Below are 70,714 nucleotides of genomic sequence, written 5' to 3'. Positions count from 1 at the left end.
TGAACAAGACAAGTTCTCCTGCAGCGTCTCCCTTACTGCAACCAAGCTAACATAAGCCGGCTCCCAGGAAGTGTTTTAGTGTTGCAAAAAACTCTACGCAAGCCAGGGCTTTTAGCTTGGGTTTTGATCACCTGTGGATGGCAGAGCTATAAGCAAGACATTTGACATTTAAGGCAGTTTTGTGGATTTGTGGTGGTTTCTAGGAAGAGAATCAATAGCTCACCTCACAGTCCCAAGAATGCCACAGTCTTGCCATCTGTGATAGGCAATCCTCCCTTGAACTATAATAATTCATGACCACCCCTTTCCTCCCGAAGCTGCTTGGGTCTGGAGTTTTGTCTCAGCTGTGAGTGATGCGATCAGTGCATCTTCTCTGTGATTCAGGAGCGTTTCCCTGGGCTTGCTATAGTTTCTAACTATTTACTCCATTTGTTAAGAAAGAAAAGATAAGAGCCAGGTGTAGCAGTTCACCCCTCTAATCCCAGGACTGGGAGGCTGAAACAGGAGGGTCACCACGAGTCTGAGGCAAGTATGGGTTATATGGTGAGTTTCAGGTCAGACTGGATTACAGAATGAGATTTCACCACTACCATCCTCTAAAACCAAGAAAGAAAAACAAAACACAGTGCAGGGAGTAAGTGAAGGCCTTCATGAATGTGTAATGGACCTGGGTGCAGGCCACTGTCTGGAAAGTGTTCTCTGAGGCTGTTCTCTAGCTCACTGGCTGAGGCCGTTGTTTGGGTAGGCCTCGAACTCACTATGTAGCATAAGAGGGTTTCAAACTCAGAAATTCTCCCTCCTCTTCCTTCTTACCGCAGGAATTATGGGCATGAGCCACCATGCCTGGCCAGATAGGGCCATTCTGACGGTCTGACCCAAGGCTGGGGCTTCAGCTTATAATAAGTATGCCATGGATGTGTGCTGAAAACTCACTAGTCTGCGTGTTTGCTGAGGTATAGAAAGGGTGGAGGAAGTCCCTCAAACAAGGCGTGAGAGAGAAGGGGCCTTGTTTGGGTGTGGAGAAAGGGAGTGATGGATGTTACAACCAGAAAGGCAAGTATAGCCAGGCAGTCACGGCGACAGAGGTGCTCGGGTCTGGGGAAAGAGGGCGTGCTGAACACACTCTGTGGTTGGACGTTATACATTGAAAGTCATGTGTGAGCGGTTAACTTGTCAAGTGACATGATGAAAGCAGCCTGTTTAGAAGAATAACGTGGCAGAGTGAGCAGAACGAAAGGAAAAAGGGGCTCATCAGCCGGCTGGGTAGGGGCCAGATGTAAATTAGCTGTTATGGAAAGCTCTGTGGGAATGAAACAATCAGCCATGAGTTTCTATGTAAGACGGTGTGGCTGCCTATGACACTGGGAATGGAACAGCCCTGAACGGGACTTCTCCACTGTGCTTTAGGAATGTTGGGCCTGTAGGTCTCATTGCTCCTGGAAGGAGGGCAGATGGGTCCTGCAGAGGCTCTGTGGAAAACGGGGAATGTATCAATAAGACTGAAAAAGTATCTGCTTTACTTCTGAGAGAGAGAGCTCATATTTGTTATTTGACTTACTAAATTCAAGGCCAGCAGCTAACCAAGTTACGTCCTGGCAGCCCAGAAGCTTTCCCTAGCCACATTGCACAACTACAGTGCACACCAGGAGGCCTGTGCCATGTACCATGGGGAGCTAACTCAGGTCCCAAACTTCATTAAGTCAGCGGGTTCTTTTCTCCTGTACGACACTCACCCATTTCAGCTCTTCCAATCACAGCTTAAGCCTGGAAAAATATAGTAATGCTAGCACCTAATTCTGCACTGTTTAAAGGGTCATTGCTGTTTTGGGCCATTGCTGGGACTCAAATTCAGCACTCTGCTCACATCAGGCAATGCTGCTTCAACGGGTGACGTCTTCAGCTCCCATGTTAGTTCACTTAATCCTCACAAAACAGCCAGCAAGATGGCTCTGTGGGTAAAAGAACTTGCCATGCAGAACTGGGGACCAGAATTCAGTCCCCAGAACCTTCACTTGAAAGAAAGAACTCATTCCTGGTAGTTCTCTGACTTTCACATGAGTGCCATGGCACATGCCCGCACACACACACACACACACACACACACACACACACTACACTATAATAATAAAATGAAAATGAAAAAATCTCCACAACACCCTATAATTGTAAGCTGAACATTATTTGTTGTTTCTTTTTGTTGTTGTTTTTTATTTTCTTTTTATTTATTTATTTGTTTGTTTGTTTGTTTATTTATTTTTGCTTCATTTTGAATGTGCTACCTGAAAACCCAGGTCATCAGCCTGTAGTGCCATGAGAGATAAGGAGCCTTTAAGAAATGGGGTCTTATGTTAGGAAGTTAAGTCACTGGGGTGTACTTTCAAGATGACACTGGGACCCAGGACCCTTCCTTTCTCTGTGAGAACTGGCCTTGAGGAAGTGGTCACCTTTGCGGCATCCTCTCCACCATGAAGTTCTGCCCTGCAGCAGGCCAGAAGGCCATGTGACCAAACAGCCATGAACTGGAGCAGCAGGAACTATGAGGCAACGCCAATCTTACATCCCTCTTGAAGTTGATTTTTTTTCATAGCAGCGTAAGATCAACACATTCCTGTGTGAGGACGCTGAAAAACTGACTTTCAGAAAGAGGCGTGGAAATATAGTGGCAGTGTGAGCTTTGTTGAACAACCGCTAGTATCAGACCCGCTGCATGGGTTCAAGTTCATGAAGCCATCAAGGCCAAAGCAAAGACTCACCTCACTCCATTCTCCTGGCATTTTAAGGTGATGCACTTTGGGTCACAGGGCACTTTCCTGGGTATGTTTGGTCATCCATCTGAAAAAAACTCTGAGTACTGGCACCAGAAGCCAAGCTCTTATTCTTCAGAAAGTTGAAAAAGAGTGGAGGTCAAAGGTCCCCAAAGGCGATATTGTTTCCATTTCAGTTTATAAAGTCAGCAAGAGATTAAAATCTGAAAGGCTACTTTTGTGTTTTATTTTCATTGGGGACAAAGCTTGTTTTTATTTATAATTTCTCTGTAGGAGTTTAAGCCCTGAGGGGGATAAATTAACACTGATTTTTTAAATATCAAACATCATCAAACTGCCCCATGCAGATATCATGTTATTAAAATGAGCCCTGTGTGTGAGATCACCCGATTTGGTTACACTGCACACTAGGGCAAACTGCTCAGAATAAATGAATAATTAATGAAAGGGAAAAGAATATTCCTTTTAAGTTCCAAGATACGTTAGCCTTGTTCTTTTTCCCCTGGCTTCTTCCTATTTCCTCTTTCCACTCTTCTGTCACGGTGAACCATTCACCCCCAGAGTTCATTCCTTCCTTTCTGGCTCAGAGCAGCCATAATGTCGGCCCAAACCAGGCAAGGAGCCAGTGCTCTCTGAAGGAGAGGCCACAGGAAGCCAGGGCTGTTCTTTCCTCAGGAAAAGGGCATCATAGCCTCCCTGGAGATCTCCCCCCTTCTCCCTGATGGGTCCACTACCACCCAGGCTGGCCAACAGGAAGAAGACCCTGGGCTTCCTGGCCAAAGAAAGGCAGGCTTCAAACAGACTCATTCCATGAAGGGCCATTTCCTTCGATTCTTTGCTTCAGGGAAACTCAGCTTTGTTAACCCCTGGGCAGTCCAAAACCTAGCACCATTCACACTATCTGGGAACCTTAGACCCTAAGACTCTCCAGCCCAAGTCTACAGGATCCAAATAGATATTTTAACAGGGGTCTCCTGATTGGATGCTGAAGTCTGAGAAGAGCTGGTCTACAGGTGTCTACTTGCGAACAAACATTTTTTTTCTCTTTTTGAAACCATGACACACACTTGAAGGTAAACAGAGATAAATATACTAAAATATGAACTACCAAGAACTATACCTTTGCATACAAATAAGGTTTACCAAGACCAACCCAAAAACAAATTCAACTTAGATAACTTTTTTGTTAAAACCAAAACTTTTCTGTTTTGTTTTTAACAGACTTTCTTTGCTGAAACCATTTGATATCTCCCGCAAGTTCTGTTCAAGACAGGAAAACGATATTCAGAAAAATAATTAAAAACAATTTCTCTAACACCAATCCAAATATGGTCTCTTGGCAATTTCTAGAATGTCTCATGCAGTCTCTTAGGCAAAGAGAAATGACAAAAACGATTGAAGATTGTCCAACAGAACAGGTCCCTCTAATGTTTCTTTAGCTGCTGTCATTATATTATTCAGGCTTAAAAGATAAACCAAGCTTTGAGAAGCTTCAATGGTTAATTTGAATGCTTTACTTGCTGATTTTCCATTTGTGAGTTTTAGTAGTAAGAAAATAAGAACTTTGTGTTTTTCCACAGTTTCTTGGAGACGCTTAGCCCAGGCTGGTTTAGAACTTGCTACCCAATGGAGGGTGACCTCTGACTCTAGATTCTCTTGCTTCTACCATTTGAGGGCTAGATTGTATATGCACATCAAACCCAGGGCACTGGGCATTACAGACAGAGCAGGATGACTTCAGCAATATTCCTAGCTTTTCTTGATTTTGTTTTATAGGAATTTCCCCCCCCCCTGGGTTTGGGGATCACACTTTGCTTGTATTAGCAAAGTGCGACATAGCTGGGCTGAGCTTTGGGCCTAAAGTCTTTTTAAAAACCTAACAGGAGACTCAGTACCTGACACCACATGGGGCTTAGTACTTGATATCACTCACACCTCAGTACCTGATTCACTCGGAACTTAGTACCTGATATCGCATGAGATTGGATATTAACTGCTGTTTATTTTGAATCTCAAGTTGGTGAGCCTCGGTTTTCCCCTTTTACAGTCAATAACAATACTTCAACCTTCAACACTTCCGGCACTTTAACAACAAAGGATTTTCTGAATGATCATAAGTCCATATCCGTGAACTGCCACTCTTAAAAAATTTATTATTATCTCATCAGGATGTAGGCATAAGGTTGTGTATTTCAGAGGGTGATTTCTGTACTCCATCTTATCTGGTTGTAGTCCTTGTTCTGAGAACCTCCTGTCTCAACGTTGTGTAAACACTGCTCCCCACGTGTCCCCTGTTATGCCAATAAAGCAGCTTAAAGCCAATCACTGAGCAAGGATGAGACTAGGGCTGGACTTCCTCCCAGCCAGGGGAGGCGGGGCTAGAGGAGGAAGTAAGGGATTCAGCCAGATATGGGGAAAGGCGGGGGACAGTAATCCCAATTTGAAATACCTTATGCCAACATTACGCAAAACCTTATGCCAACATTAGGACTTATTCATTTCTATATGTTTGATTCATTTTGATTCATTTTATGGTGTTGCTATTTTATATTTGCTTACTTAAATTTACTTACAGGCGTCCACCTGAAACCTTCACATGCGGCTCTAACATTAGGCCCAGAGCAGTTGACTAACCTCGTGGTATCCAACTGGTAGACAGAAATAAACCCCGCACAGCAGGTGCTAGCACATGCAGTCACCGTGCCAGTAACTGCAGCGAGTGCAAATGAAACAAAACCCACATTGCCCTGACAGTATTCCTCTAGCGAAAAGAGACCAAACGAAATATACTGGGAACACCGAGAGAAAGTAGAATAAGAAGCCAGGTGCGTGGATGAATACCAGTCATACTCCTGGCACTTGGGCAGTGGAAGGGGGAGTGTCAGGAGTTCAAGGCCAGTCTTGAGTTTCAGGCCATCCTGTACTACATAACACTTCCTCTCACAAAACCAAAACCAAGGTGTGGTGGTGCATACCTTTAATCCCAGCAATCGGGAGGCAGAGGCAGGTGAGTCTGTGAGCTCCCCTGTCTCCTGGTGGAGTTCTAGCCCAGCCAAGGCCACACAGTGAGACCCTGTCTAAAAGAGGGTGTGGAGGGAATAACAAAGGTAATATGATGTTGATGGCTTCTGAGGGAGAAGAGTCAGTTTTCTTTAAGCCCATGGCCACTGGTAGGTTGAACGTACTCTAGTCAGTATGTGTCCTTAAGTATATGGGCAGCAAAAATTTGAACCAGAGGAGAGAGAACATGAAAACGAGAAGAATAGGTTTGGGAAGAGTTAGGTGAAGGAGTTGGAGAGGGACTGCATTGCAATAAAAATATTACGTCTAGGAAAAGAATCACCTGGTAATGGCTGTCAGCCATCGGGGCTTGCCATAGACAGGGGGTTGTGCTGAGTCCTCTGACCACAAGCTTTATTTTACTCCTGTGCTCCATTTTACAGATGTGAACATTGAGACAGGGAAACTTCAGCCATTAAAACTTATACTTAAACCTACTTCTGATGGTGATTCAATGCGTTTATCTCCGTGGTTCTGCCTGTCTGACAGAATGAAGCATTTCCCTTACCATTTATACACTGCAGTAGCTAACCTCTTGAGAAGTTACAAGTTTACTTTGTATCCCTCAGGGACTTGCAGGGGGATGAGCTTAAGTGCCCACCTCCCCTGAAAATGAACCTCAAACTGGATCACCATGTGACCTGCCAAACACCCAAGCTGCATATTCTTGGCTATGCTAGATCTTTTCTGAAAGGAAGGCATTCAATGATGGGTCTCAAGTTCCCGTCTCATGGTTGGCATTCCCTTGGAATTTTGTTGCTTTCTAAGTTGTTCCGTGTTCTTCAGCTCATTTGATCTAACAAAATGAGAGCCACTCATTGGCGGCTCTCATAAACAATAGAAATTTATTCTTCATTGTCTTGGAGCCTGGAAGTTGAAGAGCAAAGTGACAGGAGATTCGGTGTTAGGGAGTGAAGGTAGGTAATGCTTTCCCTGCCTCATAGATACTGCCTTATAGGGTGAAAGGGGCCAAGAGTCTTCGGGGCCTGTTTAATAAGGGTGTTTACCTTATTTTGTTAATCTCTCTTGACTTAATCCTCTACCACAGACCACAACCCTAACACTAGCATCTTGGGGGTTAAAATGTAAACATATGAATCTCAGGTTATACATTCAGTCCATAGTACTGGCTTTTGACATTTTTCTCTTGATCTTTTGTCCCAGTCCACCAACTCTGCTTTTAAGAACCAATATGGTTGGGCGTGGTGACTCACTCCTGTAATCCCAGCACTCTGGGAGGCAGAGGCAGGCAGATCGCTGTGAGTTTGAGGCCAGCCTGGTCTACAAGGCAAGTTCAGGACAGCAAAGGCTACACAGAGAAACAGTCTTGAAAAAAATCAAACCAAACCAAACCAACCAATATGGTTTTTACCTCTTCCACGAGGAAAACTCCCCTGGCCTCCCCTCTGCTTTGTCTTTCCTTGTCTCTCTCCTCTGAATAGCACACATTACACAGTACAGACCCCCATACCCCGTCCCCACCACCAGAGTTATGGACTCTGTGGGGAGAGTTCACTCTGGTGAGAGAGACAAAGGTGTTACAGAATATACATCTATGTCTGTGAGATTTTATGACATCTTATGATACTTTTAATTTAAATATTTATATTTTATGATACCCAAGCTGCAGATGTTGTATTCAGTGAGTACATGACAGACAGTGACAGATAATTATACATTAGTTGGTGGAATGTGATACAAGGGATACTTAAACACTATCAGAAATTCTCCAAGATTTTGGAGCTGGGGATGTAGTTCAGTGGCAGAGAATTTGTTTGGCATAGGTAAGGCCCTGGATTTGATCACTAGCACTGCATAAATAAATAAATAAATAAATAAATAAAGTTATGTAAGATTTCCATACCTGTTTCTTGAAAAATAAAAGATTGACCATATTAGTCTGACAAATTCCAGGTTGGGTAAAGTAAAATTATTATTACAGTTATGCACTGTATCCCTGTATTAATCACTGTATCCCTGGTTGGCCTAGAAATTGCTATATAGACCAGGTTAGCCTCAAATTCACAGTGATCTTCTGGCTTCTGCTTCCTCGGATTAAAGTGTGTACCATGACATCCGGCCTAAAGTTAAAAATTGTTACGTGTGCTTAATGTTTTCCTCTGCAGTACCTCTCAGACTCTCAGTGTGCTGGTGGACATTGTGATTCTCTAAAAACATGTCCAGCATGTAGTATTTCATAATTATATCCGAACAGAATCCCCTTTTAATCAGAGAATACAATTCAGAACCACAGGCTTGTCGTTGAGGGAGGAGTATGCTATTACAGGCACTATGTGTGCCCGCCTGTTTTCAGTTTACTTCTTTATGCTTTGCTTTCTTCGACCGTACAGTGCAGATAAGACTTAAACCTCACACAGTTGTTGGCAAAATAAAAAGATCAATGAAATTCTCAGGAATTTTTCTGTTAGCAGCTACAATAACTAATATCGCTATGTCCAAGGGCCGAGTATCCATCGTTATGGACCATGCTTTGCAGAGTGTCTGCCTAAAGTCAAGTTGAATTCAAACTGTTGATACAGAGTTACAATGAGAGTCAAATTTGGGCCTGGCGGTGTGCTTGGAATCCCAGCACTAGAGATGTCTAGGTGGAAGGCTGTGAGTTCTAGACCAGCTTAAACAAACAAACAAACCCCAAAAATAGAAAAACAGTATACCCATCACAAAAGCAGTTGGGAGGTTATTTTGTGGGAGGAAAGAGATCAGCAAGGGGGGAAAGGGGATGGGATAAGAGAAGAAAGAGGGAGAATAAGAACAAAGATATTTCACATATATTTACTTTATATATAGATATGAAAATGTCACTGAAATTCAGCTCTTTGTATGTTACTAAAAATCGATAAAAAGAAAACAGAACAGTAACAAAAGAATGTTAGGAGGCCAGAGAGATCCCTAAGCAGGGAAAAGCATGTTTCTGGTAAGCTTGATGGCTTAGCTCCATCCCAAAACCCACACAAAAAAGCCATATGCAGTGGCCCGCTCATGTTTGTATTTCTAGCTCTCCCACTTTGCCAGGGGAGGGGAGAATGGGAGGGGAGAATGGGAAGGGACTCTTCAGAAGCTCTGGTGGCACTGTCCCTCCCCAAAGGACGTTTCTCTCTCAAAGCCTCTTCTCTACACTTCTCTTTAAGTCTGTATTAGATCAGCCCTTTGTAACCTTTTGTTGTTCCTGTTGTTTTCCAGAAAGGGTTTCTCTGTGTAGCCTTGGCTGTCCTGGAACTCTTTTTGTAGACCAGTCTGGCCTGGAACTCACAGAGATCTGCCTGCCTCTGCCTCCCGAGTGCTAGGATTAAAGGCGTGCTCCAGCACCTGGCTCTTTGTAACCATTCCTAAGCCTCCTAGTATCTCCCTCCAAAAACAAAGATAAAATTAGACGAGAAAAAAAAATTACACGGAACTGTTGTTTAAATGATGGAAAATCCCAGTCGTTCTATTTTACCAATAAGGACTCAGGAGCCAGGTGCTTGGGTGAAGACGGGCTAGCTCAGAGAGGCAGAGAACGCACCCAGCTGACCGTCTTTCTTAGCTCAGGTCCGGATGGAAAAAACCCAAAAGGCTTACTGGTACAACTGACAGCCCAGGAAGAAAAGGTCAAAAAACCCAAGGCTGAAGGCTTGCTAGTTCAAAGTCCAAAAAGCCAGGGAGCTGAGGAGCTGAAGCCTAAGCTCAAGCCAGACCTTGAGCTAAAAGACCCTTCTTCTCCACGCTGTCTTAAATGTCCCTCAACTCTTTATTCCCTCCTACTCTTTATTCCTTATCAGCTGGTTTCTTGCTCTGTCTCTTGACCTAGGGTTAACTTTATTAGATCCGGTATACAGAGAGCTCTTGGATTAAAGGTGTACGTTAGGGCTCAGCCAAACCAAACAATAAACAGGGTTTTACAGTTCACGATTTTGGGGTTCACAATGGGATCAAATATCCTGCAACACTGAACCAATTAATAACCTATAGTTGTCAAAAGACAAAAATTACAAGTTTAATTTAAAAACCAAGTTGACTTTTAAATTTGTGATTCTAGAATCAGATTCAGGCGATTTGGGAAGATCAAAAAGATGAGGGGGTGTCTGAAGAATGTACCCCCCCAAAAAAAAGGCTGCTAAAAAATCCACGTTTTTAGGTTTACTTTGATTTAATGGGTATGAGTGTTTCGGCTGCTCCTCTCTGTTATCACTTCTCTGCCCACAGAGGCCAGAAGGGGGTGTTCATCTTCCCACGGCTGGGAATAGAACTCAGTTTCTCTGCAGAGAAACCAGTGCATTTAATCACTCAGCCATCTCACCGGCTCCCTAAAGGCTGCTTTTAAGTCTTTGTGTTGTAAAGGTCAAAGCTATTATTCTGCTGTGTAAAACGGGCTTGTTTAGGGATTTGGTCGTACGTAACCTCTCATCTGATTTCTTGGAAGGATAACTTTATTTTTTTGCAACCTGGGGTTTCAGCATGAGCGACTTTCCTTTTGCTTTGATCTGCTGGCGTAATGAACAAACATAGTCCAAAACCAATGGCCTCATTAATATATTCATGCTTCCGCTAACATTCAGAAGACAACCTAATACACCGTTTGTATTTTCTAACTGGGCTGACAACACAAAAGAAGGCCTCCCCCCTTCTCTTTAAACAGGGTCCCACTAGTTCTGGTGTCACTGTAAACTGGGTCCAATGTGTCATTTTAGATGGCGCTGTTGGTTACTGTACCCGGATATAGGGCGTCACAAACCTAGAAGGCACTGAGATATTTTTGCTGTCTTCTACAGCAACGCGCTTTTGTGCCTCCCAGCTGTGGTTCTTGGTGTAGGTTGGGGGACACCACCGTTCTTGATAGACGCCAAGTACTTTTCTAATAAAGGAAAAGCTCAGGTTTAGAAAAGCGTTTGCTCACAGAATCTTTTCAACAAAAACAAAGATGGAAACAGCTTTCCCGGTTTATGGTCCATCCTGTGCTGGCGTCAAACTTTATAACCGTCTAGGAAATCACGGTGGGAGTTAGGATTTGGATAATAGAGAGCTCTGCCTCGACTTCCGTTTTTATCCAGTTTTACACGGAACAGTGCGTTCCACGTAATGCACACATAAAAATAAACTTTTCAAAGCATTTAAGTCTTGCATTTAACGCCGCCTACACAGAAACATCAGCAAAGGCGCCCCGGACGAAGTCCGCAGGACACGAAACAGAAGCATCCTGTTTTCAAAATAACCGAAAGCGAAAGCCCCGTCCGTGACCAAACGCTGCCCTCCGTAGAGGCTTTCGTGCTTTCCCGGAGCAGGTGAGTGCGGTTCCCAGCGGACGGTCCGGGTCCGGCCACCCGCGGTCAGGGATGCTCCACCCTGCTGGGGGGTGGGGGTGGGGGGCGGCCCCGTCCAGCCCCGCTTCTCAGGTCTCAGGGCCCCCCACGCGCTGCCTGGGGACTCGCCTGCCCCGGCGCTGCGGCCCAGAGGTGCTCCCTCTGCCTGGGAAAAGGAAACTTACTGTCATTGATTGGGACGGCTCCAGAATGTTCTTAGTAAAATGAATTTCTCAAGAAGACTGTTCGTTTTTTCCTTGGCAGCCGCTGAGTTCTGTGGTCACGCCTTACTTTTTCAGAATATGTAAGATTTTTTTAAAATTTTGCTTTGGAAGCAGATGTTGAAAGGAGAATATTTAATAAGAGTTATAGGAGGCCACTGGAATGGGCTAAGAGGATTCGTGTATCCGAGGCACCCGAGCTAACTTGTGTGCCCCTGAAGGAAACTTTTCTTGTGACCTGTCCAACTAGGAGGGAAAGCGGCGGGTTCCACTGAGCAATGAAATCACCTCTGCCCTAATCCCCACAAGAAGCGCTTGGACATTCACCAACCAGCCAGTTACTCTGTTTTAGTTTCCCTGGCCCTGTCTTGCAAAGAAGGTAACTTTGAATCAATCAGATGACTCTCTGCTTTTTCAGCTTTCTTTACTGTCTCGACAAAACCAACAAAAACAAAACTTTTGAGACAGTCGCTTTCTGTTTACATTGTGCTGGCCTTAAACTCTTGTTCCTTCTGTTGCGGACCTGTGCCACCACACCCAGGCAGACCACTTAATTGTATTTTATTTATTAAAATGTCCGTTGATTGAAAAATTGTAAAAGAAATACAGTTAGGGTTGTATTTTAATGGTTAAAATTGTATCCATCGTTTGACACATTTCTCTGCTATAATGTATACAATATGTCTATATTATGCTTTCTTTCTTTTTTCTGTTCTGCCAGGCACTGTGTGTGGCTCACCCTGGTGACGTAAGTATAGTCAGGAAAATGAAATGATGGGCGTGTCGGTTTGTTTGTTTACCGTAGTAATAAGTTGGGTGTCCTTGGTGGCTTCTACACACATGTGCTTGCGTGCACACACTTTTCATTTAAAAATGTTTATTTTTAGAATCATTTTAAAACTAGATTTGCTTATAGTTGTGTGTGTGTGTGTGTGTGTGTGTGTGTGTGTGCAGTTGTAGAAGTCTGCAGGTCCAGCCGGGTATAGCAAAGGGGCTGTCAGAGCTGTCTCCTGTTCTGGAAGCTCTTCGGATGAACGCCCTTCGGACTCTGGACTCTGCCCTTTTCCCTTGGCTTATTCCTTCTCCCATCTTCAAAGTTAGCACCAGCATCGCTTCTCTGATCAGGTTTCTGCCTCATATCTCAGTCTGACTCTTGCGTTGTCCCCTCTTTTCCTCGAAAGGACCTTCTGGGTTTTGTTGTTTTTCTCCCACACTGCAGGATGATCTCCGTATTTTATTTGTTTTTGTGTCTGTATGCATGTGTGTAGATACCTAAGCGTGCACTTGTGAAGGACAGAGGTGGAAATCTGTTGTTATCTTCTATATTGCTCTACCTTACTTCCTGGGTTAGGGTCTCTCAATGGAGCTCACTGATTGGCCGGACTGGCTGAGCAGTGCGGGGGGGGGGGGGAAGGGGGGCAAGATGGGAAGTACCATTGCTTACCCAGCAAGCACTCCAGCCCTGAGCCACCTCTCCAGACGCTTTACCCCTGTGTTTCACAGACAGAGGATCAGCATCCTGAATTCAGTTTGCAGCCTTACAGCTTCCCTGCAGTGTAAGCCAACATTTTCACCAGTTCTTGGGACTAGGACATGGACATGTTTGAGGGGTCAGTTTTCTGCTTGCCATAAGATTGCTTGAAAGGGAAGAATTACAGACATTCCACCCAGTGAGGAAGGGAAAATATTCAATGGTAAATATGATGAAGACATCCTGGGGCTGCTATGCCACAGACCACTTACAGCAAGAGCTTTTAAGAATATCGGTGTTCTAACAACAATCTTTAAAATCAATTATAATGTTGAAATTTCTCTTTTAAGAAATGTAACAAAGAATTCATATATATGTGTATATATATGTATACGTATATATGTGTGTATATATATTATATATATATATATATTATATATATATATATAATATGTATAATGTCCTGGGCAGAAAAAAACCACACACTGTAACATGCAGAGTTCTAGGTTGCGTAGGTTTTGGGATGGATCCAAGTAGGAGTGCCTGTGGACCCAGTCTTCAAATATTTATTGAAATATTTGAAAATGACACATATCATTAAAGTGCCTCATAAGCAATAAAGAAGAGGAACTAATGTCTTCTAGAGAAGCCAGAAAAGGCCTCAGGAACCTTGTGGAGGGTTGCCATGAACCTTGCAGAATCAAAGAATCAAAGAAGGTCTTCCAAAGATCTTTCAACCAAGTTAAGGACCTGATTAAATAAGGCTGAGGGTTAAGTTGTGGTTAGGCTGTTAGATCTTTGAATGCATATAGGTGTGTGTGTAATTTTAAACAATCTATCTCAAATTTATAGAAACATTGCTAGTAGTATAAAATGACCTTCTTTCTCTCTGGATTATTTGAGAGTAAAATTTCAACCTAATGACCTGTCACCCTGGAATACTTGAGTGGCTATTTCTCACTAAAAGGGTGATGGGTAGGAGTTCCTATTTTACCTACACAGTCTGAAAGAATCAAGAAATTAATTGTGCTGTTCACTACCTTCTAATGACTTTATCATTTGTCCCAATATGAGCAGCATAGATTGCATTTAGTTGTGTTTCTGCAGTTTTCTTCAATCTGGAAATTTCCCCATCATTTTTTTGGAAAAAATAAATCTACTTAAGGAAGAAAAAGCAAACAGGCAAATTGTAGCACGGGCTGCGCCTGACTTTGCTGCCTCCTCTTGCTTGTGCTTCAGATTGTGCGTCTTTGCTCAGGGCATTCTATCAACCTATTTCAGCCTATCTGGTCAAGTGCAACCGAATTTTGATCTAGCCTTTCATTTATTTCGATTATCTCATTCTGGCCATGTACGCCAGGCTTCTCCACTGTGAAATTACTCTTCTTTAAAAATTATTTTGAATGAGCTTTCGGTTCACATACAAGGGAACAGTTTCACTGTGACATCTTCACAGTGTTTCTGTACTTTATTCTTAGTTGCTCTCTCACTGCTTTGTCTTCCCGTTCCCTTCTTGCTGATTTCCCCCTTTTCCAAATGCTCCCCCTTTCTATTTTCATGATATAAATATATATATGTATATACGTTCTTTCTATATATACACATATTCGATTGCTCTCTTCTTGCTCTTTTATCTGCCCTCCCTTTAAACCACTTCCTTCTCTCTTGCAGTCCTTTGTTAATTTTTAAAAAATCATCTCATGTGTATAGATATTTTGCTTGCATGTATGTCTGGGTACCACACAGATGCCTGGTGGTGCCTTTTGCTGGGAAATTAACATGGATCCTCCAGAAAAGCAGCCAGTGCTCTTACCCTCTGAGTCATGTCTCCAGCCCTGCTGATTTTTTTTTTTGTCACCCACACACATACTCACACCCACCCACACATTTTTTTGTTTGATTTGTATTTAAAAAGTAACGTTAATGTATAAAGTAATGATTTCATCATGGCATTTTCATACATATATGTTCTTATAGTTTCTTCTCCTTTTTAAAAATTTATTATTTATTTATACACTATTCTGCCTGTATGTGTGTCTGCACGCCAGAAGAGGGCGCTAGATCTCACCTATAGATGGTTGTGAGCCACCATATGGTTGACTGGGAATAGAACTCAGGACCTTTGAAGAGCAGCCAGTGCTCTTAACCTCTGAGCTGTCCCTCCAGCCCCCTTATAGTTTTTTCTTATCCCCCTCTTTCTTTGCTCTCTCCCATATCCTGTACCCTTTAGGTGTTCCCTTCTTTCCTGGTTTTGCCTTTCACATCACATATATTCCATTACCCCCCTTCCCTGTCCTTCTCCCATTAAGCCATTTACACTTTTCTTTCTAGACCACACACACACACACACACACAATCTGATCCTGCATATGACAGGACACATGCAGTATTTGTCTTCATTTTCCCACAAATGCCGTAATCTTATTTGTAGCTATATACAATCCCATTGCGCTAATACCACATTTTCTTTATCCTTTCATTCTTGATGGATATCTAGTTTGGACCCAGTCCTTGGCTACTGTAATAATGTAGCAGTATCTGGGTGTTCAGATATCTCTGTGGTATGCTGCCTCAGAGCTTTTGGGCGTGCACCCTGGAGAGGCATTTCTGGATCATGTGGTAGTTTTGTTTTTGATTTTTTTTTTTTTTGAGGAACATCCACACTGATTCATTGCTAAGAGAGAGAAAAGCAATTTCTACTTCTTCGAAGGTCCCAGCCACAAATCTAGCAACTATTGTGCCCAAGTAACAGTGGAGAACCATTGACCTTCCTTACAGAGCATAGGGTGTGAGGTTGTGGGTACCCTTCCTCAGCAGGCCACACCAGAGAAGCCTTTACCCGGAAGGGATGAGGGCTTCGCCATAGTCTCATAGAAGGAGCTAACTCCTCCCATATAGTCTAGGCTCTCCCCGAGGCCACATGCAATTAAGGCAGATAATTAGTTACCTCAACAGGTGGTAGGGAGTGGCTGGACACTCAGGTGAGGGTTTTTGAGGCCCCCCCCCACGCGCCGTGAGGGCTGGCAGGAGCAAGCAAGCCCAGCTGGGATGAACTTCCGCCAGTGGCCATACCTGAGACTGCAGTGTGCAGTCTCTTGCGGGGGGGTGGGGGGGAGGATGGTCACCTACAGCAGGATTTCCAAAGTGACAGCCCGAGTTTCAGTCCTGTCCAGTTTCTCTCTTCCGCCATGTCAGCATTTGTTGTCAATTTCCTTGATGGTAGCCGTGGTGACCGGGGTGAGAAGCAATGCAGAGCACGTAAAATTTGCATTCTTCTGATCTTTAAGGATATTGAACACCTTTTCAATTAGTTTTTGGCTACTTTGAAAACGGCCTGTTCTATTCATTAGCCCATTGATTGGCTGGATGATTTGGGCTTTCCATATGTAATGTTTGCAATTTTTTATGCACTCTAGATGCTAATCTCCTTTCTAAGGTGTAGCTGCCGAAAAGACTTTTCTGTTTGTTAGGCTGTCTCTTCTCACTGGTCGTTGTTTACTTTGGTGTGCAGGAGCTTTTTAATTTTATGCAAATGCATCCTATTTGTAAATTCTTGGGAATATTTCTGCTATTGGAATCTATTATAGACAGTCCCCCCCCATATTGTCATTAACATTTTTCCTTTGAGACAAAGTCTCCTATAGCTAGACTTGCCTTGAACTTGGTATGGATGTAGCTGAGGCTGACCTTAAGCTCTTTATCTTCCTGACTCCAGCATTGTATCATAGAGCGTTTTGCATAAGTTTTCCTCTAGCAGTTTCAAATCTTACATTAAGGCCTTTGATCTGTTTGGGGTTGATTTTTGTGTGGGGTGACACAAAGACCTAATTTCATTCATGAGGACATCCAGTTTTCCAAGCATCATTTGTGGAAGAAGCTCTTTAAAAAAAAAAAAATTAAATGTATATTTTTGACAACTTTGTCAAAGATTACTTGGCTGTAGCTGTTGTGGGATTATTTTTAAGTCAACACCATACTGTTTCTGTTACTTTAGCTTTGTACTGTAGTTTGAGATCAGGTACTGTGATGCCTCCTGTATTGTCCTTTTTTGCATTGGTTATTTGGGGCTTTTGATGCTTGCATGAACATTAGGACTTTTGCTTTGTTTTCATTCTGTGAAGAATGTCAGTGGAATTTTGGTGAAAATTTGCATTAATTCTGGGGATAGCCTAATCATTTTTTGCAATATTATCGGTGCTAATCTATGAGCATGAGATATCTTTTCACATTCAAATCTCTTAATCATCTGTTTATTTGGTGTTTCAAAGTTTTCATTGTCTTTAATTAAATTTATTCCTAGGTATTCTTTTATATTACTAGACTGTGTTGTCTATTTTTTAGTATTTTTTAAAAATTTTATTAGTTATATTTTATTCACTTTGTATCCCCCCATAATCCCCCACCCTCTTCCCCTCCCAATCCCACCACCTTCCCTCTCCCTTCTCCACGAATGCCCCTCCCCAAATCCATTGATAGGGGAGGTCTTCCTCTGTGGCCTGGTAAGGCTGCTCCCACTGTCATCAAAACAAAATGAACGCCTACAGATTGGGAAAGAATCTTCACCAACCCTCTATCTGACAGAGGGCTAATATCCAGTATATATAAAGAACTAAGTTGAAAAGCAATAAATCAAGTAATCCAATTAAAAAATGGGGAACAGAACTAAACAGAGAACTCTCTGTAGAGGAATATGGAATGGCAGAGAAGCATTTAAAGAAATGCTCAACCTCATTAGCCATCAGGGAAATGCAAATCAAAACGACCCTGAGATTTCACCTTACACCCATCAGAATGGCCCAGGTCAAAAACTCAAGTGACAACACATGCTGGAGAGGCTGTGGAGAAAGGGGAACCCTCCTCTACTGCTGGTGGGAATGTAAACTTGTACAACCACTCTGGAAATCTATCTGGCGCTTTCTCAGACAACTAGGAATAGCGCTTCCTCAAGATCCAGCTGTTCCACTCCTAAGTATTTTTTAACTGCTTGCCTGCCCTTCCTTCCTTCCTCCCCTTCTTCGATTCTGGTTTTCTTTCTTTCTTAATTCTTTATTTTCTTTCTTCACCAGTTTTTCATTGGTGTATAAAAGAGCTGCATTTTAAAAATATTTACTTTTTAAGGTAGAGTCTTAGTGTGTAGCCCTGGCTTGCCTAGAACCCACTACACGGAGCAGGCTGGCGTCTGACTCAGAGATCCTCCTTACCTCTCTTTCTTGAGTGCTGGGATTAAAGGTGTGTACCATCCGGCCTGGCAAGCTACTAATGTTTATATACTGATATTTGCTAAAATTACTTATCAGAGCTGTGGTTCCGAACCTTCCCGAAGCTGCAGTCCTTTGATACAGTTCCTCATGTTGTAGGGACCCCCCCAAACATAACATTGTTTTGTTGCTACTTTGTAACTGTGATTTTGCTACTGTTCTGAATTGAAAATATTTGATATTAACATCCCAGAGGTTGAGAAGTGCTGTATCAGATGGTAGAACTTTCTGGTGGAGTCTTAATAAAGAATCATGTCATGTGTGATAAGACTATTTTGGCTTCTTCCTTTCATATTTGCATCCTTTTTGTCTTTCTTATGTTCCAGCACTGTACTAAATAGGAATGGAAAGAGTGGACATTCTCCTTTTGTTCCAGAGTTTTGAGACTACACACCCAGTTCTTCTCCATTTGATACAATGTTAGCTGTAGGTTCATTGCATTTAACTTATATATGTGGAGACATTTTTTTTTTTTTTTCTATTTCATTCCTGGATTCTTCAGACCTTTATGCTGAAAGTGTGAACTTTGTTGAGAGGTTTTCAATGTTGATTTAGATGACCATGTGGTTTCTGGCTGTACATCTACTTATATGCTGTATCACATTCACTGGTTTGTGTGTACTGAACTACTAAAACTAACTTGTCATGATATGTGATCTTAACATTCTTGAATTTGGTTTGCAAGTACTTTGTTGAGAATTCTTGCTTGTGTGTTCATTAGGGAGGTTGGTCTATAGATTTTTTTCTTTTATTTGCTCTGTGCTCCAATCCAGTTTTGGTGATGCTGGATGATGCTGGCTTTGTACAGTGAGTTGGTAATTTCTTTCTTATTCTTTAGGACAGTTTTGGGGAAATCCCTGTTTGCAACCTCCATGTATCAACTTTGCTTGTTCAGTTTCCTGTATGGGTCCTTGAACACTGGGAGGTGCTTCATTTGGATCTCTTTTTTTTTTCCCCTGTCATATTTTTAAAAATGCCTTTAAATTGTCTGTTGCCTCAAGATATTCCAGATTTACCTTGTGTATTTCCTGTCCCATACTCATTGCTTCTTGGTTCTCTCTCTTTCCTTTTTGGTGTTTTTGAGACAGGGTTTCTCATTGGAGCTTTGGCTGTCCTAGAACTCACTCTGTAGATCAAGGTTGGCCTCGAAGTCAGAGATCTGCCTGCCTTTGCCTCCATAATACTGGTATTAAAGGTATGTACCACCACCACCTGGTGCTTTTTGGTTCTTTTTATTGGAGAAGAGTGTTAGATACCACTGGATGTGCCATGATCTCTTGTTTTTTGTTTTGTTCCCTACCCCCGACATTCCTGTATTCAAATTGGGAAAACTAAGGCATGGCTAATTTTCTCTTAGTTTTTATTTTAGTTTAAAAATAGATTTTTCTGTCTCCTCCTCCTCCCCCTCCTTCTCCTCCTTGTCCTCCTTTTTCTCCAGACAAGGTTTCTCCATGTAGCCTTGGCTGTCCTGGATGTACTTTGTAGACCAGGCTGGCCTTGAACTCACAAAGAACTGCCTGCCTCTGCCTCCCGGAGAGTGTTGGGATTAAAGGCATATGTCACCACTCCCGGTGATTTTTCCGTTTCTTTTACAAGAATGTGGAGAATTTAACCACTCAAAATCTTTGAAAGTATATTGCTTCCAGGTTTTTACTGTGCATCTGAAACTATTTTGATCTAGGATCTTCCTTTTTAATTAACTTAATGTGCAGGCAGGTCTTCTTCATCTTTTGTGTTTCATTTGACTTCTTTTGCCAGACAGGTGAACTTTGTAAGCTTTCCTTTAATGTTCTTTCAAGCATTCCTGTAAACATTCCTTTGTGAGTGAAAAAACATATAGATGTTTAGAACTACAAGGGAGACCACTTATACTGAAATGCTGATGCCAGAATACTTAAGCAATCTTTTAATTTATTTTTTATTACATGTTCTTATTTATTTTGTGGTGTGTGTGTGTGTGTGTGTGTGTGTGTGTGTGTGTTGTGCATGTGTAGGCACCACAGGGGGTTCCAGAGATGGAACTCAGGTTGTCTGGCTTGGTCGAAAGTGTCTATCCTTTAAGCCACCTCTCCAGCCTCCAACTATTGATACAGTAATATGTGTTCCGTATACTATAATATAGCATGCAGTCTAGTGGAGTTTGATAGCTCCTATAGAAACTGGTTAAAAACGACATTTCAGCATATGTGTGATGACATAAGCTACTAAAACACTTGTGCTGTCTACTGATGACTTTGTCAAAGGTGGTGTGAGTATTGTGGTAGTTAATGTGTTTTTCTCATTAAGGAGAAAAGTTCATCTAGGGATTTGTTAAAAGTGAGGGACTTTTTTTTTTTCAATCCAGGTTTACTGACCCAGAGGGAGAGTTGGTGGAAAGCCAAGTGAAGCTGCCTGTAGATAAAATGCACATCAGAAGATTCTGCTATTTTTAATTTTAGAAGCAGAATAAGGGGAATTAAATATTTAACCAAGAAGTTTGGATGATCAAAATGGCAGTCTTTGAAACTTTATGATTGAGATGTGAATTTCAAGGACTGTTAACACCCATTCTTTTATTTTTCCTTTTTTAATACAATTTTTTATTTATTATAATTTATTCACTTTGTATCCCAGCTGTAGCTCCACCCCATTGTTTTTTTCTGTGTATCCTTGAGTTGAAGACAAAGTTTATTTATTTATTTATTTTAACCTTTAAAACATATATTAGTGTCAGGTTCAAAGGAAACTCCAATTGTCCAAACTCCAGAAGGAAGTCCAAATATCCAGATGTGAGTGCAGCGTGGACTATGGAAGGATTGCTTGCTGTTAGACAAAAGTCAGCATTCCTTAGCCTGTTCTGTCTGCCAAAGGAGTCATTTACTCCCCTTCCCTCTGGCAAAAGGGACGCATGGCTCGCCAATTGCCATATACCTATGGCACCTGTCAGCATATCAAGGTCCATGCAGACCTCCAGGCTCCCTCAGTCCCTACTCACAAAGCCCCCCCCACCAGTCTCCTGGCCCTTCTCTCCCTGAAGCTACTCACTCACCCTCCTTACCACCGTTGCTATGTTCACTAAGTTTTCTCTACGATCATCTTGCTATTCTCACTATGCTTTTTAAATTCGCTGTCCCCTGCTCTCTCTCAGATAGCCCTGGCAATGTCCAGTCTGCTGACTCTGTTCAGTCTACTTTTTTCTCTCTCTGCTTTGGACTCTTGCCAGTGCCTCTAGATATTTTCTCTCTCTTATTCACAACAAAAAACGTTGATCATAGGATGGAGTGGTCATGTCAGCAGCGCCTTTACTCTGCTCCCTCTTATACATTTAGAGATGTGAAGGTCTTCAAATTACAGGTGACATTTGTCAAGACTTTGATGACAGGGGAAAAGACACTTTTTCCCCCCATGTTATTTCTTTTTTTCTTGCATTTGTGTAGTATGCTATTTTAAAAGCCCTCCCTTTTTTATTAGAGAATCATGGATGATGATACAGGCAACACAAAGCAAGCGTGGAGAGAGTCCTCACAAGAGAAAGACACTGTGACATGTGAACAACACAAGGTAAAAAGGGAAATTAGTAGGTGCTTTTAAGAATGATTTGTGTCTGTTCGTTTTTAAGTAAGGTGCGCTTTGTCTTTGGCAGCAGAAGGCTATTGTTACATTTACTGTATTGGGAAAGCTTTTCACTGAGAGTTGTTCCTCTATCTTTTCTTACAAAATTAAGTGTTTTTTTCACCTCCTCCTTTTCTGGGTTTATGCCAGGAAGTGGAGTGTGAGCAATTACCTAATGAGACCCAAGTGGGAACAGAGGCCCAGGCTCTCAGACCTGTTAGCAAAGCGTATGTTTGGCTTGTCAAAGCAGCTGGCTTCTATCCGAATCATTGCCGATAAACAAACAAACACCAAAATAAATAAATAAATATTTCCTCCAAACAAAAATAATACAAACGACAAAACAAAAACAAAAAAAACAAATCCTTTTGCCTCAGTATAATGTACCCACAAGTAGAGTACAGATAAAAGTCATCTAAGGCCAGAAGGCCTGACTCTCACTCCTTGCCTTAATTATAAAAATTTCTGTGTCTAATGTGGAAGACTATCAGTTTCTTTGCTCATATAATAGAGCTAAAAAACTTGGTAAGAATAGAAGAACCATTGGGTGATGGAATAAGATGGTAAGCAAATGCACCACTAATTGGGGTATATTTATTCTGAGAGTGTCCTAAGGCTGCCTAGGTTTAGGGTTGGGGGATTTCCATCATTAATTAATTTGGAAAAAGGAGCGCAAACGTTTAATTTTTTTCAATTAATTTGATTTTTTTTTTTAGGGATTAATTCATGAAATTATGGGGGAAAACAACGAGCTAGAGGAGATGATCAGAAAACTTGAAGCAGAATTACACGAGGATGCCAGAGAGTTCCAAGTACTGTGGTTATTTTAAATGTATTTTAATGGACATGTACTTTTCAGAAAAAGTGATTTAGTTATACAGGATTCACTTTAAAACATATTAGCCACTCAGCACCAATATTTATATTTGTTTTTAAGACCAGCCCTGGCTGGCCTTGAACTCATTCTGTAGACCGTGCTGGCCTCAAGCTTACAGAGATGACCTGTTTCTGCTTTTTGTGTACTGGAATAAAGGGGTGCACCATCATGCCTGGCTTGGACCACTGTATGGAATAGCCTCAAATGAAGAGTAGCATGAACTAATAATTTACTGTATAGCCGTGCAATTAAATTCCACACCACAATGAGAATGAACAATTGTATACAACATGGATGACTGTAATAAACATGACATCAATACATGAGAGGCAAAAAAGGGGCATACCATGTGCTCCCATTTAAATAAAGCATGTTCTGATTAATACAGTGGTCACTGTGGAGGCAGTGGAGACCCTTGGGAAACCAGGAGGACTCTGGTGGTTTTATTTATTGTCTGCATATTAGCTTCATATGATCTCTTCACGGATTATACTTGTGATGTGTATTTTTTCTTGCTACCTATGGTCAATATGATAAAACTTAAAAAAATGAATAAAATTAGTTTTAAAGAATTATTTGAAGTTACTTATAAATAATTATATTAATATAATTATAGATAACACAATCAATGTTTTATCAATAGTAATATTAATAGTATACTTAATAATATGTTATCTTATATTATTAATTAAAAAAACAGAGCCTTGCTTTTTGCAGATTACTTTTGGACTAAACATTTAGTCTTCTCACTGATTGCACTTATGTCGTCATCTAAAGTGCTAGAGTAATTTAAATGAATTTCACAGTTTGGCACAGTCTAGACAGAGGGACACAGCTTTAATCCTAGCATGCAGGAGACTGAGTTAGGGGGATTCCTGTGGGAGGCTAGCCTGGTCTCAACAGCAAGCTCCAGGCCAGCCAGGGATGTACCATAAGACCTTGTCTCAGAGCAAACAATTTAGGCATGCATGTATTAATCTGTATCATTTAAAGTCTCTCCTAAATTTTCCTGCGTTTGAATTGTCTAACAAGTTTTTACACTTGCTTCTTCTTGACAAGCCAGGTTGTTGCAGCATTGAAACTCTTACTAATTTTGTTTCAGGGAGATAGGATGTCCTGTAGTGATGAGATGGGTCAGGAGGCACAAGACTGTTAGGATTTGGTTACTTGTCTGGCTCCAGCTGGATCAAAAGGCCTTGGGAAACCTGCCAGACTAATGGGCCCACTTTACAGAAGACCCAAAGTGGGGTACAGTTTTGGCTTTCTCTAACCCTGGAAAATGCTTGGCGTCAGGAGGTGTGAATATTGTGTGTTTCCACTTGATTGGAAAACACTCCACCTTTCTGCAGGTTTGCAAGATTGTTTTGACATTAGCCTACTGTAACTGGAACCCTACTGATTCCTTGTGAAGGTACCATAAGTGTGAAGGATCATCCACAGACCCACTGAGCACGTGCAGGTTCTTTCTGATAACACATTTTATTTCAGTGTGTAAAATAACCATGGGATACAAATAAGTGCACTGGTACATATATGCACAGTTATACATTTGTTGATGTCTATGATTTTAAACAGGTAAGTATAACTTACCCACTTTTGTCAGCTACAATTCCTTTTGACAGTATTTGCTTCAGGATTAAAAAGTTATTGGGTCGATTAGATATGGTGACTTGCCCATATGAGCAATCTTAGCACCAAGGAGGCTGAGGTTAGGAGAATCTTGAGCTCAAGGACAGCTTGGGCTACATAAATTCTGCCCTCCCCCCAACCCCCCCAAAACGAACCAAAAAAATTCTTGGGAGATTTGGGGGAAGTTGGAATTAAACTGGCAATTTTCACATCATATAGTTCATGAGTCTTTCAAAAAATGAAGTTATCTGAGTTTGCCATAAAAAAAAAAATTACCCATAGTATAGAGTCCTTGGTCCTAAATGGAACATCTATCTTACCTGCTCCAGGCTCAAGGAACATTGTTAAAGAAAGAGTGGGGAAAAAAATGTAAGAGCCAGAGGCTGGGATATAAGCCGTCAAAAGATGTCTTCTGGACATGACATGGCCATCATGAACTTGACGTGGCTATCTTCACAAGACTGGGTAGTCAACATTTCACCACGTATAGGGCCTGAAAGCAAACCGTCTGTTAATGGTTGGTGGGGAAGGGTGTATCATTTTCCTCAGTGGTGTAGCCATTGATAAACTGCTTTGCTCCGGTAAATGACCTCCCACTCATGCTCAGTCAAGAAATTAATCAGACTCAGGGATCACCATGAGATGTGAAGGAAGAAGACTTGCTGGACTGAGGAAAAGATTTCATCAGTAGGGGGAAGTGAAATGAGTAAGGGGAGTGGGGTGAAAAATACTAAAATTAATTGCATGCGTGCATTCATGGAACTGAACCAATGAAAAAAGACCCACCGTATACACAGTTTCAAACTTCGCTCACGTGTCGTGCCTCCTGGCCATGGAGCCAAACATCATTTTTAACAATTTCCTTCTGAGATTGTGCATTACTGGCAAGGTTATTTAAAAAGTACTTGTTTATATAAACAGAGGGGACTTTGGAATTGGACACTGTACAGTATTGATTGGCTTAAACGTTGCTAAGGGAAAGTGAGAGGATTATATGCTTATGATTTCGTCTATAAAATGACATTAAAGGATCAGCATTTGATTACCTTACTGAGAAGTTACATGGGAACAAGCAATTACTATAGATGTCAAGTAAGGCCACAGTCAATATCCCGTGAAGCTCTAAAGTCAATGGAAAACAAATTATTGGATAACTAGATTGTAGTGTCATTGGGGAAGGGGGGCATAAGCTATCTCTTGTTCTTATTTTAATCAAACACATCTGTTTTAATTAGATTAAAGAGAACATACCAGAAAAAAAGCTTAAATTCACATCAGTGGAGAGTCCCAAGGATGGCGGCCAGTTCTCAAATAGCTCCTGTTCATTTCAAGTGAGCTCACAAATTACTTATGAGCTACAGAAAGGACAAGCACTCATCACCTTTGAAAAGGAAGAAGGTATGGCTGATTTTAAAAACACGACTGTGTCACTTCTGCAAGCACCTGGGCCTTCAAAGTTTGGCTGTCACTTTACAGTGTGTAAAGTGTTTGCTGTGTCTTCTTGTCCTTAGAGTGATGGTGTTCTGAGGCAGATGTGATAGTCACAGTTTACATAGAAGGAGGCCAAACATATTAGATGTGTTGGGTATGTTACCTATTCTATATAATGAGGTAACATATATAATATATATCATTATAATATAATAATGTGGAGTATTGACAATGTCATGTGTGCAGTGATACTAAAGTTTACGTGTTTATCACACATTCAAAAAGTAATGACTCTGGGAATAAAATACAGGAGTTGGGATATCCAATGTCAGCCTCTTTCTAGTCCATATGCCCCTTAAATGATAATAGGCATATTAGAACATTATGATAATATTATAAAGAAGTAGAACTTGCCAGGCATGGTGGTGCACAGCTTCTATCATAGCAGTGAGGAGGAAGGAGCAGACCTCTCTCTGTGAGTTTGAGGTTAGCCAGGCCAGCCAGGACTACATAGTGAGACCCTATTGCAAATACAAACAAACAAACAAACAAATAAATAAATGAAATTTGAAAGTACCATAATGGCAGACTCTGTACTTCCTCTGGATGTTCCTTGAGACATCTCACTTCATCCTTGTACAATTCTATAATTCTGTAGAACCACAAAAATAAGGATTATATGTATTTGATTAGAAAGAAAACAGATTCTGGGTATGTTTAAGCGATTTAGTAAATCAGTTAGCTGTTGGTAAGACTGAGCCCAGGGATGAGAGGTTTGGATGGGACCTGATGCTGGCCAAATTCAAAGAAGTGTGGGCCTCTTCAAGGCTTGTCCCTTCTCATGAGAAAGCTTTGGCTTTGAGTGCCAGCGTTGTCTTCCCGTGAAGGCCTGGTCTTAGTTCTTTGTAAGCCTCAGATTTTGATGACAGGCTTTGTGATATCCCGACTTCACGAGCTGTTGGTGTATGAAACGAAATGTGTATTGCACACAACCAACACACATGTGTTGGCTGTCATTGTTGCTGTGTGTGAGGGTTTTCCGGATAAGGAAACGGAAGCCCGTAGAAGAGTTTCCATTGCTGAACTCCAGAGCTGAGAGGTTGTCCTAAGTGCCTGCTCACTTTCTACTGGGCTGACATTCCTGAGGGCAGGCCACTAATATTCTGCTACTTCAGAGCTCCAGGATGGGCCTGCCTGGTCTCCAGGGTCCTTTCAGGAGTAGATTATTTGTATCTGTGATTTAAACCTGTGTCTTCTGGCATCTGACCCATCACACTGGCCTGGAAATAAAGGTTAAATGGAAGCAGACAGAGAAGGTCGTGACAAGCAGAGATGAGGCCTCCATCCACAGGGTAATTTTGTTTCCCTGGGAACCACCTTTGAGGGGAAGCTTTGCTGGGGATGGGCAGTGGCTGGGATGTTACTGGCAGATAGAAGGGAGGATGTGGAAGCAGGTTTCTGCATGGCAGTCACTGGGCCTTGCTGGGAGTGTTAAGTCACTTTAGGAGCAGACTTGATGCTGCTTGCTCCCTGCATGTGGTCCTGAAGTCCCCATGCCAGGAGCAGCTCCGGGGGAACAGAGGCAAACAGGAGTGGCTCTGAAAGTCATAGTCACTAAAGTTGGGATACAAGTGGCCCCTCTCTGCTGAGCCAGATCACCAGATGTTAGGGGGTTGGGGCTAACAAGAGGATCGTCTGAGTATTACCTCAGTGATGTTTTCTGTTATTGTCATCTGTTGCCATTAGCAAAACAAAACAAAACATCTAAATTCTAGAGTCATATCGTGGTAGGGTGAGCCTGAATTCCCACCCAACAACGCCCTTCCCTCCAGCCTCGTTTCTCCCTCAGCCTGTGGTGTGCTCCCTGGTTGTCATAAACACACACAACGTTTACAAGAGAGGAAGCAGACATCTCTCATGGTCTTGATGAATCGGCGTAAGAGGCTCCACATGTCAACAGCTGGAGTGTCATAAAAAGTTACAGCATACAATTAAGAATAAACACCTACCCACGTATATTTTAAGCGAGTGTGGTGCTCTTAGACCCTCTACTGGCTTTACTGTAGTCATGTTACAGAGCCCCTCAAAAGAACACACAAACACACACACACACACACACACATAGGTAAATGTAATACAAACAAAATAGAAGGATATGGAAAAGAAAATAACATATCCTTGAATAGAAAGCATAAAGTTTTCTCAGGGTACTGTGGATGTCTACTGCTATGTTTCAGTTGCACAGAATGTGATAATGATGGGGAAGCATGTCGTGCAGATGGAAGGTACCGCTGTGGAGGTCACTGCCCATCCAGTCCCACTCGATACAGGGGTCAGATTCCAGGTGAGACAGCCAGGAAAGCCTTGGCCATTCCGTTGGACACAGACATTGTTTTCCTCACCTGTCCTTGTGACTATGAAATGCTTTTCCAGATTCGTGTAGACATTTCTAAAATGAAGATCAATGTTACGGGAATTCCCAGTGAACTGTCTGAGGAGCAGACGAGGGACAAACTGGAGCTGAGCTTCTGTAAGTCCAGGAACGGAGGTGGAGAAGTGGAAAGCGTGCACTATGACAAGAGGTCCGGAAGTGCTGTCATCACGTTTGTGGAAGCTCGAGGTACCCAAACAGCCCACCATCGCACTATTCCTGCCTGTTTGTATATTTGGAATGTATTAGCATGATTAGGGGGAGTTTTCCTTTTTTTGAACACTATTGACATTTTTATTTTCGTAGAATTATTTATTTCTTTAACATGCACAAGTATGTGTGTAGGCCCTTGTGTGCCTGCCGTGGCACTAGTGTGGAGGTTAGAGGACAGCTTGCATCAGTTGGTTTTTTTACTCCAGCACAAGGATATTGGGAATTGAACTCAGGTTGTTGGTTTTGGCAGCAAGAACCTTTACCTGTTGAGCCATCTTGCTCAGCTGGGGTTTTCTTACTCTTATTTAAAAAAAAAAAAAAAAGAAAAAAGATTTCCTCAGTGTCTGTCATTATGTCCCCCCTTTTCGCTTCTGATCTTGCTGATATGGATAGTTTCTCTCTGCCTTTTAGTTAGTTTGGCTAAGGGTTTGTTTATCTTGTTGATTTTCTCAAAGAACCAGCTGTTGGTTTCATTGATTCTTTGAATTGTTTTCTTTGTTTCTAATTTATTGAATTCATCTCTGAGTTTGATTATTTCCAATGGTCTATTCCTCTTGGATGTATCTGTTTCTTTTTTTATAGGGCTTTTAGGTGTACTGTTAAGTTGCTTGTACATGAGATGTCTCAAACTTCTTTCTGAAGGTACTTACTGCTATGAACTTTTCTCTTAACACTGCTTTCATTGTGACCCATAAAGACTCTACCCAGCAGGGTATCAAAGCAGATGCTGAGACTCATAGCCAAATTTTGGGCAGAATGCAGGGAATCTTATGAAAGAAGGGGGAGATAGAAAGAACTGGAGGGGACAGGAACTCCACAAGGAGAACAACAGAACCAAACAAAAACAAAAACAAAACAAAACAAAAAAACTGGGCACACGGGTCTTTTCTGAGAGTTATACTTCAAGGACCATGCATGGAGATAACCTTGAATCCCTGCACAGATGTAGCCCATGGCAGCTCAATATCCAAGTGGGTTTCCTAGTAAGAGGAACAGAGGCTGTCTCTGACATGAACTCAGTGGCTGGCTCTTTGATCACTTACCCCTGAGGGGGGAGTTGTGGGGGGGGGCAGCCTTACCAGGCCACAGAGGAAGACAATGCAGCCAGTCCTGATGAGATGATAGGCTAGGGTCAAATGGAAAGGAAGGAGGACCTCCCCTATCAGTGGACTGGGGGAAGGGCATGGGAGGAGAAGAGGGAGGGAGGGCAGGATTGGGAGGAGAGGAAGGAGGGGGCTGCAGCTGGGATACAAAGTGAATGAATTGTAATAAATAAGAATTAATTTAAAAAAAGAAACAGAATTCAGGAAACAATTTCCTAAATGCTTGTGAGCATGTTACAATTACAAATAACAACTGCATGAATTGTTGTAGAGATCACATGTCAGGCAGTACAGTGATGTCTGCATTATCTTTTTTTTTTTAATCATCACAATTTATTGGAGTGAGCTTGATCTTCATCATCTGGATATCTCTAACCAGCAATCCAGCAAACCACAACAAAAAGTAACCAGCAACAGAAGCAAATAGCAAACAGCCACAGCAGCAGGCGCAGCAGGGGCAGCAGTGGCAACAGTAGCCGCGCTGCCTTTTGGAGCTTTAGCATCTTTATACCCTCTGAAAAGTCCCCAGAATTCCAAATGTAAACTCTCCTTGCTGGCAAAATCATGCCCTGCTAGAGCACTAGGCAAATCATAGTCAGCTGCTGTGGACATTCTGAAGGAGCCTCACACCCTACACCTGGGATTAAATAAAAAACATATTCACATAACATGTCTGTGTTAAACCAAAAACAAAGAAACAAAGAAATAAAAATTATCACTACATTCCCCCCTTTCTGTTTTAAGCCATTAATTGTACTGTGTTTAGTGAGAAATTATAAACACAGACATTTTCAATGAACTAAATGCTTTTTTGTATCAGTGATCAAGGTTTTCAGTAGACCTCTCCTCCCTAATTCTACTCTTTATATTAGTTTTGATGCTAGCCACAGTTTTTCATTCCCATGGAAACATAAACAAAACCATGTTTCCAATGCAAAACTTTACCATTCTGATGTTAGCACATCCTTATAATATAGGTTGATTTAATTCCACAGGGTTTTTATTTTTTATAATGTTTTTCCTTTTTATTACCATTCAGAAAATCTTAAGTTAATTAAGTATTACTTAGCCTATCCCTGGAGGTCTTTGCTCTTCCTTTTTGTTTTGTAAGCATTTCTTTTAAAGTATAACTAGATCTTTTTTCAATATGTGGAAACATCCAATTATTATTATTATATTATTATTATTTTTTCTATAAACTGAAGACCCTTGCTTTTAGGACATTTCTTGTTAATTTCTCTTGAATAGTTAGTACAAGCTCTTTGCCATTCTTCAATGATTACCCTTGATGACAAAATCTCAGCATTAATGAAGGTACTACAATTTCACCTGGGTCTGTTCCTGACAATTTGTGTAGTCTTATTCTATTCTACCTTTTATGATTAAATCAGAAACCTTTTCTATGTAAGTCTTTAATTTATTTACTTGGTTTTGTGTGCTAAGAAAGTCCATTCCATAATGCTATCTTCTCTTTGTATAATGAGCCCTGTAGGAGAATAAGTTGAAAGCAAAATAACCAAAATACAATCTAGTTTAGGATCTATTGAATCCACAAATGCATCTCACAGCCTCTCTTCTACCAGAGTTAACTGTCTCTCCTTCAGCTATTAGACATCTTAGACTGTTTAAATCTGAATCTCCCTTTAATGTTTAAAACAAATTACTTAACTCACGAGTGATTAATCTAATAATAGACCATAGCCAATCAATATTATCCATTAATTTTTGAAAGTCATAAGGAGTTTGCAACTGGTCTCTTTGGATATGGATCTTTTGTGGTTGAATTTTTTTGTGACTTATTTTAAAACCCAAATAGATAATAAAATCTCCTCTCTGTATTTTTTTTTTTCAGGAGCATGCTGTAACCCCCAGCATGGCAGAATTTTTTGTGTTTCTTTAAACATTTTCTGTAAAGTATCTGCATCAGAGTCAGCCAACAAAATATCTTCCATGTAATAACAAATAATAGATTGAAGACATTTCCTAAAATTATTTTTAGCAGTTGTACAAAATAGTAACATAAAGTCAGACTATTTAACAGTTCCTATGAAAAAACTTTTCAATGATATCTTTTTACTGGTCCACCATTATTATAAGTAGGTACCAAGAAAGCAAACCTTTTCCTATCCTGCTCATAGAAGGGGTTAATGAAAAAGCAATCTTTTAAATCAATTACTATCATAGGCCATGACTTAAGTAACAAAGAAGGTGAAGGAATTCCAGGATGTAATAGACCCATTGTTGAATTACTTTATCCAATCTTAAGTCTGTTAACATCCTCCATTTTCCTGTTTTTTGTTTGTTTGTTTGTTTTTTAATAACAAATGGTTGACTGGCTGGTAGACTGTTCTATATTATGAGCTTCCAGCTGTTCTTGTACCAGCTGCACAAGTGCCTGCAATTTTAGTTAAAGTCAGTTGCTCAACTCATACACGTTTGCTACTCGACCATTGTAGGGGTTGGGCCATTGGTGTTTCAGCAGTGGCCCCTCTTATAAATTTGGAAATTCAATCCCTGGAATGTCCTATGTTTAGACAATTGGCACACCCTGAAGTTGTTTTTGATGATGTATATCAATACCTTTCCCAGGATCATCTACCATTTCACCCTTCACTGAGCTCTCTGGAATTGCAGGAATATGAATCTGAGTGCCCCTTTGTTGTAAAAGATCCCTTCACCATAAATTTATGGGTATCTCAGCCACATAAGGTCTTAACTATCCTGTTTGACCTTCTGGTCCCAACACTAAGCCATTGAATACTTTTGTTTTATTTGAAATAATTTTCCAGTTCCTAAAAACTTTGTATAAACCTTTTAAAATGGCAATTCTGAACTCCAAGATTTTGGGGGAAATGATAGTCACATCATCTCTTGTATCCACAAAACCTCCTATTTTGACACCATTTAGTTGCAATTTAATTTTGGCTTCTGATCATTGACCACTGTTTGTCAGAACACACATTTTTCAGTACTTCCACACCTTCCTGTTCTTTCTACTGGTGTAGCTTTTCCTTTACTGTAGGGAAACAATCCTATCACTTGCATTAATTTGCATCTCTCTCTCTCTTTTTTTTTTAACATAGGCCATAATTTTAATTTCTCCTTCTTCTATTTCTATTATTCTTAGATTTTTTTCATAGTGTCCCAGATTTCCCAGATGATTTGTGTCAGGAATTTTTCAGATTTAACATTTTTTTTGACAGATGTATCAATTTCTCCTATTGTATCTTTAATGCCTGAGATTCCCTCTTCCATTCCATTCTTGTATTTTGTTGGTGATGCTTGTGTATGTAGTTTATGTTCGCTTACCTAGATTTTTCCTCTCCACGATTCCCTCAGTTTGTGTTTTCTTTATTGCTTCTATTTCCATTTTATCTGTAACAGTTTTATTCATTTCCTTCACCTGTTTTTTTTTTTTTTCTTTGCTTTCTTTAAGGGATTTATCCATCTCCTCCAATTGTTTGTGTTTTTCTGGATTTTGTTTGTTTGTTTGTTTTTCTGGATTTTTTAAAAAGGGGTTTGTTCATTTCCTTTTTAAGGATCTCTATCATCTTCAAAAGTTGGTTTTAAGTTTTTTTTTTTTTTTTTTTTTGTATTGTGCTTCCGCTGTGTTAGCATATTCAGGGCTTGCTGTAGTAGGGTAGCTGGGCTCTGATGGATAGCTCATATTGCCTTGGCTGTTGTTGACTGTGTTTTTATGCTGGCCTCCATGCATCTGGGTTTGTGGCAATTATAGGTGTAGGTATTAATCAGTGATTTTGTCTTTGTTGGATGGGTGTCTCTTCTCTGGCCTTCTGCCCTGAGTGGCTTGTGAGTCCTCTGGTTGAGTAGGGTGCCTCTGCTGGGGTTTTGGGTGCTGGCATGGCCTCTGAGGTTCTAGATATCAGTGTGGGCTCTGGTAGAGCAGGGTCTTCAGCTGGAGTTGTGGGCTGGGATATGGACATGAAGGGGGTGATTGGGGGAAGGCTGGGCAGGCCCTGTCGAAGTGTTGGAATCTTTTGGAGGTGTCTTGCTTGAGGTTCTTAGTACTAGCGTGGCCTCTGGTAGAGCAGGGCAAAAGTCATAGGTATTTTAAAAAAGAAATTGTAACAGTGAAGTATTAAGTGTCTCCTCCTTTCTTCTGGTGTATAAGTAGTTCTGATTAGTAAGGGATATTTTCAGGCCTTTCTCTGGGCACGTGAAAACCCACCACTGTGCATTTTTGACCTGTGTCTTTGAGTAATGCTTATGAACTCATTATGGGTGTGTCATAGTGAGAAGCCTAAAGTTTAGGTGTCTTCAGGGCAGGCTTAAATATTGCCTCTGAAATGAAGAGAAACTTAGTGGAATTTTCCTAGTCAAGGATCCAGATTTAGGTTTTCCAGTTCTGTAAGTTTAATTTCTCTGGTTGATGTTATTTGCCCCATTCCTTGTATTTAGAAACATCCACTATACATCACATTGCAGTTTGACACTCTGTTAGCTTGGAAACATGTTTATTCTCTCCTCTGGGGAGTCCTTCCTAGAGGTGGTGTCCAGCCAAATGTTACAGTTTTAGGTAATTCTAGAAGAGTATAAAGTTTTCTGAAGGTAGATACACTGGTCACTTCATAAGCAGTGTCTTATGGCCTTACCGTAACCAGGTAGGTGCTGTAACTACTTGCCTTTCTCAGGAAAGGACTCAGAATCAAGTCAAGTGAGACAGCCAAAGCCACACAGGTCATAACCAGTGCAAGTGGGTCTGAGGCAGGCCTATTGAGGCTCTTTCCTCCCTGCTCTCTCCTCTTCTGCCTCCACTTACCACTTGAAACCCTTTAATTGTAGTGTTTACGGACTGCAAGATGGCTCAGCTGATGAGTGTCTGCTGTCAGGCCTGTCAGCCTGTGATCAGTTCTGGAACCTACATGGTAGATAGAGATAACCGTCTCCCACTTCTCTGACTTCATGTACATGGTGACGTGCACACAAAGCTAATTGAAGACATGTGTACGAGCTAGTGGCGTTAAGTAAAGGTGTTCGCAATATTGTGCCATCAACACCACTAAGAGGGTGTTTTATCATTTTAAGAAGAAACTCCGCCGATTAAATGAGAATTCCTGTCGACTTCCTCTTTCAGTCCTTGGTATCCTCTGGTCTTTCGTATCTACAAAAATGTTACATGTGGGTTCATGGAACATTTATTCCTTTCATAGTTGACTGTTCAAGGCAGAAGATTCAGCTTCCTTGCTGTGTAGTCTTGTATTTTATTTTATTTTATTTTCAAAATCATTGCTGTGAAGTCTTCAAACTGGACTGTAGAGTTTTGTAGAACTGGTATCTCCGAAGCTCTTCACGTACGCAGATTGAGACGCAGCCTCGCCATGAGTGGACGGCCGGCCTGCCTTCCTGCGTGCCAGCCTTAGGGTGTCTGCAGAATGCCTAATCGACGCCATTAGTCGGTCCATCTTCTCAAGGAGCTACGCACATTTGCTAGAGCTACAAAACCTCAGAAACTGGATTTCAGGCTTCACTGTTCTATTCCTTAAGGACAACGTATTAAACTATAAAGAAAAAAAAAAGAACTTAGCTGCTCATTTCACTGTTATTCTGATAGCACCACATTGGAGGGAAGTTTTAATTATGGTTCAAAATGTTTATGATATTAAAGAAAAACACTTTTTTGTTGTTTACTTTCAGTTGCTGACAAGATTTTGAAAAAGAAAGACTATCCTCTTTACATGAATCAAAAGTGCTATAGGGTTCCTGTTTCTTCGTATACAGAGAGACGCTTGGAAAAGTACCAGGTAGAGTCCTCTCTCTTCTTTCCACTTGTCAAAGCAGTGCTCCATGCCGCCCCACGGCGACCACAGAATGAATTGCGTGGGATATGCATCCTATCCCTGAAGGCTATCAAAACAGTTTCTTCACTTCAGTTTTGCTTGGTGGTTGCAGAATGGATTTGTATTTTTAAAGGACATATTAACGCAAAGCTGTGACTTATTTTCAAAACTGATGCTAGGCCTGGTGATGCATTTTTAGAATCCCAGCTATGCAGGAGCCAGAGTCAAGAGGATCTCTAGTTCAATGCCTACTTGGACTAAAGAATTCAAAGATAACCCAGGCAACCTGAGGATCCTGTCTCAAAATAAGAAGTAAAAAAAAAAAAGGCATGGGGGAGGGGTTCGGCCTGTAGCTTAGCAGTAGAGGACCCTTCTAACACATACAAGCAAGCGTCTAAAGTCTATCCCAGTATGCAGAACAACAATGACCCCTCCCCTCAATTCCTCAGATGATAAAACTCATCCTTATTTTGAAAACAGAGACTTACCTAGGCAATATTTTTTCCATGTGTCTGTCAATCCCTGGGCTGCCTCTGTCATGATCATATGGGCCAATTCCATTCCGGTTCCTTGCCCAGCAATGTGGAGATTTGATGCATAATGTCTTCAAAATGAAATACAGTTAAATTCAGCAATCTGTGTTTAACGAACGTCACTTACTCTCTTTCATTCTAAACCTGCTTCCATTTCCTATTCCTCCTCAGATATTGAATGGCAGTACTACTTTGTCTACATGCCTTCCGAAAACTACAACACACACACGTGCGCACACACACACACACACATTTGGGGGGGAGTACTGAACACTGAATCCAGGCCTTCATGTAAGCACTTCTTGTAGTAACCACTCTACTAATTGAGCTTCCCATTCACCTACATTTTTTTTGAGTCAGGGCTGCCATGTAGCTTAACCTCAAACTCACTGTCCTGCTGCCAACGTGTCCCTTAGTCTATATCTTTTACATCCATCCAGCCTTCGTCTGGTCCAGTAACACCTCTGACTGCCCACAGACTGTTCTTTCTGTCCTTGGAGCTGTCCACCCCCTTTATGTCCATAATGCCACACAGTCCTCTTTCTCAAATTCGAGTCTCCCTCTGGCCTTCTCTTTCAGCTCTTATAATAATTCATCTCCTTCAGAAGCTGATTATTTTTTCCCTCCTTAGCTGTTTTCAGCCGTATCCAAGAAGACAGTGCTCCTGACTGGTTTAGAAGGCGTTCAGCTAGACGAAGAGATGGCGGAGGATTTACTTGGCATTCACTTCCAACGGAAGAATAATGGAGGTGGAGAAGTAGATGCGGTCAAATGTTCTCTAGACCAGTCCTGCATAGCATATTTTCAGTAACAACGCTGGAGAAACCATGTGAAAATGATAGCTTTGAGCCCAGAATCTCTGTAAACATTTACAAAATCCTGTAATCCTTAAAAAACAAAACCTTTAACCTGTCAGTGTCTTCTTATTCTTCCATGCAAAAATCTATTCCTGACTCTTAAAATTCTTCACCGTTTTCAGCGCTCCCGTTTGCTTACAGATGTGCGAGTGGCCTGTGTGGGAGAAGCTTTGTTGCCAATCTCTGTTTTGACAGCCCCAGCAGATGTCTCCTGCCCTTGCTGGCTGCCTCTGTCATGATCATATGGGCCAATTCCATTCCGGTTCCTTGCCCAGCAATGTGGAGATTTGATGCATAATGTCTTCAAAATGAAATACAGTTAAATTCAGCAATCTGTGAATCCTGTAGGACCTAAAAAGATTCAAGGGGCTGTGCCACTTTACATGGCCTTTCAAAACTCCACGGCCCCCAGGTCCTCAGAGCCACGTGGTTGTTTTCGCTTGCAGTGCCAAGTCCTTACTGTTCCTCCCAGATATCCAGGTATCCCTTTCCGAAACATAGATTTTCTCTTACATCTTTCCTGCTTATTTTCTGTGTTTTTGAAACAGGGTTTCATTATTGTGTGGCCCAGTCTGCCCTTGAACTCCCGATCTCCTGCCTCAACCCTCACTTGTAGGAATACAGATACCACCACCATGCCTAGCTTGAATTTTACATATTCGTTAGAAAGAATCCACATAAGAAATTGAGAATTTGGGAATATATCCCCTCAGGGTGCTTGGTGCTGTGGACTGCCTGAAGTCAAAACTCAGTGATGCTCTCTTGCCACTTATTTATTTGGAGAACAAACAGAAACCTTAATGAAAAGTTAAAGGCCTTCCACTTAGAGAAAGCGAGATTCTTTTTGCCAAGGAATCTGTCGACAGATTTTACTCTGACATGTTTTACGACCTAGAAACAAGAGTAAATTCAAGACAGGTATGGTGGTTAGTGCCTATAAATCTGAGCACTCAGATGGTCAGTGGCCTGGTCTACATAGATAGTTTCTGGCCAGCCAGGGCTATTCAGTGAGAGCTTGTCTCAAAACAACAACCACAATAACGTGATTACGTTCATATTTCAATATTGGCAGAAATCACTCATTCTAGAAAATGTTTTATTTCCAGAATGGGAGATTTTGTTTTTTTTGCTCCTGATATTTTACTTGTAGGTTTTAAGGTTATTGCCAGAAATGTTCATTGCTTTTATATTCTGTCTGAAATGAGATACTGTCTTCAACTATACAATTTACAGTAAATATTTCTATTTATCATCAAAGACTCGTTTCTACTGTTATTGGAAAACATTAAGATTATTTACAACTTTCAAAGATATGAAATATGGATAAAATAACAGAGGGTCAGGGACTAGAGGGATGGCTCAGGAAACTTGAGTTTGATTCCATATCAGGCAGCTTCACAACTGCCTTTACCTCCAGTTACAGAGGATCTGATGCTTCTGTTCTCCTTGGACACTTGAAGTCCCGTGTACATACATACCCCCACACGGACACATAGAAACACATATAGATACACATGTAGACATTGAACTGAGAGCATCATCTTTTTAAAATACAGGGCTGTTTAGCTCACAGAAGACTGGTCTCCCCCAAAGTAGGCTGCCAGCATTTTCTTAGCGTTTGGTGAGGACCCTATTTGGTATCAAGACACGACAGACAGCTCCATCCTATGAAACAGCAAGTAGGTCACGGAAAGCTAGCATATATATATATGTGTATGTATGTATGTATGTATGTTAATCCCATGCTGACTCATTAATCTATAGAATGTATTAACTGGTGGAATCCCAGTTCTCAGAAGTCAATCATCTTCCTGGGACCCACCTAAAAAACGCCACTAAAATATGTTTGAGAACTAAGTTTCTAATAGAAAAGTTTAAAGGATCCATTCAAGCTATCACAAATATTCTGCAGCTGAGCTGGCCTAAACTCTATGTAGCCCAGGCTGGTAGCTACCTTCCTCAGGTACATAACTTCCACAGCTATAGACTAGGTCCGAAGATTGGCTCTAGTGTGTGTCAGACTGTGTATGAGGATGTGGTTTTTCTTTTTTTTTTTTTTTTCATCCCTGGTATTGAGGACAGGGTTCGGAACAGTGGCTTCTGTCTCTTTGAGGGTCTTCAGTTTTGGCAGTTTCCCCCAGTGAGGGTGTAAGACCTGGGGTCTCACAGCTCAGGAGTTCAATCGCGCCCTTCCCAGAAACTCCCCCAGACCAAGACTCGTTGCAAAAGCAAGAGGTTTATTAACCATTGTACAACGGGGTCACCCCTGCTGGTCAGCAAAGAGTGGCACCGGGAGACAAAGGCCTTTAGGTTTTTAAAAGAAAAATTGCGGGAAGTTTGAAGTTGCAGTTTTGGCAACTTAGGATTGGATGAGGAAGCTATAAAGTAAGATAATTGGTTAGTCTTAGGTGCTCAAGCTTGGCCAGTCCTGCCAAGTGTGGATGCAGCTGCAATTTAAGGTGGGGGTGGTTAGCTCATCCTTGAAGATTAGGGGCTACAGACTTTTGGCTGGAGGTCAAAAGCTACTCAGAAGAAGTCTAGGTTCGTTGCTAAGAAACACTATCTCAAGGACAAGGGTCTGGTCCTTCTTTTGCTGAGTGAAGTTCATTGTTTGCTTGCCCCTTCTTTTATATCTGTCCTCACAGATAGGGTCACATTCCTTCACTCTCTGGAAAGGTACTAAGAGGCTTTAGCTTAACCTGGACCTAAAACTCAAAACTATAGGCTTTAAAAGACATATAGGTTACAAAGTTAGTCTAACCCTTTCAAGGGCACCAAACTCAATGTAACTAGGCTCTATGCAGAATGTGGAAGTTTCGAGGTCTGAATGTGACCTTTGTCTGTTGGGAAACCCAGGGCTGTGGTTTGATGTGACAAGTCCCTACTGCTCCTGTGTTGAAGGTGAGTGCTTTAGCTGTTGGTACTTTTGGTTACTCGATCTTGTCATCAAAGGCAGTTCTAAGTTCTGTCCAGTGTTTGTTGCTCAAAGGGCCTCTGGGTTTTTTTTTGTTTTTGTTTTTTCAATCTGGGAATGAGAAATGTGGTTTCTTCCAACTTAGAAATGTAAGAAATGCCAGAAGTTTATATTTCTATAATTTTTCTCTTTTCTGCTTTCAAGGTATGCTAATTTTTAAATAATACTTTATCAAACCTGCTCAATAATAACAGACATATGATTTCGATTTTCTGTTTTCCAAGCCCTATTTTTAAGTCTAGAAACCAATTAAGTTCAATATCTGCCTTCCAAGCTGTCCTAAGTGACAGTCTGGCCAGTTGTTTTTCAGCCACATAATATGGGCCCCAGCCTTCTAATTCTGGCTAACTGAATTTCCTACCTTCCACTTGACTGGTATGGGTCCCCCTGTGACAGGAGCTTGATTTCCAGGACAGCACTGTTGAGGTGATAGAGGCTCGCAGCAGGCTAGTGGAGGATGATTAGGGCATGGCAGTGCTGCTCTTAGAATGGGCAGGTTAGGGCATGTCTCACGCGGCTGAATCACTGTCAGAGCTCATGTCCAGCACACAGCAGGCTCTTCCTGGATTCAGTCCTTAGCAACACACACACACACACACACACACACACACACACACACACACATACACACACAGACGGTGAGAGACACTATATTGTTACAAGGGATACAAGTTCCCAGAATCCCTGTGTGCATGCATTGCTCACCACTCTCCCACGCTGTGCCACTGCTGTGATGCCAGGTGCCGTGAGCCCTTCGTTGGAGCCAAGCAGATGTCAGTATTACACTCGTTAGATTCTCAAGCTGAGAAAGGGTCACGCTTTTCTTCACAAGGTGCCCAGCCTCCCTTATTACCGTGAGGGAAAACCGGTGTTTCGGGGTGAACTGTGGGCTGTCATTTCTTTTCCTGACAGGTGTAACCTCTCATTTTGGAGTACCGGTATCTGTACCAATCAGAATAAGCTATGTGGTACAGATGTGGCAAGATACTCTACATTCAGAGAATTAAAGTGACTTAAGATGTATTCTCTGCTCATGCTGTGTGTCCCTGAGAGTCAACAGAAAGAGCTTGGCCCCTGGCAAAACCAGAGGGACCAGGTTAATGGCAACCTGTACTGCCTCGATATTTCTGGGTTCCATGCCAGCAGGAGAGAGGCCTTGTTGAAACTGGCACTCAAGAGGAAGGTCACGAGCTGGAATTGTGTCATGAACAGCATGACGCACCTGAGGGCTGCCTCACTGTTAGGGCATAGTCCCAGGCTGAACTCTGGAGAGGTGATTAGACCACAGAGGACTGTGAATTGATCAACTGATTTTATATTTCCTTCAGTTAAAAAAGTGTGTGTGTGTGTGTGTGTGTGTGTAGGTGTGCCACATGTGCCACATGTCTGCGGATGCCCGTGTAGTCCAGAAGAGGGAGTCAGATCCCATGGAGCTGGAGTTACAGGTAGCTGTGAGCCACCTGATGTGGGTGCTGGGAACCGAGGCGCAGGTCCTTTGCAAGAACAGCAAGCTTCTCCGGCCCTCACTGTGTACAAAGTAACAGGTGTCTTTATAGCATTTCTGTATCGTCCCCTCTGCCCACTCTTCGGGTCTGTCTCACTGCCTGCTTCCCCTTAAGATGCTCTCCTGTCCCAGCCTTCCTCCTTCTTTGATATTACATGTGCTCTATTTCTCTCCCTGTAAGGCCTTTGCCATTGCCTGACAACTGACTGGGGGTTGTGGAAACTCAGAGGTGGGCCTCAGTGGTAGTAGGTTACCATAAGGGGGTGACATATAGCTCTGACCTTACTTCATGGTGGTTCTTTCGGGCCAGAAGGTCAAAGGCTAGAAGTTCTCTAAAACATCCTGATGTGTGTGTTGATTATGTTAAATGTTTCTATATTAACGTCTCTTTGGATCGACTTTCATTTCCTTTGGGTGGCTACTGAGGAGCAGAATTTCTTGGCCATGTGGTAAATTCATACTTAACTTTTAGGAAGCTACTGTAACACTTTAAATTTCCCATCTAGCAATGTATGAAGGTTCCTATTTCTTCACATTTTTAACATTGTGTGCGTGTGTATGTATGTATGTATGTATGTATGCATGTATGTATGTATGCATGTATGTGTGTATATAAGCATATCGGTAGCTTATGGGCTGGAGAGATGGCTCAGTGCTTAAGAGCCTATGTTGTTCCTGCAAAGGACCTGAGTTTGATTCCCAGAGCCTATATTAGACAACTCCCAAGCTCCTGTAACTCCAGCTCCAGGAGACTGCACATCTGTCTTCCTCAGACACATGTGCACACAAGGGTATGCATGCATACATGCACGCACTCACACAAGTAAAAATAATTTTAAAAATCACCTTAGCTTCATATAATCACTGCTTAGCTCCGAATGACTTCTGTTTTATGAAACAATAGTTGACTCTCTTTTGAGTCATGTTTTGGCTTCATTTTGAGCAAATGACCAGACATCCCATTTGTGCAAACAAAGAACCACCACCTGTCAGTCACAGATCATGGCACAGAGCCGTCACTGCACATAGTCATACAGATAAAATTCTGTCACCTGTGTGCTTTCTGAAGGAAACCAGGAATACGCACACATGGGTATATCAAAGCCGTGTCAGAAAAGCAGGCTCCTAAGCTCATGTTAGACTGCTACCTCATGCTGCCTCCTCCCCCGGGCGATATTGGGAAACGCCCCTCTCACAGCTGTTCATGACAGCAGGCTCTGGCATCAGAGCACCCAGTGTGTGGGGGTGGGATCATGGGTGAGGGACTCTCGGTTCCGTCCCCAGGGCTTTAGTGCAATATGATCCCTCTCGGTGTGTGTACCTGAACTGCAGTTTCTCTGGACCTAGTGGCTCTGGGATCCTGGAGGCCTTGGCCTGGCCTGTCGTGCCTGGACTTGTCTTGCCTTGAACTGGCGCTTTGCTCGCCAACGCCTGTGTGACAGGTGTTGTCTGCTGTCACACAGGACTGTGGGCAGACAAACTGAGGGCAGTTTGTCTGCTGAGGCCCTGGAAGCTCCATGGTCCTTCTCCAGACTGAATGTCCACTTGGTTGTACATCTGCAGCCTTTCAGATGGCTGATTAATAAGAGATCATTGACATCTAATCGCCTGTGGTGATATTGCAGCTCCTGTGAAGTCTGTAGCCTCTTTAACCCTTTCCTCGCTATGTTGCAACCCACATATCATTTCATGAAGTGTACTGGGGCCTAAGAGTTAGTGTTAGCCCTCAAGATTGGAATTTTAGAGTCTGATTGCCGATGACCACACTGTCAGGTGAATTCAGGTGTCCTTGGCAGATTACATGAAAATTGACATAGCTTGTGCATTTATTGTTATTTAGTAAATTCTGATGTTATGGAAAGATGCAAGCATTTCTGTTTCTGAGAGTATGCTGCAGACAAGTAGTAAAATTAATGCACATTTCATGTGCATTTTATGCATCTTTGGTGAAATATGTATTTTTATACAGCTTTACATTTGGTTTCGTTATTTTTTAGTTGTTTAAATTATTGCAAACTATTTATTAGTTTGGTGTGTTAGCACATGACTTTAATCTTACTTAGTATGTAAGAGGCAGATCTCTAAGTTGGAGGCCAGCCTGGTCTACAGAGTCAGTCCCAGGACAGCCAGGGCTACACAGAGAAAAACAAAAACAAACAAAAAAATCAAAACAAAACCCAACAGCAACAACAAAAAACCCCAAACCCCTCCACCCAAAAAACATTTATTATGTGATATTCTAAGATTTGTTTGTGTTTATGCAAACAAATTCCTGATTCCTGATGTACAGCTTCCCAGACATTTGGAATATGGAGTGATGTAAGGTAGGAATGGTAAGTGGTCAGCTCAGGGTCCCCACAGAGTCTCAAGAAGCAGAGATATGCAAATATGATTTGAGACTGGAGCCTTGAGCCTTCAGCCTCTCCCCCCAGCCTCTAAGGAAGGGAGGTGAGTGATTTTGTTATTCGTGGCTATGTAATGAGTCTTCCTTGGAAAGTCTTCAGAATCCTGTTCAGGGAGCTTCCAGATATTGTACTGGGTTCGAGAGGGCAGTTTGTCTGCTGAGGCCCTGGAAGCTCCATGATCCTTCTCCAGACTGAATGTCCACTTGGTTGTACATCTGCAGCCTTTCAGATGGCTGATTAATAAGTCTATTGAACCTGAGGGATCAATAGGATCATGGAAACCATCTTTATAATCCATCAGTCAGAGGTGAAGGCTTCAGCCTGGAACTTGCCTTTGGCATTGGAAGCAAGGTTAGTCTAACTGAGCCCTTGACCTGTGGCATCTGGTACCATCACTGCATCAGAATCAAAATGAATTAAAAGGCACTCAGTGTCCATTGAGGAATTGTGGCAAAATCATTTTGCTGTATAATAAAAGCCCCACGTATTTCAGTGACCAATGTAAGGTGGTCTGAATTGTGTGAGTAGGCAAAACACTTTAGTCTGTTAATTTGCTATTTATTTATTTATTTATTTATTTACTGTGGTGTTGGGGATTGAATCTAGGGATTGGCACAAGGCAAGTGCTTCCTCTATTTTTGGAACCGGAAACATTATTTGTAGATGTTTGAAAGTTAATTTTTTTTTATTAGAGTGAAATATAATAGGATAAAGTGAAGTAGGTGAAGCTGTTAAAAAAACAAAACAAAACAAAACCTTAAATGGCTTTAAACATCTAAGTTTGTTTTCTCATTCACAGGAGTTTTGCTACAGGTCCAGGCAGCACTCTAGTACAGCTGTCTTCGGCATGTTAGTGTAGTGCGCAGCCTCCCGGCAGGGCGTGCTTCTTAAGGCCCCAGCTGGCAACTGAACAGTTCTACCCAGATACGAGACATCATTTCCCCTAGTATTTCATTGGTCAGATGAGTTACATGTCTGTGTCCAGTGGCAGTGAAGAGGAAGAAGAATCTGTCCGCGTGTCTGATGAAGGAAAAAAAAGGGTTATCAGTCAGCACTGATGTTCTTGTACACAGCACACCCCCCCCCTCATTTGGCTTGCCCACTTCTCTGTTGGTAGACATCTGAGCTGCTTCTACTGTTTGGCTGTGACGAAAATGTTATGAAACATGGGTGCAAAAATAGGTCATAAAGGCACTGCCTTCAGTTTTAGGCGTACGTGGAGAATTGGAATTGCTGGGTCCTCTGATCCCAATACTGTGAATATGGCCACACCGTGAAGGTGTACTGTTTACATCCAAGCCAGCAATAAGCAAGTGTTTCAAGTTTTCCACATCCTTACCATAACCACTGTTTTCCATTTTTAAATAGCTGCTGTCCTAAAGGTTATAGTGTACTGCCTCATTGTCATTTTGATTTGTGTTTTCCTAACATCAAATGATGTCATTTCATTAGGAACCTATTTACCTACCATATACATCTACCACGTATATCTTCTTTGCAGAAATGATGTTCAAATGCTTTATCTAATTTTATTCTATTATAAACTTACATATTTTTACTTTAATGTGTATAAAAATTTGCCTGTGTGTATATGTACACTATATGTGTGCCTGGTGCTCGAGATGGCCAGAAAAGGGCATAAGATTTCTGGAACTGGAGTTGTAGATGATTATGAGCCACAATATGGATGCTAAGAATGGAACCCAGGGTCCTCTGTTAAGGGCTCTGAATGGCTGATCCTGAAAGGATCAGACTAACTTTGAAACCTGTATGTCTTCTAAAACCTATATTTTTGAGTTTTAGGCCCAGGTTAAGCTAAAGTACTTTTCAAGAGAATAGAGGAATGTGATCTTGGCCATCTGTGAGGACAGATATAAGAAATCGAGCAAGCAACGACCTTCACTCAGCAAAAAGAATGACCAGACCTTTGTTTGCAAGATGGCGTTTCTTAGCAACCAACCCAGATGGCCTCAGTCCTTCTTCTGAGAAGCCCCTGACTTCCGGCCAAAAGCCCGCAGCCCCGATCTTCAAGGATGAGCTAATCACCCCACCCCCACCTTTAATTGCATCTGAATCCACACTTGGCAGGACTGGCCAAGCTTGAGCACCTAAGACTAACCAATTATCTTACTTTATAGCTTCCTCATCCAATCCTGAATTGCCAAGACTGCAACCCCTAAAAATTCCCACGCCTTGTCCTTTAAAAACCCAAGGCCTTTGTCTCCCAGTGCCACTCTTTGCTGACTAGCAGGGGTGACCCCATTGCACGATGGTTAAAATAAAGCTCTTGCGATTTTGCATCGATTGACCTAGTCTCCTGAGTTCACCTCATCTACCTCCTGGAAGTTAGGCTCATGTTGGGCTTAACAGTCCATCTCTCCCATCCCATTTGTCTAACTTTAAATCAATTTGTTCTTTTACTTTAAAAATTTTATACTATGAGTATTAATCCCTTACCAGATATTCAATTTGTAAATACTCTCTCCTATTCTATGGGTTTATTTTTCAGTCTGTTGGTAGCATCTTTTATCGTATAAAATTGTTAAAATTTTGTTGACATTCATGTATTTTCCCACTAGTACTTATGGCGTCATATCTTCCCAAACCGTGCATATCCAATGCCATGAACTCTTTCCTGTATGTTTCCATCTTAGCTCTTACGTGTAGGTATTTCCATTAGCCTGGGTTAACTCTGTGTTGGTTTTCATATGTGCTTTTAGGCAAGGATCCACCTTCATCTCGGGGGAGGTTGCTGGCTAAGTAAGTACCTACACTAAGCCAAACCCTCAGTCTCTACTTCCTTCTTTTGCACCTGGATGTCATGTGTCTCAAAACCTTTATTGAGAAGACTGACATTTTCTTATTGAATGGTCTTGGTACTCTTCTTGGTAGTTATTTGACCACATAGTTGATCAGAGAAACAGAAGCCCAAGATGCACACGGATAGTGTTTTGTTTTAAGGGATTGGCTCTAAAGAGAAGCCCCATGGTGTGCTGTGTGCAATCCCGAGATGCAGCGAAGCTGATGACACGGCCCCAGTCTAAGCCTGTAGTGGGAGGAGACAGATGTCCTTTCTCTAATGAGACAAAAAATGAAAAGAAAAGGTAATTGATAAAATAAGTTGAAATTGGCCAAGTGTGGTGCTATCCACCAGCTTGTGGGAACCTGAGGCAGAAACATGAATGTTCTAAGCTCAGAGCCACAGTGGGCTGTGGGATAAGATCTTCGTTTTTAAAAAGGGGGCGCCTGTGGTCGCTTTCTCTTCCTGCTGTTTGGCTCTGTCGGAATCATAGTAGATTAGGCGATGTCACAAATGGGTGAGGGGGACCTTTTTTATTTTTATCCACTCTACCCATTAAAAGGCCTATCTCTCCAGGAAACGCTTTCACAAACATATCCAGAAAGGGTGATTTAAAAACCAACTGATCATTCATTAGCCCATCAGTATGACATCACTCTATCAGTCAGATTTCTGTCAGGGAAAAAAAAATATCTGAGATAATAAAGTTTACAGGGGGATAGACTGATTTTAGCTAACAGTGTCAGAGATCGGTCTGTGTTCTCTTTGCTTTGTCGCTTTGGGCCTGTAGCATGGAATTGTATAGATGAAAGACAAGGGAAGGGGCCAGAGTTCCATTATCCCTTAAAGGACACAGCCTCATCAACATAACTTCCTCTGATGAGACCACATATCCCAACAGCCCCACAGATCAAACCTTCATTACATGGCCTTTTGGAGGTGTTTCAGATCCAAACCATCACAGCCATGTAAATGGGCATTTATATCTGGCCAGGCTTGTCTTTATGCCATTCCCATATCATTCCAGTTACTGTAAGTTTGAGGCAATACTTAAAGTTGAGATGTGTGGGTCCTCCATATCTGTTCTTTCTAAAGACTGTTTTGACTATTTTAAAATGCCCCAAGTGTTGATGATTATTAATATTGATTTATATTGATTATTAATATTGATTTGTATTTTAGTTAAGCAGTGGTTATTCCTAAACCAGCTGTATACCCAAATCACCACACAGAGACTAGGACTTATTTAATTAACCTAGAGCACAATGCTGGGCAATAATTACTTCATCCTAAACCTCCAAGCCCGCATAGCTTTCTCCCATTCAGATTTTCCACATTATACTTGCTTTTTAGTCATATCTTAGGTCTGGTTCCTTTCTCCTGATGTTTCCAGGTCCTCTCCTCTCAGATCTCTCCTCCCACTCCTTTTTACTCCTCCCCTCCAAACCAGGATGCCCCACTCTCTTCTCTCCATTGCTCAGCATTGGCTGGTTGTTTTTATTGGCAACACACAGAATAAATGGTGGCATGTTTACACAAATCTGAGACAAGTGATGCTTAGAATAAGTATCACAGTGCAATGTCTGAATTGAAACCAGAAAGTGGGGTAGAGAAATCAGCATTTGAATGAACAAGGGTAAATTGTATACATTCCACAATAACATTATACCAACACCCAAGACTCCATAAAAATTTTAAATAAAAATAAAACAAAATGGTACATTTTTATCAGAGAATGTGAAATGAAAGTACTTATTAATGTAAGGAGACTGTAAAACCTTCATCTACAGGAAAAAAGCCATTCAGCCATGTTGGTCTTGATCCCAGCCTATTTTCTCCTTGGAGGCCTGCACCCTTGGGATGGCTTAGTCATGAAGTTTGATCTTATCTATTTTAAATACAGCACCTGCAGTATTAGGAGCCAATACTGTTTTTCCAAGTAAGTATGTGGAAAAACAGCTGCCACCATGGCTTTTACAGCAGAACTGCAGCCTTCAAAACTAATCCAGCAGTTTTGTATCCTTCTGAGTTCACTATACAGACTTTAGAGGTTACTTCATTGGCTGTAACTCTAGAATCTCCAACAGTGCTCGTGTAATGGCTTCAAATGCTGCAGCAAGTGTCTTCCTAGCATACTGTTCAAGTCCAGGTCTTGGCTCTTTTTTTATGGTGTGGTCTGTTTGGCTAGTTCAGTTTCTGATGTTTATCCCTTGTGATAACTTCAGTGCATTAATGATATGATCTCCTGCCCTTCCTAGATCACCCATCAGAATGTCTATAGAACCTCAACACAGTACAGCAGAAGTGGTACCACCTTTTTCCTGACTGAAAACAACCACCCAGGGGTCTCTAGCTTCTGGAGGCAAACACTGTTACAATGTCCTATTTCTTCAAGTCCAAGAGAAGGCGATCTAAGAGGAGCTGTGGCTGCAACTCTTATATTGTCTTCTGGATCCCATTCCCAGTTGAACCTTACAGTATAATCTTGTGATTCTTTTTTGCCAACATAAATGCACTTTATGGAAATATCAAACGTTATAATATTTTAAAACTTTTGAAAGGGTTTTTATGATTATGTATTAACTTTAGTTTTATCAATTTGACAATACGTAGCTAGAGTCACCTATAAAAGATGTTTCAGTGAGGACTGTCGAGACTGGGTGGGTCCCTGTGCTAATAGCCCAGGCGGTCCCGTTCTCTGAGCAAGGATTGTGTAAAAGAGGAGGAATCAAGCTTGAGATCCCAGCACTTTGGAGGCCGAAGATCTGGAAATAAACTATAAATACAGCAACTGCATAGTTCCAGGTAGATCTATCTCATTCTGTCCTAACGTCTTCGTAGCTTTGAAATACCATTAAGTAATTAGTGGGCCCTTTCATCAACAAAACTGAGCGGATTCCTCACTGTAAGCAGCATATGCTAATTTCTGTACGGCCTCCTAGGACCACTCACGCACTAGCACTGGAGGTAAACTTCTAAGAGCGGTCCTGCTAAGTCTAAGGCCAACTATAACCGCACATTTATACTTGTGCACTTTACATTTTGTTTAAAGCTAGAGAGAGAAAGAGTTACCATTGCCTTAGCCATGGTAAAGGTCACAGCTACCAGACCTACTGAAAAAAAAAAAAAAAAAAAAAAAAAAAGCAACAGACCAGCATAACGAATTTGTTTATCAGCAGTGACTGTGTCACACAGAGGACATCAGAAAGAAACACCCAAAGAAGACAGTTCTTATGCTCGGGTTAGATAAAGAATGCACAACTTTGGCAAGTGCGACTGGATGGAAGTTCTGCTCTCCTGACGACAGACTGATGGAGGTAGGTACCCAGCAAGGCCTGGGTGCCGGTTTGCTCTCTGTTGCTGGGATAAATGTCATGACCAGAAACAACCTGGGAAGGAAAAAGGTCTATTGTAGTTCACAGCTTACAGCACAGCGTGGCCGGAAGCCGACGCAGGAACTTGAAGCATAAACCTAGCGGGGCTGCTGCTGACCACTTCCTGTCAGGCCCACTTTCAGCGACCTTTCTCATACAGCCCAGGCCCACCCGCCTAAAGAAGGTACCGCCCACAGCAGGCTCAGCTCTCCCGCATAAATTAGCAATCAAGAAAACGCCACAGCCCTGAGAGTGGTATGGTACCCCTTTAATTCCAGCAGAGGCAGGCAGACCTCTGTGAGTTCAAGGCCAGACTGGTCTACTGCGTGAGTTCCAGGATAGCCAAGGCTACACAGAGAAACCTTCGCTCAAAAAAAAAAAAAAAAAAAAAAAAAAAAAAAAAAAAAAAAAAGCCGACGGTATAGAGGTAGTTCCCCACCAGCGGGTCCTATTTCCAGATGGATCAAAATTGACCGTCAAGATTAGCCACCCCAGTCTGTCTGCATTCTTCTTTGTTCTATGCAGTATTCCTTCCAGCTGGAGTGCTCTTCCCTCAGAGAGGGGAGTGCAGTGACAATTCTAGGTTTCACGGCTTGTTTGGGACCAGAGGTGTCAAGTTTACATGATCCACTTTGGGGAAGAGGAATCCTGATTTCCATGACTGGCCTGATAGGGACAGCAAAGGTGCAGGAGAGAGGAGAGAGAGCCCAGGAAGGGGTGAGAGGGACTTGGCTTCAAGTTCAGGGCACGCTCAGGTGCCGCACTGTGGGGAGTTGTGTTCTGAGTCTCTGAGAGAGGCCCAAGTCCTTACAAATGTTTGCACCTACACCAGCTTGCTTGCGTGAACATCGGGTTATCTCCTCATTTGGGCAAATCGGTTAAAAACCGGCATCTCACGATTTCGGTTTCTGTTTCTTTGCATAGGTGTTCACGGTCTGCCGCTCATTTGCCTTTCCTCCTATTTCTTTGCTTTCCCTCGGTAGCCTGGGCTCGGTTTTCGGTGCTCAGGCCCGTCGCCTCCGGGCCAGGTGGTGAGCTCGGTGGGCAGGATCGCGCCTTCTGCGGTGGACCCCGGCGGGAAGGCGGGGCGGGAGATCGCAGAGTGCACGGAGCAGGGGACCACCGAGAGGCTCTCCGGGAGAAGCCCAGCTTCCCGCGGGGCACGCTGCGCGGGAGCCGCACAGGCGCGGGAAGCCCTACCCAGCGGGGCGCCGCCCTTCCACGCTCGGTCGCCAGGGCGGCGGGAACGGGAAAGCGAAAGCGGAACCCGCCCGCCGCGCTCCGGAGGACCTAGCGCGGCCCGAGCGTCTCCTCCCCGCCATGGCAAGTCGCTTTCCCCGGGGTCGCGGTGCAGGGAGGCGCGCCGAGGGTCCCCCCCCCCGAGCACGCGTCCCGCGCGATCGTGCGCCCCGAGGTGGCCGGCGCGGGTGCGGCAGGCCTGGCTCCCGCGCGTGGGGACGCGAGCGCCTTTCGCACTTCTTGCTGACCAGGCAGGCAAGGGACACCCGGGGTTCGTCGGGAAGGTGGTTAGGGCGGGACTGTGGCCCTCTCACGATCCAGGAAGGAGGGCGAGGTCAGTGACCCAGAATAGAGGCCACAGTGAACTACTGGAAGGAACTGAAAAGAAGGGACCGAGCAGAGGATCTGCGCCAGTCCCCTGCTCAGGGCCCTGGGTTTTTGTCTAGAGGCCTAGATGACTGTTTTGGAGCAGTTACTGTCCTTTAGTGAGTTTCTGTATGTTTCACCTGATGAGGGTTGTGTGTGTGTGATTTTATCTGGTGCGTGTGTGTGTGTGTGTGTGTGTATGTATGTATGTGTGTATGTTTGTGTGTGTGTCTGTTACCTGGTGAGAGTCAAGGTATAGTCCATGAAAATGGTGATTGAGAAAGGAAATAGAAACTAAAACAGCAAATGGAATATTTCTTCTTAGTACCACACTTAAAAAGTCACCTTCCTTGGGAATCTGAAAAGTCCCTGTGGTCTCTCCCCTCCACCTTCCTTTTAAGGGAGAATTAGCTTGGGAAAATTACACTAAGTGTCTGGGCGCTGGGCTGAGGAACACTTCAGTCTAAGATGTTTCCTTCATTAAAGTGTGTTCCCAGTCATACAGCCCGTCAGATTTTCCTTTTAAATTCTGGAGGTCTCCCTTTGTCTTGTGTTCTATCAACATGAGCCATGCTTTCCCTCCTCCAGCTCCACTTTGTGTGCTGAAAACATTTTTTGTTTGTTTTTGTTTTTTCAAGACAGGATTTCTCTGTGAAGCTCTGGCTGACCTGGAACTTGCTTTATAGACCAGGCTGGCTTAAAACTCACTGAGATCCCCCTGCCTCTGCCTCCCAGTGCTGGGATTAAAGGTGTGCACCACCACTGCCCAGCTTGAAAGCTTCTTTCACTTGCTACTTTGTCCTGTCAATTCCAGTTTTACTCATCCTCCTGGGCCTCTCATTCCTGGAGCCTCTTTTGGACCTTAGCCAGAATTAATCTTGCTTCTTAATCCCAGATGGCATTTACTATAGCTTTAGGATTTTATTGTGGGTGATCTGTGTTCTCAAATGAGGTGTTCTGTTTCCTTCCGAGCAATAGAGAGTTCTCTTTCATGCAAACCAAACTCCTTTGCAATGAGTTACATGTCTCCCTGCTTACCCATGAACCAGAAGTATGTTCCCCACAGCATGAGTTGTAAGGTCCATCTGGAGCTTCATGGCAGAAAGACTGCACATTACATTTTTATTTTTCATTTTATTTTATTTTATTTTTTTTGTGTGTGTTTTGCCTGTGTGTGTATGTATGTATGTATACCATATGCTTGCCTGGTGTCCTCAAAGGCCAGAAGAGGGTGTCACATCCCCATGAACTGGAGTTACAGGCAGTAGTGAGCCAGTTTGTTGGTCCTGGAAATTGAATCCAGGTCCTGCGGATGTGAAGCCAGTACTCTGAAGCACTGATCCCCCTGCAGCCCATGCTTTGAGAGAACGGAATTCCCAGGCAACAGTTTTCTTTCTGCTTGCCACGTCTAGTGCCCCACATGCTGTCAGGTGTCAGTCCTATGCCAGCAAGCTCTAATTGTATGCTAAAATTGCCCCCCCCATTTGGTCTCATGTCATGTGTACTTTTTCCTTTCCACATAAAGGAAATGTTTCTAGTGATAGTCAACATTTCTTTTCCTTTTCCCCTCTTACTTAGGATTTAGTTTGCTCATGATTTTTAGGCTGGGGTCTCTCCAAATGCCAGAAAAGAGGGGGCAGTGGTCATGTGTGCGCAGGCTAACTAAAGTCTGGTTATTTTAGGTAATTTTTTTTATGGAAAATGGTCCTCAGTGTTTCCCTGAGGTTCTATACCTGTGTCTGCCACTATGGGTCTTGTGTACTCAAGCTTGTGTGTGTGTAAGTTTCCGGTAGGCAGTGTGGGGAACCAGCTGAAGCAGTTGTTTTACCAGTAGCCACTCATGACCTGTTGTGTCGATTCCTCTTTCCCACTGAGGGTCTGCTATACACAATGTCACCTTTGTCCTTCTTCCCTCTTTCCTTATTCTACGTTTGTTTCTTGTGTCTCATGCTTACACACGCTTTTTTTCTTTTTTCTTTTTTGGTTTATCTGTGTTTCCCTGAAGCTGGTTGAAATCCTCTGCACCAGTGGACTAAGTGTATTCTTTTACTTTCACTTTAAGGCTTTTGGGTTGAACAGAGTACTGTCTGTATATAACTCTTCATTTGCCCTTCTTCTGGGAGGCTGCAAATAGGCTCCTCCCTCAGAGGAATCTTTGGTGAAATACAGTCCTTGCATTTAGAGAGCCTAAAGCGCCTCTGTGGTTCGCTAATCATCAGTCCAGCTCAGTAGATGTCCTTCCTCACAGTTAAGGAAGATAGTCCTTAACTGTCTTCTGCTAGTTAAGAAAGATTGTGTCTGAACTTTGCTGCAGTTAGTTTGGACTAATCCGACGCGTCTTGGGTGAGGTTGATGGATTCCCTTTCCTAACTCGGGCTGGGAGACAAATGAAGGTGTTTAGTAGGAGTGGATTTAAGAGGATTAGAGAAGAAATGATTTCTGCTATGTGCTCCACATGGCAGCAGCATCTGCAAAAACATGTCCTCTCTGTGACTCGTGTCCCCTCAGGTGGAAAGTAGAGAGTAGTCTGTGCAGCCAGCACATGATTGCAAGACTTCCCCTTGACTGGGACAAGAGGGATGCCTTTCTTATTGACTTATATACTTTAGACTCTATAATCCAGAAAATATATAGCCTCTTCCATACTTTGCCATTTTGTAGCTATTTTAATAAACTCAGAAAGCCCTGGACTTTATTAAAGTCCTGGTTTTATTAAGATAGCTACAAAGTGGGTTAATAAAATAACTACAAAATGTTTCCAAGAGCTAAAGCATTCCTTTGCATGTGACTCAACTACTCTGTCACTGAGCTATATCCATAGTCACTTTTTAAGTGTTAAAAAAAAAAGTTACATCTCCCAGGGTGTAGTTGCATATATCTTTAACCCTAGCACTTGGAAGACAGAAGCAGGAGGATTTCTGAGTTTGAAGTAAGCTAGGTCTAAATAGCAAGCTCAAGACCAGCTAAGACTACATAGTAAGACTCCATTTCAAAAAGTGAACATAATTTTTTCTTTCTTTCTTTCTTTCTTTCTTTCTTTCTTTCTTTCTTTCTTTCTTTCTTTCTTTCTTTCTTCCTTCCTTCCTTCCTTCCTTCCTTCCTTCCTTCCTTTCTCTTCCTCCCTCCCTCTCTCTCTCTCTTTCTTTCTTTCTTTCTCTCTCTCTCTCTCTCTCTGTAACACTTTCCATTATTTTGGGCCTCCCTAAAATCAAATATTTACTAATATTGTCTACCTCTTGGAAAGATAAAGGGATCACTGTGCACATAACTCTGACATTTGTCTAAGGTCTATATGGGTAGGTGGATTGCGGCACACATACTCCCGCTGGTCACCCTGGTGGAGCGAGGCATGGTCTCTCACTGCTGTGATGGCACCTTTCAGTAGACGTATAGTTAAACAGCATCCAACTGTTTCTGTGCAGGCGTCAGCGCTGAAGGTCAAAGACCCCACGGTTTCTGAGAGAACAGTAGTGGTCTCTGGTCTTCCGCTCGGTCTTTTAAAAGACCAGTTAGTGAAGCGCTACTTCCGGGATGAGTGTGGACACGTGGAAGAGGTGATATATCCATCAAGATCCAAAGGAGTCGCATATATCATATTCAAGGAAAAGAAAGGTATTTCTTAATCAGAGAAATTTTATCATGTTAGAAATGCTTTCGGTGAAGTTAAAATTTCATATTGTTAAAATGATTCATGGGATTGGCAAAGTTTTGAAGTAGCATTAAAAAAATTATTCTGAAAGGTGGCCAGTCTTTGAAAATATGTGAAAATAGCTAATGATAGGTATGAGTGATGGGGAAATTTTGAAGACTTTAGAAAGTATTCTGCATATGCATATATATATTATATATATCTTGCTAGACAGATATAGAACATGTATAAAATAAACTTAAATTATATATAATCTCTTAGATAAGAAAACTACTTTGGGGAGTTTCAGTTGGCGACAACAATATAATTATACTCTCTGCTTCTCATCCTTCAAACTGTCAAGTGGATATTATAATAAAGAACCTGCTTTGTTAGTGTATTTTTTATTTTGAAGTATCCTATTTGAAAAAAATTCATTTCTGTTATTTTTATTTTGTGTTTGTGTGTGCGTGCGCACATGTGCGGACAGGTGGCCTGGACCTCAAATAGGATTGAGCCATTCTGCCTTCCACCTCCCCCTGAAACAGATGGCTGTAGATGGTGGAGGAGGGACAGTCTGCTTTAGGCTTAGCCGCTAGTGGAATAGACTGCTAGAGAACCTTCTCCGTGGCACCCCCTCAGGGGTGAAAGTTCCATGCAGGTATGTTAGGAATAAGAAAAAGCCCTTGCCGTGTTTGGAGGGAAGGAAAGGTCTAGAAATCCTTCCTGCTGGACATATCTTTAACCCTAGCACTTGGAAGACAGTAACCGTTGGCTGTTTCCAAGAGCTAAGCCGGTCCATCTCGGTGGCCTTGTTCCGGTACGGGATTGCAGCAAGGGCTCTTCATGTCATTAAAGAGGTTGGCAGGGGTTGTGTAAGTTGGTATATGCTGAGTGATGCCAGACACCACGCCAGGTGTGGAGAACGCAACCATGAATGGAGTAGGCAGTCTCTTGTTTTCATCAATGGAGAAGAGCTTTTATTAGGCCAACAGATGTAGAGTATGTTTGTGCTTTGTTTATATATTTATGCTTACATTTATTTTGTACATTAACACATAAATGCTATGAAAAAGTGTAAAGAATAATAAAGAGATAAAACTGACAGGTGGTGCTGTTTAGGTGGACTGGGTAGGGAAGTTTCTTTTGCTCTTTTAATATTTTATTTGAAAAAATAATTTTTATTTTATGGTGTGTGTGTGTGAGTGTGTGTGTGTGTGTGTGTGTGTGTGTGTATGAATGTCTTGTGTGTAAAGGTGCTTGAGGAGGCCAGAAGAGGGAGCTGGATCTCCTGGAGTTACACACAGGAGATTGCGGATCCCCAGGTGTGAGTGCTGAGAATGAAACTCAAGTCCTCCAGAAGAGCAGTAAGTGCTCTTTCCTGACACACCGTCTCTCCAGCCCCCTTTCTTATTTCCTTTTTGAGATGGAATTTCATCATGTTGCCAGAGGTGCCCAGGCTGGTCTCGAACTGAGGTCTTCCAGCTTCAGTTCCCTGACAGTTGGGATTACAAGCTTGCACAACCATATCTATTGTGTGTGTGGTCTGTGTGTTTGGGATCACGTCCAAGGTTTTATGTACACTATGCATGTTGAGGAGAATACCCAACGTCTCATCATGTAGGACATTTACTATACCAACGAGCTATGTTCCTAGGTCTGAAATACTGTTTACATAACAAGTGAGCAGAGACCAAGATGAAGCAAGAGGTGGGGAGGGAGGAGGAGGGAGCAGAGAGGGATTCATGTGGGTAAAGGGGAAGAACATGCTAGGATAAATGAAGGACTGGGAAAAACTGTGGCTAGGTTGGGGTGGGGAGTGTGGTGAGGAGGGAAGGGGAAGCTTGCTGAGTGTTTGGAGCAATAGGAGGGGAGCCATGGAGGCAGGCCTGGAATGAGTGTGGACAGAGTGATGCCTGTGGTCCAGATGAGGGTTCTGGCTTGTGATGCGGGAGCCACCGGGCGTCTCTGAGTAAAAGCCTGAGGATTGGAGTTGCTGTTCTGAAACAAGGGCACAGTGTGAATAGGAGCTGTGAGTTGCCGAGGCTGTGGCAGAGCAGGTAAGTACTCAGGAGATGGTCTCAGGAGACAGTCTCTTCAGGGGATCACCTTGAGGTGACAGCTGTTAGGCGGAGGAAGCAGAGGAGGAAGTTTGGAAGTGATACACGTAGAGATAGAGGTTGAGATCAACCGTGGGTGGTTATAGTTAGCAGAGAGGCTGAGGTCTGGGTTTGGCAGTGTGGAGAGAAGGGCAGGAGATGGAGGATTAGTAGTGAGTTAGGATGAAAACTTTAGCAGTGTGGAATCTCGCGAAGGTAGGCTTTCTCTGACCAGAATGGGTACTTCTGTGTGCTTATTTGAATGTCAGGTTTAGGAGGAAAAATGTAGCAAAAACCGTTACTTTCTAAACAATAGAATTGAACATCTCCATTTTTGTAAATTAAGGTAATTATTGATGCTTTTTGATGCTAATGTTTCCATAGTTGCTCAGAGTGTCATCAGACAAAAGGAATGTCCTCTAGCCTCAGTGCCTCAGCTCACAGTCTCTCACTTCAGTGAAAAGGTGAGTTTGGGCCCTACGGTGTGTTTTGAGGCTTGGACCACATTTCTTTTGGGAAGTCTTTTGTATATAAGGACAAAACAAAGTGCTCTTGCCCCATGACTTTTTAGGAAAGAAAGTCAAAACTTCTCAGTCCTCACAGGCAAAAGCAGCCTCTAGAAACGTTGTTTTTATATTTCAATGTGTGTGTGTCTTATGCTACCTTTAAAGTGACCGTGACCTTTTGTGCTGTCATGGATGATAGGAGGGTTAAAGGTTTTATCCTGGGGAACAATGAGGGTGAATATTAAAGAGGAATTTTGAAGGGGGAGGGAAGGTGAGAGTAAGAATAAAAATTAAAATCCAAAGTGTTGGGTTCCACGTATCTTCTTCAGGGAACCCAGGCTTCTGGGGTAGCCATCTATTGAAATTTAATCTGGGAGGGGTAGGGAAGGCCTGACTCCGGAGGGATGGTGTTTGTCCGTGGAGCAGGTGCCAAGACTTTTTGCATATTGATGGATTCTGAAAAGCACTTTGTTTCAAAATAGCATTTTTGTCTCCAAATATCTTTTGTACTCCATTTCTGGGGTGTGTGCTGTGAATCCAACCTGAACAGCATAGGCTGTCTGAAGGGGTGATCTGAAGCAAGAAGCTGGGAAATCCAGGCTTGGCCACCCAGGCCTCACTTAGAGCAAGTGCTGCACAGATGGGAAGAGCAAAGAGTGGCAGGAGGCGATGTGCGCTGGTGCTTGCTCCACTAGGCAGGGCTGTTTTCACTTCTCTCTTTCTCATTTGAGGTCTTCAACTATGCGATGGCTATTCTTGACCTGTCTGTTTTTCGGACTCAGACTGCACTAGAAAGCCTAGTTGTGGACCTGAAGAAGAAAATCCCAACTTTAAGCTTCAGCGCCTTGGGACCCAGTGGGAAACTCTCCGTGCGAGGTTCATTTCTGGATCTCATGGAACTCAAGCAGGCTTTGCTATCAAAAGCCATTTCCCCTTTAGGAAACGGCAGGAATTATGCTGGTGAAAGGAGAAACTGCAGGAGCCAGAGCCCTAGAAGACTCCTGCAGAAAAGCAGGAACTCTGCTGCGACCGTCAGGGCCTCTGCACCGGAGCCTACCACAAGCAAAAGGACCCTTGTGCTTGACACAGATGTTTTCCTTTACCTGAAATACAAGTGTGAGTTTTATGAACTTACACTGAAGAAATACCATATCTTGTGCCAGGAGAGGGTAGATGGTGACGTCACCACCCTTTGTCTACAAGATGCCCATGGTGGGTCTCTCAGTAGCATTGTCAGACGTGTGGAAATGCTCATTGAGGAGTGGGCCCAGGATCTCCACCTGGAGCTCAGGAAAGAGATACTGGTTTTGGAAGGAAGGGGTGATAGAGAGAAAAGAAATATTAAGCAGGCTTCGGAACAGCTGTTGCTCAGATATCCCAAAGTTTTGGCTAATGTTCACAGCACACATATTGACATTATAGGACCTGCTTCTGACACACACCTCTTTAAGACACAGCTCATGAGACGTGCGGAGCAAAATGTGCAGCCGCAGTGATCTCGGTCACTTTTCCCCCTGACTGAGAAGAGACTGTGCCTGCTTCTCATTCCCTCCGTCTTTCATTGTGTGCATCGCAGTCTTCATGTTACAGGAGAAGAAGGTAGGATTTAGGGAAATTACAATACTTAGTGGAAGTTACCCGGCTGACAAGGGTAAAGTGGGGCTGACATTGAACAAAGTAGTGGTATCTAAACCAAGCTTTGAAGAATGAACTCGCTACACTTTGAAGAAATCCCCACATTCCCTGCAACCCCAAATTATTAGGAAAAGAAGCCTTTCCCTGCATAGGTCTACATGATTATTATGCTGTTACTAAGCTCGCAGGGTTTGTAGTCACGTCACGTAGCGTTAAGTGTGTTAACCAAGATCGCTTGGAAACGCGGCGGTTCTGTTAGCATTGGGCGGCATCTTGGGTGAAATCTGTGCAGTTGCTCTTGTAGACGGTTCTGGTTTTACAGTGGTGTGGCATCCAGGTGAGCACTGTTTTGTTGAAAACACTGTGAGTCAGAAATGCCTTTAACCCTTGTGATTTGCAGACCATCCCGGCTTTGCTACACTGTCCACAGCTCTGAAATGGCTGCTTACCCTGGTGGTTGCGTTGACTGGCGGCCTGGGGCTCATTGTTGCTGCTCAGCATCGTTAGAGAGCATTACACTGTGGATTACTACTAGCCTGGAAAAGGTCCCATGTCTCCATTTATACTGACTATATTTTTTTGTACCGTAAATTTATACAGTTTATTCGGACTATATATATATTTTTTGTACCATAATAAAGTAAACCACACAGAAAAATTAAATTGTGAGCTGAACCATTATTATTATCTGCCTTCTGAACATTCATGGTCTTGTTCCTCAGATACTCTTATTTTAACAGCATGATAAAAAGACAAAAGCCATGGTGATTTGTGTCCAGACCTACGACATCCTGGAATTTAGCCTCAGAGCGATCATGATTATTTTAACTGTATCGGTAGAGAAGTGTAAGAACAATCTGATGTGTCTTTATTTTTCTTTGCCGTCTACATCCCAAAGGTTTAGATAATTTGTTCCCTTGGTATATTTCTGACGCCAAAACACGGGCAACAAATCCAAAACTTGACAAACGGGACTACATCAGTCTGAACAACATTTGTGCCTCAGAGGACGCGATCAGTCTGGTAGAATGCTTCTACTTGTTTGGACACCGTAACAGGTTTTGAGAGAGGACTTAAACAATAGCCCATCTCTCGCAGGTGCAGGCATGGCTGGGCCACGATAAGGGGTCCTCCTCCTGTGAGAAAGCAAGAAGGTCCCCTGTATCTTGGAAGAGCACCAATTCCTCCATGAGGGCTCCTCTTTTCTCAGTCACCCTTCCTCCCCCCACAGCCCCACCTCCAAATACCATCTATGTTAGGTTCCTCTTGCTGTGGCAAAGTACCTGAGCAAACTAGAAAGAATGGAAGACATATAGCGGCTCAAAACTTCAGTCCATGGCTAATTGACCCTATACCTGGGGCTGTGCCAAGGTACCATCATGGTCAGGAGGGGATGGCAGAACTAAGATGGCCACCTCATGGCAGCTGGGAAGCGAAAGGAGACAGGAGAAAGGTATGGGGACAAGCATTGTTCTTCCCCCTTCAAAGTCACGCTGGCGTTGACTCCACTAAGGTCCTCTTTTCGAATAATCCATGCAGTTAGGAGGTCATCAATGAACTGATCTATGATGACAACTGCACAATGTATGATCTGTCCATAGCACTCTCAGCTGGGGACCAGGCCTTCCACATATGAATTTCGGGGCATATTTTAGGACCAAATCTTAGCACAACATTGGGATTAGAGTTTTCACATATTGTTAAGAGTAAAAAATTAACAAATTGTTAAGAGTAAAAATATTTCACCCCTGGACCTCAGAACTTCATGTCAAGAGCCAAATGTTTATTCTAGGTCTGGGGGAGATGGTTCATCGGTCAAAACACCTGCTACGACGCCTGATGACAGAGTTTGATCCCTGGGACCCACGTGGTACATACATGTGGGTGTAAATGAATTGACTATTTTGTATATATTAATTACACAGGAAATTATTATGGTAGCAGTTATTCATAAACCAGCCACTTTCCAAATAAAAGATATAAAGTTGTTAGATTTATAGTAAGTCTTAAAGCACTAGGACCCACAAGGTACATGTATGCATATGGGTTTGTGCATGTGCACTTGCGAATACACACACAATTGAGCACATGTAAAGAGACAATAATAATAATAATAATAATAATAATAATAATAATAATAGCAATAATAAAACCATGGTGATTATGAGAAATGTCCTCAGCTGAAGGAAGAAGTATGTCCCTGGGGGTGGGTGTTGAGAGTTCACAGCCTCCTCTACTTCGAGTTTGCTCTCTCTGCTTCCTGTTTTGGCTTGAAGGTATCTTTCAGTTTCCAGTCTTGACCCACGCTTGCACCGCTGCTGCCATGCCTCTTCGGCAGCACGGACTCCCTCTCCGGAATAGTAAGCCAAAATAAATAATAGACTTTTTCTCTCTTGGTGATGCAGATATAGGCCAGATCAGACCAGATTAAAAGCAGATAAATGCCTGTTTATTAGGCGCTGTCCTGGGTGAGTTCACCAATCCCAAGGAATGGAGGGGGTGTGGGGCAAGGGAAGTCAGACTAAAGCAGGAGGTTTTTTTGTTGTTGTTGTTGTTGTTGTTGTTTGTTTTTGGTTGTGAGCCTAGCCTTTAACGGCTGAGCCATCTCTCCAGCCCTGTTGTTTGTTTTTATGAGAGTTTTTTAAAATTATTTTTTAAATTAAAGTTTTTTTTTTTCACTTTGTATCCCAAATGTAGACCCCCCCCTCAACCCCTCCCAGTCCCACCCTTCCTCCCTTTTTCCCACCCATGTCCCTCCCCCAGTCCACTGAGGGAGGTCCTCCTCCTCTTCCATCTGATCCTAGCCTATCAGGTCTTATCAGGACTGGCTGCATTGTCTTTCTCTGTGGCCTGGTAAAGCTGTTCCCTCTTTAGGGGGAGGTGATCAAAGAACCAGCCACTGAGTTTATATCAGAAACAGCCCCTCCCATTAGTAGGGAACCCACTTGGACACTGAGCTGCCATGGGCTGCATCTGTGCAGGGGTTCTAGGTTATTCCCATGCACAGTCCTTGGTTGGAATATCAGTCTCAGAAAAGACCTCTGTGCCTAGATTCTTTGGTTCTGTTGCTCTCCTTGAGGAGCTCCTGTCCCCTCCAGGTCTTCCTATCTCCCCTTTTTTTCATAAGATTCCTTGAACTCTGCCCAGAGTTTGGCTGTGAGTCTCAGCCTCTGCTTTGATGCCCTGCTGGGTAGAGTCTTTCAGGGGCCCTGTGGGTAGGCTCCTGTCCTGTTCCCTGTTTTCTCCCTCTTCCAATGTCCTTCCGTTTACCTTTCTGAATGAGGACTGATCTTCTTACCCAGGGTCCTCCTTCTTGCTTAGCTTCATTAGGTGTACAGATTTTAGAATGATTATCCTATATTATATGTCTAATATCCAATTATAAGTGAGTATATACCATGTGTGTCTTTCTGTTTCTAGGATGACCTTTCTAGTTCCCACCATTTGCCTGCAAATTTCAGGATTTCCTTGTTTTTAATTGCTGAGTAATATTCCATTGTGTAAATGTACCACAATTTCTGTATCCATTCCTCAATTGAGGGACATCTGGGTTGTTTCCAGGTTCTGGCTATTACAAATAAAACTGCTATGAACATGGGTGAGCAAATGTCCTTGTTGTTTACTTGAGCATCTTTTGGATATATGCCTAGGAGTGGTATAGCTGGATCTTGAGGTAGCGCTATTCTTAATTGTCTGAGGAAGTGCAGGATAGTAAAAATGGCCATCTTACCTAAAGCAATCTGCAGATTCAATGCAATTCCCATCAAATTACCAACACAATTCCTTTACAGACCTGGAAAGAAAAATTTTCAACTTCCTGTGGAATAACAAGAAACCCAGAATCGCTGAAACAATCCTCTACAGTAAAAGGCAGGGAGGCTTTATAGACCTTAGGGGAGGGGTGATGTGTCAGCCGGGAGCTGGGTCTGTGCCCAAGTTTGGTCAAGAGCTGAGCCCTTAGGCAGGGATTTGGGGGGCTGGTGGCATCATGATAGCTACCAAGAATTCGGAACTAGGCTCTTGGCGCCACTCCTTTGTGTGGGGGCTGGGTTGGGGAGGGCCGAAAGGAGGGCAGACAGGGTTTCCCAGGTTGTACGGGGGAGAACAGGGCTTCCAGCCAAACAATATACACTTCCATGAGTTGGTTTTGGTCGTGGTATTCTAGCACAGTAAAAGAGAAGTAACCGTATGCCAACACCCACACCAGTGTCGCCATAGTAGCATAAGCTACAGGACGGGGGATATGCTTTCTCCGGAAATACGCCCCCTGGAAGGTCCCTGGCAAACTCATCCCACTTGGAAAAGAGACGTGTTCTGAGATTTCTACGCTTCTTCAGTTGTGGCTCTGGGGCTGGAATAATGAATTCTTTGATCTTTCTCTGTGACACCTGAAACAGCACAACTAACTTTATAAATAAATTTATTATTAGTAGATTGTTAAAGGCTTTAATAAAATAATAAGTTTAAGGAAAGTAATGAATTAGATTTAGTATTAATAGGCATTAAGAATAGTGAAATAATAATAGGCTCCTTCTTAAGAAATAATAACATGAGAAGTACAGCTGGCATGAGTTTCCCCCTCCCTTCAGCGTCTTGTTCCTAGGGAAGATCATAAATTTCTAACAGAACATAAGGGAGGATGGTTGACAAAGGTGTGTTTAGACTTTGGCAGGTATTCGACTTGGCTCGGAGGACTATTACAGCTCCTGACTTTCCTCTTCACTAGTCAGTGATAATGGAACCACAGTTTGAGGTTTTTGTTTCTTGTTTGCGTTGATCAGAAAGTTTCTAGGCAAAGATTTCTTGTGGGCACTGCCCTATGTTAAAACATAAACTTTGTATCCTTGGTAAAAGTCTGAATGTTCTGGAAAGCATGCCAATTTTAAGGTGCTTCCTTGTGAGATCACTATAAAAATACTAGCTTGATTTCAGTAAAGTTGCAGCAGAGTCAAAACCATCAAGGTGTCTCTGTCAATTCTTCACCCAAACCGTGTCTTCCTGTCCAAAGCCTTGTTCTCCCGCGGACGACGGGAGCCCGAGTGTACATGGCAACTGTACACCCAGGAACCTACATTTATTCCATCCCAACTGCTCCAGAGACCCGAACTCCAACATCCAAGGCAGTGGTGAGACCGTGTAAGCCAGTTGGGCCAGAAGTCCTTTGTAGCTACGAATTTGGGAAGCCAAAGGTGTTTTGTGCTTTCCAAATCAGACGGCGGGCAAGGGGTAAGAGAGGCATTCCCATTCTGGAAGAGAAACACAGGAGCTGGTCAGGAATGCACAAGGTCTATGAACAAGCCACGCGTTAATGCCTGGAATGTTAAAAACACTTTGTATCTCTAGAAAATCGTCAAGAGAGTCCCACAGTTAACGTAGGTTCTAAGTCAAGCTACGGGAAGCTGCGTGAACATAATCTTCAGCTCAGTGCTCAGCGCTCAGGCTTCCTGGCCCGTGGGGACCAGCAGAGCTACAAATCCGAGTTTGGATCTCCAGTCTCCGGAAGTGTGAGCAACAAACGTCTTCTATCAATAAGCGACCTAGTCTCTGCCATTTGCTAGAGCAGCCTAAGCGACCCAAGAGAGGCAGACAGAAGAGTGACGTTATCTACCAGCCAGCTGTGGAACAGCCGGGGTTTCCAGGACCCCCCAGGACCCGGGAATGGCAAGAAGAGTGCCTCGGGCCCCTGTGGATATGTTGAGTCTAGACTTCTAGCTTCCAGTGGAAAGGACTTTTGGTTTTAAGTCATCATTTGTGGTAGCTGACACAGCCAACCCAGGAAATGAGTAGACCTGGCATTTAAAAAGAAAAAAAAGAAAAAAAGTCTGTGAGAGCGTCCATCTTTGCGGCTGGTTTTGGGGGTGGAGCCATGCTTGTTTTTCACTCCCACATCTCCCTTCTCTAGGGAGGAACTTTTCTTACTCTGCTCTCCCCAGTGTGGATCAGAGCACCTGATGCAGAGTCAGTACTCTGCAAATGCTTAGGAAGTTCATGAACAAGTTTTATAATCCACGTAGCATTCAACGTGGGGCTGTGATGACTCATCTTGATTGTCAAGTCGACTTCACCTAGAGTCAAAACCCGGAAACAGCTGGGCACTCCCGCCCACGCATGGTGGCAGCCCACAAAGAAGCACATGGAAGAAGGAAGCTTTGCTTTTTGCCTGCTTGTCCTCACTGGCAATTTTATCTGTCGGGTTCCTGATTCGTTTTTCTTCTGCTGGTAGAACCTACTGCTTTGGGATTCCAGGGCAGGCTGAAGGCTGACAGCTCTCTCCTTGTACTTGGGGGTAAGGATGCGAGCTCTCTCCTGCTCCACTGCCATGCCTGTCTGCCTCCGGCTAAGCTCCCCACCTTGCTGCCTGTTGGTCGTACAGTTAATTTCTGCCACTGTGAGCCCTAAATTAAACTTTTTTAAAAAGAAGTGGCTTTGGTCTGGTGTTTTGTCATGGCAACAGAAAAGTCATTAAGACAAAGACTTTGCTGTTATGATCTGGTAAACCTTTGCTCCATGGGCCAGGAATTTTTCTTTTTTTTCCCTTTTTATTTATTTTTGTTATGTAGTGTGTTCTCTCTTGTCAATACAATATTAATATTGATTTTTTTTTTTTTTACTTTCTTATTAGAATGAGTCTTTATTCCAAAGCAGAAAATTCTCCCTGGGGAGACACATGAGAGAAAAAGGATATCCCTCTGTTCTAGTCTTGTCAAGCAGGTTGGTCAGTGCCTGCAGGTTGGTCAGGCAGCTGGCACATTCTCCGTATTTACTTATCTCTAGACTCGGTTTTACAGGAGACAAAAGTTGTGGAGATTTGCCGAGTCTGTCTCCTCTTGGCATCTGGCTGTAGCTGTAAGAGCCGGTTAGGAATCCATAAGGTCTGTGAACAGTCCACCCAGTAGTGTCTGAAACGTTAAAACATTTATATCTATATAACCCTCTATAGCATATAGAGGTACACTCTTTTGTCTCTATCGTGTGTCAAGAATGTCCCACAGTTTACCTATTTCCATTCATTCTGGCAAAGGCAAAGGCAGGACATGCCTTCCCTGGAGGTTTAAAAGAAATACAGCGTAGGAGGAGAGGAGTCTAGTCAAGATTGTACAGATCCAGCTAAGTAGGGAGACAATAACTTAGAGCATAGCTGTCTGGGGCAGATGGGAAGCCGCATAGTTTATGACAAGCATCTTCCAAAGGGATCTTACACACCTGCTTCAAAAGACAAACAAGGATTTTCAGGGGTGTGTATGAGAGTGGGGAAAACAGCTTGCTTTTGATGGGTAATTATTGAAGATACCTTTCTCCCTTTCCCCTAAGAGCTGGCTTTTAGAGTGGAACTCCTACATGTTCCTTCCTGGGTTCTGTAGGTCACCAAGCATTTGGAGTCTGTCCCCAGATCCTCCCCTTTCCCACCTTCTATGCCCTATTCTTCACTTTTGAATAAAGCCTCCTCTAGACTTTGCAGTCTGTGTGCACCCTTGTGCTTAATTTCCTTGCATAATTGATGCTTCAGTGTCAAACTTGCCACAAATAAAAACCACCTGAGTAGGAAGTCTAACCTGAAGGATTGCCCAGAAGCCTCACCTGATGTGGGAAGAGTTTGGTATCAGACATCCCTCAGTCCCTACCGGAGGGTGTGGTTGGCATACCCTGCCCTCTACCCTGAACTACCCAGCCCGGGGGTGAGGCCTCCCCTCTCCCAGAGGCCCTTCACTATATACTCCAGACATTTTGCCCTCCCCTACGCTTGATCTCCTCTCTCTCTGTATCTCTCCTCCTCTCCCTTTCTATTTCTCCCCGTGAATGCTTCTCCACCCCTCTCCCTGCATGGCAGCTGAGGGCTGCTTCCAATAAACCTGCATTTCTATACTATAACTGCGTCTTGCAGTTAGCACATTCCAATATCTCAGTGAGGAAGCTCTTCCCCCAAATGTGGCAGTATCTTCTGCTATCAGTCAAGATTTTAAAAAAGAAAAGGATTTCTCACTTGTTGCTCACTTGGCCTTCTCTGTTACTGCCAAGGCTAAGGGCACACCTTAGGAGAGGTGGTGGGAAGACTGAGGCAAGCCAGTGTGTTCCGACGTGACAGGCAGGACTGCCACACTTACCAACTCATGGCAGCTGTGCTCGCCGGCACAAAATCAAGCCAGTCAACATCCTAACCCCGTTGGGCAGGGTTCCCACACATGGGCTCCCACTCCTGACTGAGGTGGTCATTAGTTGGTGGCTGCTAGAGGAGGGAGAACCAATTTCTCTCAGGGTGTGGCCCCTGGCAAGTTGGCCCTGCTTCAGTGCATGACCTCACACCCACGAGCATGTGGTGACTCTAATGGGGTTCAGTGGGCTAGATTTGAAAATGGACATGAATTTGGGAGGGAGTCATAAGTGAGATCTGAGAGGAGCTGGAAAGTCGGAAAGTTGAATGTGATTGAAATACATTGTAGAAAATCCTCAAAGAGTAAATGAAATCTGTCTGTCTGTCTAGCTAGCTAGCACATCTGTGGGCCACATGAGTAAGGTTATTCAGGGCCTGATTATTGTTTGGGTCTTTCTTTTATGATGTTCAGGTGAAGGAGGAATTTGGTTAGTAAGGAGCAAAGCATGGATGGTTCTGTTTTCTGTAATAGTTATTTTTCTGTTGTTGTGATAAGACAGCACAGCCAAAAGTGGCTTATGGAAGAAAGAGTTGATTTTGGCATATTGCCCCAGAGGAAGAGTCTATAAAGGCCAGGGCATGGCAGCAAAGAGCCTGAGCAAGAAGTAGAGGGACAACATTCTCAACCTCAGCTATGAAGCAGAGAGTGAACGGGAAGTAGGGCGGGGCTGTGGACTCCCAGAGTCCTCCCACAGGGCTGTGCTTCCTCCACACAGCAAGGCTCCATCTCATGAAGGTCCCAAGGAGCATCTCACCAGTTCTGAGCAACTCTACCACCATGGTGTGTTCTACCTGGCCAAGAGCCGTAATGGAATCAGGGATCATTGTATTGCAACATAGTTTTGGTGATGGAAATCAGAATTTCTATTCTCAACTTTTCCATGTCTGGAGGAGGGGAGAGGGTCTTCTTGCCAGTTTGAAGATAAAAGACGAGTCTACCTCTTCGTCCCCAGAAGGAGCTGGGTTTTGACTTTATCCTGAAAAGAAAACTGCTTGTTACCTTAAAGGAGCTGCTGCTGGGGTTGTATGTACTCTTCTTCCCCCAGGATGCTTTGCGCCAGTAAGTAGCTCCTTAGCATTCATGGGTGTGTTGGGTTTTTAGCAGGTGCAGTGAGCTGAATGTAGTAGGACATTGGAAGTTGTTCTAAACCCTCTTACTTTCTTAACCGACCTATCCTGTCTCAGCACACCAGAGCACAAGGTAAGCCCACATTTCCCCCCATTATTGAACTGACAGTCCAATCACGATTAACCTTTGTCGGGAGCCGTGACTCAGCGGCCTGCTTTGATATTTAAATCTCGGCAGAGAGACTGCTTTTACTGGACCTTTTACTAATGGCAGAGGAGAACTTGCAAGTCCATCTCCTTTTGTTTGTGACAACAGTTGGGATAGCTTGTGAGGGTTACACCTCTTCCTCAGGCTCCTTGTGCAAATTAACCATTGTTCTGAGATGTTTCTACTCTGGCTTAGAAACTCTACAATAAAAAGACCGGCTGACAGTTACTGCAGAAGAAGGCCGAAGATGATGCTCCAAGCATCCTGTCTCAACTCTTGTGTAAACAGGACACAAAGTAAAGCAACTAGATACAATGTTGTGCTATGGGAGGAGCCGGAGGACTGGAAAGAGGAGAGGGGTTAGAGACAGAGACTTGAGACTTGCTGCTGACACTGCTTGCTGCAAGCAGCCTGCCTTTTACAAAGGCTGTTGAGTCTGGACCTTTAAAAAGTTTCCTTTTTACTGTGCTGTGTGTTTATTTTATTAATTTTAATCCTCACTCCCAACTCAAGAACAGTTCAACTCTGCCCGGCTGGCTCCGGCAAACCTTACTGTGGTTGTTATATTGTAAGAGACTAATGATCCCCACATATTCTAAAGTTGTGGCTTTGTTGGGGGAACTATGTCATGGGGGGTGGGGTGGGCCTTGAGAGTTCAATAGCCCATGCCAGGCCTAGTCTTACTTAAGCTTGGCCTAGGGATCAGGATGTAGCTACTTGTAGTAAGAATTTCAGTTTCTCTCAAAACGCGGTTATGTTACGTGAATATGGTTTTGTTTTAACCCCAGGTGTGGGATATGGGGCTGCTTCAGATTATCCCCAGCAGCTGACTATAATTTGATTTGTGTTCTAGCAAGGGTGTGGTTTTGCCAGCTGAAGATAGTTTATGCTTGGAATTCTGGGGATTCTTGAGAATACAAGGGCCTGGAGGTATCCTGTGGCAATCGTTGCTGCCCCTGCTGCTGTTTCCTCCTGCTGCTGCTTTTGCTATTGCTGGGTTGCTGGGTTGCTGGGTTGCTGGTTGCTGGATTGCTGGTTGCTGGTTGCTGGCATTCTGATGATTTGACCCAAGGAACTCAACACCCTAATCAGTAGGAAAAAGCCTAAAGAGGTCTCTGCCACCTTTCCCCTCCAAGTTTCCTGATCGACTACCTAGTGTTGGGGGGTTGAAAGGATTGGGGGGAGAAAAGTGTTAGGTATAGGAACCCGAATAAAGTACCAAAAAGCATTGCTACCGCTACTTTGAGCTACTGCTTCAGGGCCACGTTGATAATGCACTGAACCTTTGAAACTGTGAGCCAGTCCCCAACTTAATGTTTCGTTTTATTAGAGTTGCCTTGGTCATGGTGTCATGGTGTCTCGTCACTGCAATAAAGCAGTCACTAAGACACTTACCATTATAAGAAAGCCTTTCCTGCTGGGCATGGTGATGCATGCCTTTAATCTTAGCACTTGGGAGGCAGAGGCAGCTACCTATGATTTTGATGCCAGCTCTGGTCTACATAGTGAGTTCTAGGTCATCTTGGGGTACATAGTGATATACTGTCTCAAAACAGAAAGAAAAACGGCTGTTCTCACCAAAACACACAAACCAACTAAAACAAACAATAAATCAAAGATCAGCAAAATTCCTCCATGCACCAAAATAAGAAAGCTTTTCATAATTAATTAACTAATTATTACTTTGAGACAAAATCTGGTTGTAGGTAGCCCAGACTGGCCCAACACTCATGATCCTCTTGCGTCAGCCTTCCTAATGATGGGAGTTTTAAGCATGTATCACCACAAACAGTTCCCTTCAATCTTGTCTAGCTGGGACGCAACATCAGGTAGCTCAAATGGTTTGCCGCCTTGTAAGTACCTGAAAATGGGGTTTCAGATAAGCATTAGCACGTAGGGTCACTCACATCCATGGGGTCATTGATCAATGAAGACAGATGTATCGAAGAGTCGAGATCTCTACTCATAAAGAGGCCTGCCTCTGGGGGCCGGCTGCCTAGGTGTTCCAGTGAATACTGTTGAATATAGCTAGTGTGAGTCTGCTTTCTTTACTTGTAGCATCTGCCCTGTCAGCGATGGCTGCCAGGCACAGCTGCCCTGATGAGAATGACAGGCCACTGGAGACAAACGGGTGAACAATGTAGACAAACCAGGGTGATAGAGTTCTTTCTCAGCCTTCACCTCTTCTACTCAGCAGATGGCACCAGGCTTTTAGAACCACACA

General features: G+C 42.9%; 2 protein-coding genes across 6 annotated transcripts; both read left to right on the top strand.

Annotated features, from left to right (window-relative positions):
- Window positions 1-10,793: 10,793 nt before the first annotated feature.
- Nmi (N-myc and STAT interactor) lies at window positions 10,794-37,792 on the top strand. Of its 5 annotated transcripts, XM_060390149.1 has the most exons (10): window positions 10,806-11,104; window positions 11,594-11,722; window positions 12,065-12,091; window positions 21,523-21,612; window positions 22,380-22,475; window positions 25,405-25,567; window positions 27,838-27,944; window positions 28,034-28,220; window positions 35,003-35,109; window positions 36,310-37,792. In XM_060390149.1, the coding sequence occupies exons 4-10, from the start codon at window positions 21,529-21,531 to the stop codon at window positions 36,487-36,489; spliced, it is 924 nt and encodes a 307-aa protein (XP_060246132.1). In that variant the 5' UTR covers window positions 10,806-11,104; window positions 11,594-11,722; window positions 12,065-12,091; window positions 21,523-21,528; the 3' UTR covers window positions 36,490-37,792. The 5 variants fall into 5 exon arrangements, with proteins under 5 accessions (XP_060246134.1, XP_060246135.1, XP_060246132.1 ...); XM_060390151.1 differs by lacking the exon at window positions 12,065-12,091 and having other exon boundaries at window positions 10,794-11,104; XM_060390148.1 differs by lacking the exon at window positions 11,594-11,722 and having other exon boundaries at window positions 10,809-11,104.
- Window positions 37,793-50,372: 12,580 nt separating this feature from the next.
- On the top strand, window positions 50,373-59,728 carry Rbm43 (RNA binding motif protein 43). Its single transcript, XM_021664694.2, has 4 exons — window positions 50,373-50,915; window positions 54,620-54,809; window positions 57,309-57,388; window positions 58,162-59,728. Exons 1-4 carry the CDS (start codon window positions 50,913-50,915, stop codon window positions 58,924-58,926), a joined length of 1,038 nt encoding a protein of 345 aa, XP_021520369.2. The 5' UTR covers window positions 50,373-50,912; the 3' UTR covers window positions 58,927-59,728.
- Window positions 59,729-70,714: the final 10,986 nt, after the last annotated feature.

The sequence above is a fragment of the Meriones unguiculatus genome, chromosome 8, assembly GCF_030254825.1.
Source record: "Meriones unguiculatus strain TT.TT164.6M chromosome 8, Bangor_MerUng_6.1, whole genome shotgun sequence".
NCBI classification, from domain to species: Eukaryota; Metazoa; Chordata; class Mammalia; order Rodentia; family Muridae; genus Meriones; species Meriones unguiculatus.
Note: the sequence above shows the minus strand (reverse complement) of the source record. Positions and strands in the feature narration are given on the sequence as shown.

Bases quoted from the DNA above. Each gene is read 5' to 3' on its own strand.
- Nmi (XM_060390152.1), top strand. From the start codon at position 21,529: ATGGATGATGATACAGGCAACACAAAGCAAGCGTGGAGAGAGTCCTCA. The intron at 28,221-35,002 runs GTACCCAAACAG...GTTTACTTTCAG, and splicing joins CACGTTTGTGGAAGCTCGAG to TTGCTGACAAGATTTTGAAA. The intron at 35,110-36,309 runs GTAGAGTCCTCT...TTCCCTCCTTAG, and splicing joins GACGCTTGGAAAAGTACCAG to CTGTTTTCAGCCGTATCCAA.
- Rbm43 (XM_021664694.2), top strand. The intron at 54,810-57,308 runs GTATTTCTTAAT...ATGTTTCCATAG, and splicing joins CATATTCAAGGAAAAGAAAG to TTGCTCAGAGTGTCATCAGA. The intron at 57,389-58,161 runs GTGAGTTTGGGC...TTCTCATTTGAG, and splicing joins TCTCTCACTTCAGTGAAAAG to GTCTTCAACTATGCGATGGC.